Consider the following 72,089-nt stretch of genomic DNA (forward strand, 5'->3'; position numbering starts at 1 on the left):
AACAAGTTAGACGTCCTCTACTTTGTTGTTGCATGTTTTACGTGGCTGCTACGGGATTTTAGCAGGAACCATTCTTACCTACGGTACAAAACCACAATGGTGATTTATCAAGTTTGCTGTTTTAACCTTCAACAAGGACCGGCCGCAGTCAAATTTGATTCAACTAAAGTTTGAGAAAGAGACACCCGCCAGCCACCTTTATGCAAAACTAGTTGCGTGTCTGTCGGTGGAACGGTGTCATAAACGTGGTCGTGTAAGGTTGGTCCAGGCCGCTTTACCAACAATACCACCGAATCAAAATAAGAAATTGGTGGTAAGCAGTATGACAATCACCGCCCACAACTCTTTGTGTTCTACTTGTGCATATCATCTACGCATAGACCTGGCTCAGATGCCACTGTTGTGAAATATAGCATGGAATTTCAAAAAGTTTCCTATGCTCACGCAAGATCTATCTAGGAGATGCATATCAATGAGAGGGCGAGAGTGTGTCCATGTACCCTTGTAGACCAAAAGCGTAAGCGTTTGCCAACATGGATGATGTAGTTGAACTTCTTCTTGTTCCAAGTGATCAAGTACCGGACGTACAACACCTCTGAGTTCTGCACACATTCAGCTCGATGACGTCCCTCGAACTCTTGATCCAACAGAGTTTCGAGGAAGTAGATGAGTTCCGTCAGCACGACGGCGTGGTGACGGTGATGGTGAAGTTATCTGCGCAGGGCTTCGCCTAAGGACTACGTGAAAATGACTGGGGTGTAAACTGTGGAGGGGGGCGCCGCACACGGCTAACAATCGTTGGTGTGTGTTCTAGGTGCCTCCCCCTTCATATATATAGGTGGGAGTGAGAGGGAGGAGCCAAGGGGGCGCCCAAGTAGGAGGAATCCTACTTGGCACTACTAGGGAAAAGCCTAGCAGCAGCGCGGGTTTTGGGCCTATCAGTAGCGCGGGCAGGAGCGCTACTGATAAGGCGCTACAGCTAATGCTTAGCAATAGCGCGTCTTGGCCCACGCTACTGCTAAATTGACTTAGTAGCAGCGCTTCATCAGAACATCGCTACTGGTAACTAGTAGTAGCGCTTCTCCTTAGCCGCGCTACTACTATTTTTTAGTATTTTATTTCTTTTCTTTATCTTTTCATGTTGTATTCATACACCTTTACACAAGTTTTCATACAACAGGAATTTAGAGATTGTTTTTACATCATAATGAGTTATTACATCATGGGGTGAAAGAACCGTGGACTAGTTTCAAGTGGATGTCCATCCACTTGAAACTAATCCGCGGTTCTTTCACCCAATGATATAATAATATCATCATCATCATCATATCATTAACAACTTAGCATCATAATACATCATTGTCATATAACACCTCCTCAATATCATCGTTTTTATCATTGACATCACATAACACCTCCTCAAGATCATCATTATCAACTCTAACACATTACCACATAATAAACATATTGTACCTCATAGGACCTATTACATTCGATTAAGACCTACTACATTTTCTAAGGTAAAATAACAAAAAACAAGATAGCCCCTGACTCTCCATTATGGAGAATGGAGATTAGCCTGTCTCCAATTCTTGCCTTTCGCTGAATGTTACTTCCAAGAACCTCCTTGCGAATGTCCATACATTTCTTCCATTCTCTGATGATCATGTGTTCACGGGTTTTAGAAATCCGATATGCACAGGTGAGCTCCGTAGATTTACCTGGCAGTATGTTCAGAACTGAGAGGCGACCATGCAGAGACATCAGATGAGGCACACAATCCATCGGGAGTTTCTGTTGAAAAACATAATAATAACTTCGTAGTTAGCAATGATGTACTAGTTTTAGAAGTATGCAAAAGATGCACGGATGTCGTAATAGTAAAAAATCTTACCAGGGTATCTCCAGAGAAGTTATCGTTGTTCAACACATGCACTAGTGGCACGTATTCACCATAATTTGGAGGAGTTCGATAATAGTCATTGTAATTCTCAAGAAGAGTACAAAATGCGATCAGATGATTTTTCTCCTTATACGTTAATTGGGTGCCTTCGGTGTAGTGGGTTTTATCTACCATCTTCCGCACAGTCTTTGAAGAATCAAAATAAGCTGTCAATGGAAATAAGCTATCAACTATTTTGAAATAAACAATATAAATTAGTTAATAACTATGTTTGAGAAACTCACATAGCGGTACAATCGGAAGCGTATCAACAAGGACCCAAATGTCCATATTGTCTTCCTCGCTGTCAGGATCACCAAGATCCATGGTGACAATCATACCCTCATAAAAACCATACATTTTGCAAAGTGCTTCCCAATTTTGGCAACCAAAATGGGTTACGCTCTGAGCATTGCACAGATTTACTTCAAAATCCATATCATGATGGGTCCTTAGGTGTATTTTCTTTGTTTCGAAATTTTCATGGTCTTCAAAACCCATCCTCTCCAAGACATAGCGTCTTGCATGGCATGGGATAAGCTAGTCGAATTGTAAAATATGAAAATTAGACGTTGAAATAGTTGAAGTCATGCTTAATGGAGAAAAAAACACTTGTCGTTGTTGCGTACCGTTTCACAATCGAAGGTCTCCTCGAGCTTAATGCTGAAGCGCCGATCTTCGTCCAGCCGAACGAACCTGTCGCACATACCTCGATCGTCGTGGCACCAGCTACACTCCCCCGGGAGACCGTCGTCGTCCGAGTACGACATTTCCTACAATCATAATTCAAAGATTAAACTTGTACATATTCTAGCACAAGTCATGCCAGAATTCACGACAAAATCCGGCATGACCTTTGCTAAAAAAGGACATATCGAGCGCCTGAAATTTGCCGGAACGGAAATTAATCAACACTCCGGCAAAACATAGGCCACTCGGAGATGTAAACTGAACATGAACGGCCACTTGGGCAACCACATATCCTATTTGAGCAACAACACAAGATATACAAGGATATTTGGCTGGTCTCACCTCGATGTCGGAGGGGGTCGGTGACTGGGACGACGGCGGGGATGTCGGAGGGGGTCGGTGACGGGGACGACGGAGGTCACCTGAAACCATATAAGTTATCACTAACAACAAACATGACATGTTCAACTAGTTTTATTAATTCAACTAGTTCTTACTAAATATAAACTTACTATAAATAGAAAAAAAACTAGTTCTTTCTAAAAATAAAGTAGTTCAACTAGTTATATTAATTATCTTACTAAAAATAGATTAGTTCTGTTAATTCAACTAGTTCAACTAGTTTATTAATTTACTTACTAAACTAGTTCAACTACAACTAAAGTAGTTCAACTACCACTACTACTACTAAAAATCTAGTACTAACTAAGCAACTTCTAGTACTAGCTAACCCTTAATTAACATCTACTACTACTAAATCTAGTACTAACTAGTGGCAGGGGTGGGGGCGATGGAGAGGTAGCTAGGGGCGGCGAGGTCGAGGGCGGTGGGAGGAGGGCTGCCGGCGGAGGAGGGAGGAGGGGCGGCCGTAGGCGGAGGGAGGAGGGCGGCGGCGGAGGAGGGAGGGGCGGCCGCAGGAGGAGGGAGGATGTGCGAGGAGGATGGAGGAGGGACGGAAGGAGGGAGTACCTCAGCGGCGGACGGACGAAGGCGGCGGTGGCGGCGACGCACGACGACGGTTTACGCGGGCGAGAGTGAGAGTGTGAGTGAGAGGGCCGGTCGTGCGCGTGGGGATAAGGTAGGGATAGTTGTAGCGCGTTTCCCGAACGTGCTACAGCTAACCTGAATAGCAGTAGCGCTCTATAGTAAAGTGCGCTACTGCTATAGCTAGCGGGGGGGCGAGGTCATGGCAACTATAGCAGTAGCGCTGTATGCGGTGCACGCGCTACTGCTATTTCCAAGTCAGCAGCGCGTTTCGGTCACACGGGCTACTGCTAAGTAGCAGTAGTGTGGTATTTTGAAGAGCGCTGCTGGTAAGATTCTATGTATAGGCTTTTCCCTAGTAGTGTGGGGCCCTAGTCCTATTCGCCCCCTTACCATAATTACCGGAGGGGTAAGGAAGGAGGGAGGAGGGAAGGAAGGGTGAGGCCGAATCCCTCCCCTTACTTTCTCTCTTCCCCTCTTTCCTTCCCTTCTAGGTTCGGCCTATATGGGGAGCACAGCAGCCCATGCTGGCTGCTGCATTTCCCTTCTTGGCCCATTAGGCCCATATCTTTGCGAGGGTTGCCCGGAACCCCTTTCCGGTGACCCGATACGTACCCGGTACCCCCGGAACACTTCAAGTGTCCGAATACTATCGTCCTATATATAAATATTTACCTCTCGGCCATTTAGAGACTCCTTGTCATGTCCGTGATCTCACCCGGGACTGCGAACAACAGTCGGTCACCAAATCATATAACTCATATAATACAAAATCGTCATCGAACGTTAAGCGTGCAGACCCTACGGGTTCGAGAATTATGTAGACATGACCGAGACACCTCTCCGGTAAATAACCAATACCGGAACCTGGATGCTCATATTGGCTCCCACATATTCTACGAAGATCTTTATCGGTCGAACCGTTATAACAACATATGTTATTCCTTTTGTCATCGGTATGTTACTTGTCCGAGATTTGATCGTCAGTATCTTCATACCAAGTTCAATATCGTTACCGGCATGTCTCTTTACTCGTTCTGTAATGCATCATCCTGCAACTAACTCATTAGTTACTGTGCTTGCAAGGTTTCTTATGATGTGCATTACTGAGAGGGCCCAGAGATACCTCTCCAATACTCGGAGTGACAAATCCTAATCTCGATCTATGCCAACCCAACAAACACCTTCAGAGATACCTGTAGAGCATCTTTATAATCACCTAGTTACGTTGTGACGTTTGATAGCACACAAGGCATTCCTCCGATATCCGGGAGTTGCATAATCTCATAGTCGGAGGAATATGTATTTGACATGAAGAAAGCAATAGCAATAAAATGGAATGATCATTATGCTAAGCTAACGGATGGGTCTTGTCCATCACATCATTCTCTAATGATGTGATCCCATTCATCAAATGACAACACATGTCTATGGTTAGGAAACTTAACCATCTTTGATTAACGAGCTAGTCTAGTAGAGGCTTACTAGGGACAAAGTATTTTGTCTATGTATTCACACATGTATCAAGTTTCCGGTTAATACAATTCTAGCATGAATAATAAACATTTATCATGAAATAATGAAATATAAAATAACAACTTTATTATTGCCTCTACGGCATATTTCCTTCACTTCCGCTAGCTCCTAGAGTCGCCGAGCGGTGACGCGCGATGGGAGCCAGTCCCCCGCTGCGCCGCCGGCCGCCACACCCGAGTTGGAGGAAGCAACCTTTCCTGCCTTCTTTGCCTTCTCTGCCTTGGCCTTGGAGTCGCTCGCCATGGCCGTGCACTCGGGTGGAAGAGAGAAACAGAGGAGTCGGGTGAAGAGAAAGGGGACCTGAGAACAAGAGCTCTGCCGCCAAACCTTTTATATCACCAGACAAAATATCTAAACGGATCTCTCACTGTGAATCCCTAGATCAATGACCCATGTGGCAAGGCTTTGCAGAGGACAGGTGCATCATGTGGCGGGGATCATGAGCGCAAATCGAGGAGCCATGCCTCCCACTTTCCCACCAACGCACGATGTTATCGCTTCAGCGCGCGAACACACAAATTCAAATCTCCAGATTTCCGGGACAAATCAATCCAATTGATTACCAACGATCTATTTCCTAAAGGGCGCACATTAGTCCGATTGACCACCCTTCGCAGGGATCCGTGCACTCGGCCACGTTAAACACCCGACTGAAGTCTTCTTAGGGATCATTATGTGACGAGCTTGACGCCCCTCGGCGAGTTCACTTGGCCCTCTTGATAGGCTCCAAGGTGCATGACTCGTAAACCTGGACTCGTAGGAGGCCCGCGTTGGAGTTCCCCTGGGATAAGGAGTGGCATCTCCCTGGAGAGTCAGACCACGCGCCAGCGTCGCCACTCGAGTTGTCATGGCATGCCCTCACTCGGGCCCCTAGTCTATCTCCTCCGAGGGACAAAACGAATGCCACCGGGTTTTTTATCGCCGATCAGCAACACCCAGTCATCTGGGTAAAACTAAAGTTCAGAATCCGTTGTGTTTTCGTCCAAGGAACAACAAAACATGGTCCGAAAACATATTTTGAGTGTCCCTGTGGCACTCGGACCCAACCGAAAGATTGGTTTGTTTGTCCTAGAAAATCCCAACCGATTCGGGGTCTAATGATGTGGTCACCTATTACAGGTAGGATCAAGGACCCATCATTTGGGACCAACAAGGGGCCCATCACCATCATAGGTAGGTCTTTGGACCATGTCAGCATTCGGATGATACATCAGGAAGATCACTCGGATGGCTCTACAACACTCGGACAAGCACATGTCACTCGGCAGACAAACTACAACTTGGACATGCATGACAAGAAGGCATCATGGGAGCTGCAACGGTCGAAGAATCCTAAGTGATCCACTAAATAGAGTTATAGCTAACGTTACCTATAACTGCTATAGTAGAGGCTCACTAAACTAATAAATGGCTCATTCAATGGCATTAATTGCCCTGGCGGCGTGGGGAACATGGGGTTGCAGTGCACTCAATATAAGTTTCTCCCCTCCCCCTGGTCGGGCACGTTCACTCTCTGTAAATATACCCATCAAATCAAAGCAAGCCTCAGGGCATGAGATGTACGGCTTTTACCTCCACCGAGTGAGGGGCCTGAACTCGTTAAACACCGACTTTTACACCTACGCCGTAGCTAGTCTCTGCCACTTATGTGTACCCCTAGTAATCATTGTCAGGATCATAACCCCGACAGTCGAGGCCCATGGCGTCTGGGCTAGATGCCGAGGGCTGTGGCATCTGGTCCTGGAGTTCGAGAAGGACTCTTGCCTTGCGGGCAAAACCAACTTTGAGGAGGCTATTTCTCCAAGATACGACCACGGGGCTCAACATATAAATAGAGGGGCAGGGCTAGCACCCGGAACACATCAAGATTCACCAAGTCGTGTGTTGGCAACCCCGCACCCTCTAGTTTATCCTCCATCATAGTTTCCATTGTGCTTGGTGAAGCCCCGGAGATTGTTCTTCACCACCACCTTCACCACGCCGTCGTGCTGCCGGAACTCATCTACTACTTCGCCCATCTTGCTGGATCAAGAAGGTGAGGACGTCATCAAACTAAACTGTGCTGAACACGGAGGTGTTGTATGTTCTGTACTTGATCGGGATCGATTGTGAAGGTGTACGACTACATCAACCGTGTTGATAAACGCTTACGCTTAGCGATCTTCAAGGGTATGAAGATGCTCTCCCCCTCTCGTAGCTATGCATCTCCATGGATAGATCTTGTGTGTGCATAGAAATTTTTTGTTTTCCATGTAACGTTCCCCAATAATTCGACCACAATCGCTTCTACACCACATTTCCTACCACTTTAGCATTGTGAAGGATGCACAAGGACACGCCTTCAATGTGACATCTTTCTTGAGCATGGATATTGCGGATCATACTACTTGTGTTGCTTGCACCATGAGACTTATTGGTCATCTTGGACTACGTGATTGCGCATATGTTAGAGATCTTGCTTCGACTTGTCATTTTCACATTTCCATGCCTCATGATATATATATGCCTTGTGTGTTGCATCAAACTTGTTGAGTTCTTTCTCCTATCATATGGTTGGTTGCACCAATGTCATTTCCTCACATATGCCCATGTCTCATTGATTTCTACATGCTTGTATTGATTGCCTCGCACATGTTGAACAATTTCTCTTTGTATTGCGTTGAGTGCCACACTATATTCACTACACCATATGCACATTATGCTTGGATTGTCTTGCACTTGACCCATGTGATTTAGACACTTCATTTTATTTGGTGTTGTGAATGATTCCTATGCCTAACACAGAACTTTCATTGAGCGCTTTGTGAATGCTTGCTATAAATTTGAGGTAGGTGCTTATTCTCTTGTCACACATATTTGCATCACTACCTCAGAATTGCATATTTGTCCCCAAGATATCTTTGCTTGTGCTCATTTGATATGCTTAGATGCCATGTCACAATCCTTTGTCACACCATATGCTTTGCATGATGACGACACTTGTTGGGTGAATCACCTCTTGAATGCTTGGTTTTTCACTAACGCTAACCACATTTGTTTTTCCAAGTGTTTGTTGTTCTTGCTTCTTTTGAAGGAACCACAAGACGGTGCGCCATTGGAGAGTGCCCATTTCAAGCTTGAAGATGATGAGTACTTGGTGAACGTCCACTTCTACATGGCAAAGCCATCTCTTTCCCATGGTGATTTGGTTTTCGATCCGAGGTCGGATCTTTCCCAAGGAGGGGGGGGGATGATGCGGAGCATCCTACGGACATCACCATGTCAAGAGCCCATTTGGCGAGTGACACGTGCGACATCTACTTCACATACCCAAAGGTGAATCATCTCCTTTACATGTGCTCACTTGACCCCTTCGATGATGGTATACTACTTGACACTCCACTCGTGTGCATACATAGGTATTGGCGGAGCACCAAAGACGACGAGGAGGAGTGCAAGCGCAAGTGTACAACTACATCATCCACGAGGGAAGTCCGGAAGCAGAGACGGAAGAAGACGATGTTGCTGAAGCTACATCGGTCGGACATCCGGGCCAGAGGCGGACATCCGGTGCCTGTGTAGCAGCCCAACAGCTGCACCAACGGACGATCAAAAAAGCTTTATCGGTCGGACATCCGGCGCTCTGGCATGACCCCGGACATCCGGCGCCTCGCCACCACCCGAACATCCGGCCCTTCCCCGGAAATCTGGCATCGACAATAGAATGCATCAGAAGTTTGGCCACCTTCGGGCCGGACATCCGGCCAGTGCCCCGGACATACGGCGTCCCGCGAAGACCCAGACATCCGTCCCCTAGCCCGGATATCCGGCGCTAGCCTACGCGCATGGACAGGGCCTGAGGCCCATGTATTCCCCCTCTCACTTACCCCTTCATGGACTAGCCTATATATACTCCTCCCCCTTCCTCTAGCTAGCTAGGGTTAGCAAATGATAGCATATTTGTATGTGAGCTTTGCTCCTACCTACTCTTCTCTTTAGAGAGAGAGACCACTCCCATGGAGTTCAATACCTCCATCTGAGAAGATCCCTAGTGGATTCAAGACCCCATGGGAAGATCCTCCAGGATTAAAGACCTCAACTCCTTCAAGGATTGGGATGAACTAGTTACCTCTTCTATCTTCTTGTGTTGGATTTGGACATGTGTCACCTCTTTGTGTATATAGATTTAGCATAGGTGTAATCCGATCTCGTTGATTTGAGTGTTTCCCCTCTCTTGTGTTCATCGTTTTCTTCGGGAATCCCCCTCCGAATCGTCAAAGATCGCCCCCTAGGGTTACACCCTACTTGGGCCTTGGTGGCCCAAGTTGCCTTCCATCACTTGGCACTTTTAGGCCTATTGATATTAAATTAATTATAAAAGCCCTCTAACAATTACTAGAGCATATTATTGAGGGATGCTAGGCGTAAGCCGGCTGATAGCTCGCAGCTATAAGCCGCCTTGATAACCGTCCGATGGTGCATATGATAGTTGTTCGTTTTGTGTCCCGTGGATCGGAATTCGCCTCGATGCATACCAGTACAGGAACCACCATCCAACACCCATGGTCGCCCTCCAAGCACACCCAACAGCATGGAGGCAGCAGCTGCGATCTCATCATAGCTGCAATGCAGTAGTGCCGGAGCTGTGATGCCGCAGTCGTCGGAGCAGCGATGCAGCGACGCCACCGGAGCTGCATGTAGTGGTGCCAGAGCTACGATGCAGCAGTCATCGACGCCACCGGAGCTTCGATGCAGCGGTTGTCGACGCCGCTAGAGCTGCAATTTACTGGTGCCAGAGCTGTGATACGATGGTCGCCAGAGCTTCGATGCAGCAGTCGTCGACGCCACCGGAGCTGCGATGCAACGGTCGTCAACACTGCCGGCGTTGTGATGCATCGGCCGTCGACACCGCCGGAGCTGCGATGCAACGATCGTCGACGCTGTCGGAGCTGTGATGTAGCGGTCACCGACGTCGCCGGAGCTGCGATGCTGTGGTGCCGGAGCTATGATGGAGCGGTCGCCAGAGTTGCGATGTAGCGACCCTTGATGCCGCCGACGAGATCCGGCGGCAACACCTAGGTCACAACACTATGTGTATTGCTATGCAGCTCCGCCGACGGCGAGACCCTAGTCGCAGCACAACGAGCGTTACATTGCAGCTCCTCTGCCGGTGAGATCCGGGTTGCAGTAGCAGGGGCGTTTCATTGAAGCTCCGCCGGGGACGAGATCCACAGGGGTGTTGCAACTGGTCCGTTGCATGGAAGCAACCCGCCCCCGGAGATCCACGGTTGGAGCCGTTGGAACCTCCACACATGTTGGATGCTGGTGGTGTTCTTGCATCTAGGGAGGAGAGAAGCTGGGAGGAAAGAAAGACAAAGTTGGTTGCAGCAGTAGCGGAGGCGGTGGTGGCATGGTTGAGGCAGCTGTCGGCGGCCTACCGCCGAACATGGCGAGTAGCAGCTTGTACGGCAGTGGTCGCCGTTGACGAGAGAGAGAGAGAGAGAGAGAGAGAGAGAGAGAGAGAGAGAGAGAGAGACGGGGAAGGAAACAGAAATCAGGGGAGATGGGAGGGACCGTGACTCTTCTGGAGAGGGAGATGTGGGCCGCATGTCATGTGGAAAGCGATGGACGCGATTTACGAAATCTATGGGATCAGTCGGTCTAAATAGAACGTTTCCCATAGATCTATGGGCTTTTTCGCAAAAAAAATTAATTCGAGGATGATTCGTGTAATTTTCCCGCAGCTTGTGTTTGAGCCCAAGCAGTTGGCTCCTCTGCCTTCGGAAAAGAGCAGAAAACATAGGGTTGTTTGGGTTGTGACTATCTTTGCCATATATTGTCACACTTACCTAACTTGAGTTGCTCAAATTGTTAGCCACATTTTGCTTTGCCTAAAGGAATCTTGCCACACTTTTTCTGTTTATGACATGCAGGGTTCACTATTCTTAAAAATATTCTTGCCTTAGTTGTGGCTAGAACCAAACACATACTCCCTCCGTCCCAAAGTAACTATCTCAAGTTTAGTATAATTTTATACTAAAACTAGTATAAAGTTAAGACACATATTTTGGGACAGAGGAAGTACCTAATTTGATGCAATAAGGTAAGTTGTGGCCAAATGTGACAAGGTGCGGCGGCGCCCGCAGCATCGAAGGGAGGGATGCCCCTTCCTCTTTCTTCCGCCCCAAGAAGGCGAGCCGCCTGTTTCCTCCGCCGGTTTGCCCTCCTCCGCCCTCCCCATATAACCGCCCGTCTCAAACCTCAGGCGCATCGCGCACACCAAAAAAAAGTGAAAACCACAGCCTCCCTCCCTCTGATCCGCCGCCCGGCCCGACCAATGGCTCCCAGGAAGTTCTTCGTCGGCGGCAACTGGAAATGCGTAAGCTCTCCCACCCGCCCCGCCCACCACCCGTTTCGTCTCAAGCTTGAAGGTTTTGATCTGTAATAATGGCGTCTCCCGCGGCACTTGCAGAACGGGACCGGAGACGACGTGAAGAAGATCGTCACCGTCCTCAACGAGGCCGAGGTGCCCTCCGAGGACGCCGTCGGTGAGCGCCGCCTGCACTGCGGACCGTTGTTTCCGTCGAGGGCTCTGTTTCCCTTCGGGGTCGGCTCGATTTGGTGTGCTGAGCTGCTGATGTGTTGCAGTGTTTGGTTTTGGATGCAGAGGTGGTGGTGAGCCCGCCGTTCGTGTTCCTGCAGCAGGCCACGGGGCTGCTGCGACCCGACTTCGCCGTCGCCGCGCAGAACTGCTGGGTGCGCAAGGGCGGCGCCTTCACCGGCGAGATCAGGTGAAGCGCCTCTTTTAGCTCTGCCCCCCTTCGCTTCCCCTTTTGTTCGATTCCGCAATGGGGGCGGATGTGGCCGAATCTAAGGGTTTGGGAGCGCCCAAATTTCCACTTTCAGTGTTGCGTATGTCACGTTAGAGTTGCCAGTGAGTAGGTTTACTTCGGGGAAATATAATTTCGTGCTGCTTTCTAGATAAAGTTACACAGTATTGGAACTGTGAATGAGAAAACTTCTCTGTGCGTGCCAAGTCTCTGACGTACGTATGTCATCTTTTCATTGCAGTGCTGAGATGCTGGTGAACCTGCAGGTGCCTTGGGTCATTTTGGGGCACTCTGAGAGGAGAGCACTGTTGAATGAATCAAGTGATGTGAGTGCTTTTTAATTCTACCTTGTTTTTTCAACTAATATTACTTGGTTGATCAGTTGTCTTTGATGTCCAGTTTCTTTGGTTACCAGTAGGTAGGCCGGGAATTTTCGTCAAATTAATTTATATGAAATTCCGTGTTTTATGTTTGGAGAACTACTTGCCAGATGCCAATCCCCTTCCTTTCGAGGCAAAACTAGGCCAGACCAGATGGGTTTTGATTTTATTTTCACCATTTGTCTAACATTGTGAAATTGCATTTAGTCCAGGGAAAATTGGCCCTGACCAATTGATAAAAGTTTTTAACATGAAGCCAGCAAGTTTGTCAAATATAACCAGTTTCTGAACCTTTTTTGCAATTAGTTCTCAATCAAGATGTCTGAACCATTGTTTTCATTTTATTTTGTACTTCATCAGAAGTCCTTTAGTATTGTTTTAGTAACAGCTTTATTATTTCATGACAGTTTGTTGCTGATAAAGTGGCTTACGCACTCGCCCAAGGACTCAAGGTAATTGCTTGCATTGGTGAAACCCTTGAACAGAGAGAAGCAGGGACGACAATGGAAGTCGTTGCTGCTCAGACTAAAGCTATTGCAGGTAACTTTTACTCACTGATATTCAAGGAGATTTTGATACATTGATAACTTCTATCACCAGTTCATGGAAAATGGATATGGTGCTTTGCTTACCATCTGTGTTAAGAATTTTTGTTTTGAGAAATGTGTTGAGACTTCAGAGTATTAATCTAGTATATATGTATGGCCTTAGGCCCATATCATATCTAGGCCTATGAGGCCCATAACTGTTGCATATGTTGTTTTGGTCATGGAATACAGAAATGATTTGGACATTATTCCTAATTATCAAAAAAAAAGATGGCTGATTAATTCCTACTAATGACATATATGCTTCATTGTGCAAATCCTCTTCCATTGTTTTATTACCTTAATATTAAAATAGCCAAAATTGTAATATATATATACAGTATATCCTTGTAACCTCTTCCCTTGAAGATTAGTACAGCATATTAGGCAACAGAATACCTTGATAGAAGTCTGAAAACTATTTGCTGTTTATGTGCGGTATTCATAAATGCTAATGCTGTAGTAAATTAGCACTGGATCTATAACTTGAACTTTTTTTTTTTAGAGAAAAGGCCAGAGCCCGACTTTATAAATAAAGCCACACGGCAGCGTCATGACAACAAACAGGAACGAGACCAGCTAGCGGAACAACTTAAACAGTGCACCGAGCAAATAGTTTGAGACCAGCAAAAAGAGGGAATACAGGCATCCTGCCAAACACGGCGCGCAGGCCGGGAGGGAGAAACCTAAAATCCGCCAACAGCAACACCAAGATTAGACGACGGGATCCTGCCCGGAGATGAGGGATGCCGAAGCCCGAATTTTGTCGATGAGCAGATCCAGGGCATCCCGATCTTCCTCCTTAGTCAATGATCTCCACTGCTGCAATAGCGAACTAGGCTAGGTCATGCAAGCAAACAGATAGTAAACTATACTTCTGAACTTTATTAGTATACCCAAGGAATAAATATTTATTGAATCCATCTATAGCTTAGCTGTACTGTGCATTTTGTGCAATAAATTGAAATGGAGGGATTCTTACCTTTCGTCTGTTTCACTTTTGTTTTCGTCTTATTTTTTCAGAGAAAATATCAGACTGGACAAACGTTGTGCTAACATATGAACCAGTTTGGGCCATTGGAACCGGCAAGGTTGCTTCCCCTGCTCAAGCACAGGAGATATACTGTCTTCAATAAGAGCAATAAGCACTTATTTTCACAGGTTGCTGTTTCTACAAGACATTTTGTTCCAATGGTACTAGGTTCATGATGGTCTGAGGAAGTGGCTCCAAGCTAATGTTGGTCCTGCAGTTGCTGAATCTACCAGGATTATCTATGGAGGTACTACTGCCTGCAATAGATTTACATTCTGCTGCGAAACTGACAGTGAATCATGAACTGAATTTCACTGGAATGCCGATTTCTTCGTACAATATTCCATTCTACCTCGTACTGCTGTAAACTGGACCTCACCCTTTACGTTCTCCTCGAATGTCTTTCCAGGCTCTGTAAATGGGGCAAACTGCAAAGAGCTTGCGGCTCAACCTGATCTTGATGGGTTCCTTGTTGGCGGCGCTTCACTGAAGGTCTTAATCCGTATTCCTAATAAATAATTAACTACACGTGACATTTTATTCAAATGAAGTCAATATAGGACATTATGTCAAAGCTCAATTGGCTAAGGTTATGGATCATGACCTTTACTTTTTTGTATGTTTGTGCAGCCTGAGTTTGTGGACATCATCAAGTCTGCCACCGTGAAGTCTGCTTCTGCTTAGTTGTTTTTGAGATGGACGCAGTTGCTTGTAGGAGTGAAGTCTGCTTATTATCTTTATAAGACTGTTCGACCATCTTGTTCAAATTCGAGTGCACTGTCATGTCGTATTGACCATCTTATCTTTACGGTGATGCATGCTTATGTTTGCTTGTTTTGGCATGGATGTGTATATTCGAAAACTCTGTTACCTGATGCCTTTTCTAAAGTTCTTGCTTAAACCAGGTGAAGTAACATAACTCTTGACGGTACCTTCTCTATATAGTTAGTAGCAACAAGTAGTCGTCTTGTCAGAGAAGAAAAATCAGTAATCCGATGAAGCAGCTTGTGAAGCAGCATCCACGTTTAAATATCTTGCGAGTGTTAGCCTACACGAAACTCGCATGACTTTTCGATTGACATCACTACCTGTTTGAATAGTACACTTTTGCCATTCATTTGAATTTCAATTGCCCCCCGTGTATGTATGTTTGATGCCAACAAATCGCTTTCAGCCGTGCCATCAACCTTACGTAATGACAGCATTCAGGCCGAGGTCAGAGGCAAGTATAAATCAATCAATCTAGAACCTAAAAAACGTGACCATGACCCAGACTTGAGAAACCGGGTCTCCTCCTCATCTCCCGTCGCAGTCCACGAACTAGATTACTTCTTCTTTCCATCTCATCGCGTCGGGATGTTTCATGGACGTCCGTCAGCCAACAATTTCCAAAACGCGCTAGAGTTTGACTTTGGCAGGCATCTAGACTCCCAGCAGATACGCGTCGCTGTCGACCATCATGGTGGCACAAGCCGCAGATGGGAATCCAGAGCGAACCATCCAATCGGCACGATTAATTGTTAGTCCTGAACTGGGACTGGGAGGAATCAAACCATGTTCGTGCTAGCGATGACTAGTTCCACTATGCTGGCGAGTGGCCAACTAACATGACTGGCACCTATAGTTAGCGCCGTTTCCTAGGGAGGAAAACGTTGGTAATAGCCTTGTTTCCAGGAAGACGTCGATCAAAGGTGTAAGAGCAGGGCGCTGCAGACAGAACTACTGGTGCAGAAAAAAGAATGACCAGTTGCGTTGGTGGGATAAAAGAAACGGAGATGGCTCCACCTTCTTTCCGTGTGGGTGTGGGAAGTGAAGGAGAGAGGAAGCGTGGGAAGAGCCGTGAACCGGTCCGGTCCAAACAGGAGCTTTCTCCACCGGCAGGCATCCCTTTCTCACGCTGGCGACCGCTGCAGAGCTTTGACCTGCCTGCCTATGCTCGAGCGGCCAGCCAAGGCAGCGAATGCGTACAAATACATACGGTAGGCAGGTAGGAGGCGGCAGCGGTATCTTGCTTCCAAACGCGACCTCATCAGAGCAAGACCCGGAGGAAACAAGGAGAGGCCAGAGCGGCCTGTCACAAGGCAAAGGACAGAGGAGGTGCTTGTTCAGGTCTCCTGCTAGATCCGGAGGCGATGGGCAGGGGCGTGCTGGAGGTGCATCTCGTCGACGCCAAGGGCCTCTTCGGCAGCGATTTCCTAGGTGAGTACCCCCTCCTTGTCGAATTGTAAGAAGGAACTGGTGGTGTGGTACCTTCTTGGTTTGCTTGGCTTCGATTTGCTCCGCTCTTGCGTTCCATTGTGGGTGGAGACTGATTGATCTTTGTGTTGACCTGTATGTGCGTGCAGGGAAGATCGACCCGTATGTAATCGTGCAATACCGGAGCCAGGAGCGCAAGAGCAGCACCTCCAGAGGTCAGCTCTCTGGTTTTGTTTTCCTCTTCATGATTTTTGTTGCTGCAAATGATGATACTCCTGGTTGGATGTCGGAACGGAGCAACGAACGGCCGTTGACTCTGGCAAAATAGATCCAAGAGCCATCCGTTCCCTGCGAGGCTGTGACTCACCGTGTGCTGTAAAATGATGCAGATGAGGGGAGGAACCCGAGCTGGAACGAGGTGTTCCGGTTCCAGATCAACTCCTCTGCGGCCAACGGGCAGCACAAGCTCTTCCTCCGGATCATGGACCACGACAACTTCTCCAGCGACGACTTCCTCGGCCAAGCGACGTGAGTGCTCCTCACCTCCTAGTTGTGTAGGATCTTCATGAAAATAATTATGATTTTTTCTTCTTTCTGTAATGACTTTTTGAATCATAAGGCTAGAATTGTCAAATTCCTATGTGGAATGCAACACTATGCACCCCATCATGAGCTCATACCTGTAATTTATTTTCATTTCAACAAGTCAAATGCAGTCACTTTCTATCTCTTTCAACTCTCTTTCATCATTCTTATAAGGGAAACACTTGAATTTTTTTTTCATATTTTCCGAGATCCGGCACATTGTTGTTGTGTTTTTTCTTAGTTCCTAGTTCATGCTATCTAAACCTCGAAACCATCTGCGATGCAGGATCAACGTGACCGATCTGATCAGCACCGGCATGGAGAGCGGCGCGTCGCAGCTGAACGCGGCAAAGTACAGCGTTGTGTCCGCTGATAACTCATACCACGGCGAGATCAGAGTAGGCCTCACGTTCACCGCCACCAAGGTAAAGACTAAAGACTAAGAGAAGAGATGCAAGCATGATTTCGTACGGTGACTGGCCTCCATTGATTTCTCGTGACTCACCCTCGATGCCCATTTCCAGGTTGAAGAAGACGGAGGGCAGGTCGGAGGCTGGACGCACAGCTCTCGCGAGTAGAGCATGTAACGTCCTTGCCCTTCGCTCGTAGCTTTAGTGTTGGATGCTATGATGTCCGTGACTGAATGATGTGATTCCAAGTGTATGTACGTTGCACCTGTAGTAGCTTTTTAGAAGATGTATATGTACTAGTAGCCAGAAGTCAGAACTCGTAGCAGGCTAGAGGCGTCAATTCCGTTAATTAATTGTCGATTTGTGGTTCTTATTTTAGGGGGAATTGTGATTCTGGATGCGAACAACAGAAACTTTACCGTCGCTGAATGCTTGCTGGTGCCTTGATGGACAGATAGCTTGTTTTACTCATTCTGGTTTTGTCTAGTGCATGGCTTTCATTCATCCCTTGGAGGCTTGGAGCAGCCTTCGTCTGCTCGATCGACGCTACTCCTCCACAGAACGGAGGTGATCGGAGAAAGAAAGGTGGCGTTGCTAGTCACGACTCCGGGACAGGCGGACAGCAAGGTCGCCTGTTCGACAAAAAGAATGGCAAATTACCAGACTGAAACTGCGGGGCCGAACGGGCCGCGGGACGCCATGCCGTTGGGACCGAGCCGAGCACGAATGACGCATGCGCGGAGCTGCCGCCAATATATCTGGAGGTGCGGCGGGCGTGACGCACTGTCACACCTCCGGGGCCAAGCAGTGATGTGCCTGACGAAACTGATGATGTTGCTGTGATGTCGAAGGGAACGGGGGAAGCGGAAAAAAAGGAAAGGCGTCAGCGCCGTAGAAGGGTCGGAGCAATAGCCGATCCAGCCGGGCGCTTCAAACCGGCGCCAAACATGGCCAAATTTCGTGTTTTGACCCATTTCGGATAGAAATTCAGGATCTGACCCCGGTTTGAATTTTTTGGGGGATTTGACCCTTTTGCCTATCTCCAGGGCCTTTGGTAATTTGCCCTGACGGTAGGCTGTATAACCCTACCGCCAGAGGCCCTAGCGGTAGGCTCCGGGCAGTTATTTCCCCGAGACCCCCCTCCCCCTCCCCCCCCCCCCCCCCCCCCGTCAGTAGTTTCCTTTTTCTCCCCCAAGTCGCCCCTCTTTCCCTCTCTCATCTCCTCCACTCCCCCCCTCGGATCTTCACCGATTCTTCACTGTTTTGGCGGATCAAGATGGCCCCAAAGAGAGAATCGTAAGCTCCTCCGATCCCTCCAATTAGTTTTTGCAAACTTGCTTTCGTTTCGACGCATTATTTGCTTCAAATCCCTCACTTTTTTGAACTTAGATTGGATTTTTTTTGCCTAAAATTGTTTTAGCTTGATTCTAGTTCTAATTCTTAGTTCTTTACTAAGTAGTGGTAATGAATATGAACTCTAATCAATAGTTCATATGTTAGTGTGAAGATGAACCCTAGTTCCTAATATTTTTTATTAAAAAAATTATGATGTAATGCATGTGGGAGGAATTGATTGTAGGGTGATGATGCATGTTGATATGATGATATGAAGATGTTGGAGGATTTTCTTTGTTTACAAATATGATGATACGATGCATGTTGGAGGATTTTTTTGTTTAAAAATATGATGATATGATGCATGTTGGACTGATGATGCATGTTGATATGATGATATGAAGATGTTGTTTGGAGATAATACATTGAAGATTATTGTTGGATGATTTTTTTTGTGATATGATGCATGTTGATATGATTAAAGAGGGGAAGGAATTTTTTTATATGAGTAATGTTGATATGATTTGATCCATCATGGTGACATGATGCATGGTGATATGATGCATGGTGATATGATTTGATTTTTTTTGTGATATGATGCATGGTGATATGATTTTGATATGATGTGCTTACGATGTTTTTGTCCACGCAGCTCTGACAGCTCTGATTGACCGGTGGCGACCGGAGACCCATTCTTTCCATCTCCCATGCGAGGAGATGACGGTGACCCTCGAGGATTGGTCGATGATTACTGCAATGCCGCTCGATGGTCATGGACTGACCGGGCGAGTGGAGAGGACCAACTGGCAGGAGAGGGTTACCACCCTCATCGGCGGCTGCGCCGATGCTAAGGGTAACCGTACATCCGGTGTGCCGTTGTCATGGCTCTTGGAGCACCGGAAGACATGCCCCGAAGACGCCGATGAGACGACTGTGGAGTGGTACGCGAGGGCCTACCTATGGTATCTTCTCACGGAGGTCGTGTTTCCAGACGCATCCGGGAACTCTGTCAACTGGTACTATCTGTTATTCCTAGCCGACTGGGATGCAGGGTACAGTTGGGGGACCGCGTCTCTCGCCTACCTATACCGTTCGGTAAGAGATTATCTAATTGCCTACCTACGAAAGTATGTCCATGCCATTTTGTTATATCTCACTCTCATTTGATTTTTTGCAGCTTGACGACGCAACGCAGAGGACGGGAGACAAGTCCAATATGGGTGGCTTTGTCTGGGCCTTCTCCATTTGGATGTGGGAGCAGCTGCCGGTGGGGCGTCCTGAGAAGCTGCCAAGACGCCCATAGGGTGCCTATAGCAAAGACGGCGACGAGGCTCGACACCCCACCATAGCTTACGAGTGGGACATTTTCAAACTCTACATGAGCCTAAATAAGACTTCGTACAAGACCTACACCAATGAGTTGGACGCTTTGACGCATTCGTAGGTATATGAACTCGCTAAACACATTTCTCTTTGATTCCACTTTTGACCGAGAGTGGCAACTTACCACCGTATATGTAATAGGTAACCTGGTGGCCATATCATGACCGAGAGTGGGACTTTGATTTGAACGTGATGTGCGATGAGGAGCATGGTCTCTGGCGGTGCATCGTGCCCATGATCTGTGTGTACGCCGTCGAGTGGCACTTGCCACAACGTGTGGCCACGCAGTTTGGGATTTTTCAACATACCCCACCGGGCCAGTCCACCGATACCGGCGGCCACGCGCTCCACTTGTGAGTGCCCGCACTTGTTCTTCGTGCCCATGAATTCATTGCGTTCGACTTTGTTATGATCTTTCTTGTTGCTAATGCCTTGCAGGATGAGTGGGCAGAAGAATCAGTCGATCACAGACTGGGGAGAGCATCATAAAAAACATGTGACGGAGTGGAACCGATGGAGGTACCGGAAAGACGGGGAGAGGAGGGTGACTGACTGGGATGCTTACCTGAACCGACACATGAAGTGATACGATGATGGCCAGAAGCATCGTCTTTGTCTCAGGCCTCGATGGACGGTGGAAGACATCGCGGAGCTGGATAAGGATGACCCCGAGGAAGAGGCCTACCAGAACGGCATCCGAGACATGCACAGTGGATTTAGGGCGTTTGCCCCCCTTATCAACAGAGTGGTAAGTTTGAACCAAGAGGTTATATTTAAATTATTGTATTCGTCAACGTGACTGACTTATGCCGTTGCAGTCTGGTGAGCTGAACAGATGCATCTTTGATGCCTCAGATGCACTAGGTGATGCCCCCGGGACCGTCCAATCTGAGAACAAAATGAGGGGGACAATGAAGGTACAATTTCAGCCTCCTCGGAACAGATGCATCTCTTCTTCACTTGAAATCATAAACATGATACTTATTATGCCCTTGTTTCATTGTGAGTGCAGAAGTTCGTGAAGCGTTGTCGCATGCTGGTAGGGCTGCTTGGGTGTGCTGGAGCTGGGTCGGTTGAAGCTTATCAGCCTGTAGCCATACAGGGTCACATCGCCTCATTGAGCCATGCTCCCTCGTCGTCTAGGTTGGTTGAGGATGAGGAGGAGGAGGAAGAGGAGGAGGAGGAGGCCACATATGAAGAAATGGAGGAGGAGGGGGATGAGAGCAATGGGGAGGATGAGTACGATGAAGATTATGGACCTCCAACAACTCAATCATCTCAAGCATCTCAGCTGCCGCCGAAGAGGAATCCGAAGAAGAAGGATTTGCTGAGTCCGGACCCTTTCCAAAGACCGGTTCCTCGACGGCCCAAGAAGAAGACTGAAGAGCTTCGTTCAAAGAGTAACGAGGACCGTACCTCCAAGAGAGGAAGGAGCAAGTGATTATGCTCTTCGATAGTTGGCTCTTGTAGTTGGGTTGTCTATGTGTTTGCTATCTGGTTGAACTTCGTTTGGTTGAACTTGTCTAGTGGTTGTGAAACTACGTGGAACTATGTGTTTCCTATTTGTGGATCTATGTGTTTGCTATTTGTGAAACTATGTGGAACTCCGTTTACTAATTAGTTGAAGTTCGTTTGAAATGTTCTATGCACTTCAAGTTTTGTTAATGTGTATGTGATGCCCAAGTTTAATTGTTTAAGATCTGTGTCATTTTTGTGAAACTTGTTGTGATATTGCTGTCATATTGAATTTGAAAAGAAGCAAGCAAATCAACTTAAACCAATAAAGCACAGGACCCTACCGCCAGGGCCTCTGGTGGTAGGGTCACACAGCCTACCGCCGCCCCCGTGGCGGTAGGGTGAACCTACCGCCAGGGCCCCTGCATATTTCGTTACAGTAGGTTTGCACGGCAAAACCAAGCCACACCCTAGCGCCAGGGGCCCTGGCGGCAGGGTTAGACATCCTACCGCCAGGTGGGGCGGCGGTAGGATACTTATCCACGTCAGCACAGGCAAACGGCCGCCGTCCCCCTCCGTCGCACCCTACCGCCAGGGCTCCTAGCAGTAGGCTGTATAACCCTACCGCCAGAGGCCCTAGCGGCATGCAAAAGGGTCAAATCCCATAAAAATTTCAAACCGGGGTCAGATCCTGAATTTCTATCGGAAAAGGGTCAAAACACGAAATTTTGCCGCCAAACGTTCAGATTGTCTTGCATCCCTCATATCCAGTTCAAATTTGAGACAGACATGGGGGGCCTATGCTCGTCCGGGCTCGTCTGTCACGTCAGTCCGGCACATGTCGTCCCACCCCGACACCGCTTTGTCCACACTAAATTCCCACATGAAGCAAACCCTAACTCACTTTACTCTCGCTCCACCTCTGTCTCTTCTGCTCCCAATCCCCATTCGATCTCCTCCTCTCCGTCTACCATGCATGTCCAGCTCCGACAAAGACGGAGGTGACAGACCCAGCGACGATTGGGATGCCTTCTTCCACGATGTGGAGAACGACGATGATGAGATGGCCCTTTGCACGCACTGCAGTGCTCACGGGTGGACACATGCGGTAGCTCCGGCTCTGAGCAGGCCCGTCACGCACCAGACACATCTCTGTGTGATGCACCTGCTCTATGCTGATCGCCTGCCGCCCTCCTAACCCTTCAGTTGCTGCTGCTCAAGGGTAGCAGTGGACGTTAGTGCCTGTTCTACCGGACCATGGACCCGCACGCCCGAATCCGAGGGGCATGCCACCTGCCGCGAGAAGCAGCGAGCTAGGGAGAGGGCAGCGGAGGAGGCGATCGCACAGTCCTCCCGCCGCTGTCGTGAGTAGCTAGTGGTGCCCCATGAGGACGAGGGCTCCTCGCCTGGGTCTACGGCCGCTCACTTACGACAGTGGAGAGGGACGCCCGCCGGCTCCGTCAGAAAAATGTGAAGGTGCTCCGGCTAGGTCTGGAGCAGTCAGCGTGCAAGGCGGTGGAGAGGGCGGCAGAGGCCGCGAGAACGACGATGCTCAAGAGGCAGCAGGACCGCACAGTCCGGAGGATGGTCGGCTTCATCAACTCCTCCTCCTCCTCCTCCAACATCACTAACGACACCAATGACCCACCTCCTATCGCTGACGCCTACCCGGATGCCTATAGTTTCAGTGATGACTGTAAGGGCAAAGGGTCTGCGAAGAAGTGGTGAAGAAGCTCGACCCTCTCTCCGTGTTTATTTATGTTTTTATTAATATTATGTCCATCGGCTGAACTTGTGGTGCTCTTTTGGTTGATGACTACATGGATTATGTGTATTTCTATGTTCGTTTGCTATCGATTTCTATGTCCGCTCGTTGAATGTCCGTCTGTTTCGTTGATGATCTACGTAGTTTAGTTTCATGATGTATACTTAGTATAGATATAGGGTCACATATATGAGATACATGACTGTGGATGTGGCGATTTGAGGATTGACGTGTCACTGTCTGTAGACATGTCCGGGTGCGTCCGCGGACATATAGGGTGTCGGGTGTGTAATGTATGGTTGTAGCTAGATGCTCCTAGGTGTCTGGTGCCGGTGGCAACTGGGTTGGCAAATACATATTACTTTTGACAAGGGGTTTGGTAATTTTGTACCTAGTAGTTCTGCAGTGGTATCCTGAATGACTCCCACGTCACCCCCATCGGCGACATGGGAGCCCCTCCCTTGGCTCACTCCCACGTCGCCGCGGGAGAGGTGGCAGGCAACACCGCACCTGGCCCTGGGATGGTGGCAGCGGGGTGATTTTCGACTCCCCTGCATGTTGCCCCTCCCCCTCCTCCCTCCACCGAGATCCGCTCTCACGTGGTGTGGGTGCCTCACAGTTACTGCCCCCACCTTCTAGCCTGGTAGGCACCGTGGCCTGGCTTTGGCCATGGATGCTCTCCTCTATGACCTTCCCCCTCCCTGCATGTGGATGAAGTCATGACTCTGCTGGTGTGGATGTGTGTCCACCCTCCACCCCTTCCTCAAGCTATAGTTATGGCGTCAATGGAGGTGTCCAAGGGTTGCTTCGGTGGTTGTCCGGTGGCAACTATCTCTTGGAGCACGTTGACTAGGAGGCACGGCAGGCGCACATGTTCCCCTTGGTGTCCTGCTCCCCCTCGCAAGTGTGCTCCAGCTCCAGCGACCATGGACCTGCGCCTCTACTATCTCCATGGTCGGCCCGCGCCCACGTTGGCGTGGCTTTGGCCCTGGCGTGCCCTAGGAGCTACATCTCCTTCCAGTTCCTTTAGCTTGTCGACATGCCGGCAACTCTGGCCCTGGCGGCCCAGATCTGCGTTCCTCTCCAGATTCGGACTCATATCCCAGGAGCTGCGTCACTGACCTCCCATGCATCCCCTGCGTCCTTTCTCTCCCCACCCAACCCCATCCACCTATGTGCCTCGCATGTTCTCCCGCTAGATATGTAGTTGCGCATCCGATAGTGGATGATGTCTCCTTTGACAGTGGACATTGCTCCCCTTCATGCAATGGTGGTTCCGGCCTGTGTCTCGACTTCCTCTTCTCCGAAGTCTACCCCGGTGGCTTGGATTGGTCAGACTAAGGCCAGGGCGAAATCCCTGGTCGACTTGCCGTTGCTGGCAGCAGCCACACCTGCAGGTGTCATACCCTTTACTAGAGGCGTTGCCATGGCCTTCATATGTGCCCCCTTCGAGCATGAGGGGAAATCCTAGGTCCGATTATTCAAACTAGACAGCGACGATGTCTCGACGTAGCTCCTCTTCGTGAAGGCATTGTCTTGTTCGCTCATGGCGTCCTCGTTGATGGAATTGGAGACGTTGGTTATGTTGGTTTGGTTTGGGTTGCTTCTTAGGGATAGGCGAGGTGTTGGCCAAGCATTCCATGTTATTTCCTCTGATTTGGCCAAGCATCCCATGTATTTCTACTCCGGGCACCATGTCCACACCTTCTTGTGTTCATGTCATGTGTTGTACCATCCCTGGTGCTCACTCTTTCTTCTTCTATCAATGGAAAGATACACAAGCTTTGCATATTCAAGAAACAAAGGTTTTGTACCTGTCCTGATGATATAGCCCATGCCATAAATATGAGATTCCCCGCAGGTGAAAGCTCTACCCCACTGCTTCCAGAGCCGGCAATGTCAGTGCCCCAGGATGATGTTTCTTTCTCGTAGGCATCCTCTTGGAGATCCATATCTCTCTTAAACTGGATGCATGTTTCTTGGGTGAAAGCCTTGGATCCGGCTTGCCAAAACGCATGATAGTGACGTGTCTCACGTCGCTACATCCATGGAGGGGAAATAGCAGGTTCTTGTGCGGGAGCCTTCCTCCCATGCTCTACAACATGCTCCTAGGGAATCTGAGGAGCTCTCGCAAATTTGTGAAAACCCCTAAAATTCATGTAATTACGCGCATATACAGAAACTACGTCCATAATTTTCTGATTTTAGATCCACCCGGTGGTCATATCATGGGAGCACCTTATATTTCATCTCCTTGGAGCATCATCTTAGTAGAAATCCATCTGTTCATGCATTACTTTGTGCTAGATCCGTGTGACATCGTGGTTGGCAGAAGGCCACGTAGCGATTGTGTGGTGGCCTGTGTGGCAATGATGGTGGTGATGTGCGATGTTTCGATCGCGGCAAATGCTTTGTAGTCATCTCTATGGCACGTACGACAGGTCCTAGCGCTCTGTCTTGTTGTGTCAAGGTATACTCAAAGTTATCATGGTGTTGCCTAGGTCATGAAACTAACGTTATGACAAACAGATGGATAGCAACAGATTAGACTGATGTAAGCTTTGCCCATCTTTTCTTCGGATCTCATCATCAAAATCGATATGTCGCTTTTGTTTGCATATGTTGTGGGTAGATTGTATGGGCTCTTTGCATCCGTCGATGCGTCAAGTTTTTGTTTTCGTGATTGTGCTAGTTGGTGATGTCCTTGATTTAACTTAGGTGGAATATGTATGGTTGTAACTGTGGTTTGAGCCTAGTTTTTCAGGATTAATCAAACATCATTCTTCCAAATTAATGAATAGGCAAAGGTGCAAAGCTTTTGCCTCATTTCAATGATAAATGATCATGGGCATATGAAGGAAATATGCCCTAGAGGCAATAATAAAGCTGTTAATTTATATTTCCTTATTCATGATAAAGGTTTATTATTCATGCTAGAATTGTATTGATCAGTGTCGGTGTCAAAACCGGCAGATCTCGGGTAAGGGGGCCCAAGCTGTGCGTCTAAGGATCAATGGTAATAATGGACAATGGGACACAATGTTTACCCAGGTTCGGGCCCTCTTAAAGGAGGTAAAACCCTACGTCCTGCTTGATTGTATTCAATGAGTATAGGGGGTACAAGAGTTGATCTACCTCGAGATCGTAATGGCTAAACCCTAGATGTCTAGCCTATGAATATTCTGATTGCCCCTGTGGACTAAACCCTTCAGTTTATATAGACACCGAAGGGACCTAGGGTTGTACAGAGCCGGTATACAAGGAAGGGAAATAGAATATTCGAACACCAATCTTGCCATCCACGCATATAGGAGTCCTACCCAGACACGGGGGATGATCTTCTGCTTTATCTTCACGACCCATCAGTCCGACCCATATAGAATAGACCGAACACCCGAGGACCCCCTAATCAAGGACTCCCTCAGTAGCCCCTGAACCGGTCTTCAATGACGATGTGTTCGGCACGCGGATTGTCTTCGACATTGCAAGGCGGGTTCCTTCCCTTGAATATCATACGCCAGCTCCCCTTACAAAGGAACTATGTCCGACTCTGCATAGTTAATACAACCTTTAGCCACGAAGGCAATATCTCAAAACAGGCACATTGCCTTTACTGACAACTTTTTTCGGCGAAGCGTCACACTTGACCCTTCAGCATTTCAAACCATTTTCACACCTCTCGTTTCGTGTTTCGAGGTCGAGCCTCCATTGGCACATATTGTCAAAACAGAGATCGTGCCCGCTTATTACGGGATTCTCATCAATGGGATTTGGGTAACCCAACGGCGCCTTACGCATGATCTCATTGGGAACAAGCGAGTTTAAGGCTTAAGAAGGGGACAATTGGCATTTTTACCGTCTATAAGAGGACAAAGATTCCTCCTTTCTTCCCCATGCCTTCCCCCAGCCCCTGTGTTCCAATATCCAAGCTCTAGCGCCCGAAAAGATCCAATCTTTCCCACCGCCACCTCCCTCCCAAGCCATGGCCGGGTCCGTCTGCAAGGGCAAGTGGGAAGCCTCCTCCATCACTTAAAAGGACGTGAAGGATCTCTGAAGCGCAGGCTATCTGTCGGCAAATATCACACACAGGCTCCTCGACAAGGACCAGGTCATCCCCACTCCGGCGCCCGGCGAGAGGGTTGTGTTCATCCCTCATTTCCTCAAGGGCCTAGGGTTTCCCCTCCACTCCTTTGTCCGAAGCCTTATGTTGTACTACGGGCTAGATTTCCATGATCTAGCCCCGAATTACTTCCTCCACTTATCGGCGTTCATCATCGTGTGTGAGGCTCTGCTCCGTATCCCGCCACACTTCGGCTTATGGCTAAAGGTTTTCAATCTGAAGCTGAAGGTGGTCGACGGACAGCACGTGGATTGCAGTGGGTCCATGGTAAGCAAGCTGCCCAACGCCACATGGCCCAAGGGGGCATTCATCGAGACCGTCAAGGTGTTGCAGCATGAGTGGTTCTACATCACCGAACCTCGCCTTGCAAACTGGGTGGCCATAACTGAGTTCAGATCTGGACCCCCCACGAGACTCACCTCATGGACCGCCAAGGACCTTGATTGGGGGTCCCAGACGGAGGTGAAGATGCTATAGAAGCGCATCACCAATGTGCTGGGTACGAACATCGGCCTCACGAACGTGTTTCAAATAATGCTCTTCCGCCATGTCCTTCCCTGCCAACGCCGGGCCTCCCCCATGTGGGAGTTCAATCTGGGGGGGGGGGCACGGACCCTGAAGCACTTCTTCGGCACCACACGTGAAGACATATGGAAGATGCTTTTCAAGGCCCAAAAGAGCTAGCCAATGAAGACTGAGGACATCGGGCTCGACATCGAGAACCCAGCCTCAGAGGTAAGCATTAGTTTTTTCGAAGACCAATTTGGCTGATGTTTTAATCAATAGAGGTTTTATCATCTGCCTTCCGCATAGGACTGGACAACAAACGCGGAGCGGATCGACTGTCCGGCTCCGCTGCTGGAGGACCTAGCCACTCCCCAGCTAACGGAGATGCTGGTCCCGGCGCCCTATCAGGCGCCGGAAAAGAGGGGCAAGAAGAAGGGCAAGGAAGCCAAGGGCAGCCTCCGCCACAGAGGTCCTTCGGACACTATGTTCGGAGAGACCGAAATCCTCTCCTCCCATGAGGGAGACAAGGAAGAAGAAGAGGAGGTGGTGGAAAGCGACTTCCACCACAAGGGGAGGAGGAAGAAGAGGAATGCCTCCAAAGACCCGGAGGGGGAGGTGCCGAATAGAGGGAAGATAACCCTCTCGGACAGTTCAGACTCAGAGTCCGAACACGTCCCCAAGAGACCTCCCAGGGTGAAGCCCCTGGACGAATCATAAGTATTAACAATCTTATTGTTCGTCTTCAGTTTGCCTACCTCTGTTATGTGAGTTGTATTGTTATTTGCCTTGCAGCCCTCCCCGTGAGGTTCCGCACACTCCCCTATCGGAGGGGCACTCCCTGCTGCCTGAGCAGGAGGAGAGCGATACACCACCACGAGCCTCCTCGCCTATCACCCTGGAGGACACCAAAGTGTTGTCCCGAAGGACCTCTCCTGGCCGAGGAGGGGCAGACGAGGCCGTCGAGAAGGTGCGTGAGGTTAATACCTCGGTCGCCAAAGACTTGGGGGAGCGACCCCCATGACAACCAACAGTGGGTAGCCCCATCAATCCGGGCCCCCACTGAACACCATTCCGGAGACCAACGTGGCTCCAGGATTGGGCGCGCAGCCCCCTTCGAGGGAGGCGAGAGGAGCAGCAGCTCCATCAGCAGCCTCCGTTAATCCGGGGTGGCTCATGCTCTAGAGGAAGTACTACAAAGTGCTTCCATCATGGAGGAGCGCGGTTATGTAAAAGGTTCAGTCTGCTAAAAGCGGACTGAATGAAGCCTTCTACAACCTACTAACAGGCTTTGAGGTATGCGACGTAATATTCTAAAAACTTTTCATATGAAAGGATAGACCTATGTATAGACAGTAGCCCCTGATGATCTCTCCGGATTAGAAAAAAATAGGACAAAGGGTCCACCTAATAATCCGGATAACAATATACTATGCTACTTTTGTAACAGGCATCCATGTTGGCGTCTACCGCCCAACCCACAGAGGTTTCCGAACTCAATCAGAAGCTTCAACTAGCCGATGAGGAACTCGACAAGCGGTTTGAGGAAACACAAGGTATGCGTAAATTTTGAAGACGGGATTTGTTTCCATATCAGAAGTGAAATGTATATTGAGTAGTTTAACTCATGGAATTTTTTATTATGATTATAGTTGGCGCAGCCGAGGTCGAGTCCCTCGAAGGCAAGCTTTCCCGAGCCAAGAAGGAGGTAGAGGCGAATAAGGCAGCCACTGACAAAGCAGCTGCGGAGCTAGAGGCAAAGCAGACTGCACGCTACCAACATGAGGCTAGGGTGGCCGAAGTCGAGCAAGAGTTGAAGGACGCCATCCGCAAATGCGAGACCTTGGAGCAGAAGACTTCGGACCAGTCGTCCGAGCTTGCCAAGGCTCTCTAAGATGCCAAAGAAGTGAGGGTTGAGTCCCGGAGTGCTCGCGAGGAGATCCAGCAGGCGAGACAGATAGTGGCTGGTAAGGCGTTTCCTTTACAAAGTAGCTTTGGAGGTAATAGGTATATCTTTCTTACCCAAATTTGGAGTTCTCTAGGCACATTTGCGGATCTTGTGAGGCGTCATCGATATCGCACAATTTTCCCGAGCCCAAGAGGGGAATTGAACCGAGAAGCTGTTCTGGTCGCAATATCTCGCGCCGGAGCATCCGACGCCTCTAAGCGACCAGATGAAGCAGCTGACGGAGCTACATAGGGTGGCCGGCTTGACCATGAAGGACCTATCACTCCAACTCTGGCCAACCAAACCCATCCCCGGTAGCTACTTTGGCTTAGTGAAGCGGCTCATCGATGCGCGGCCTCGGATTGATGCTATAAAGCGTTCAGCTTGCGTAGAGGGTGCCCGAATGGCCTTTGCCCGCTTCAAGATGCAATGGGCGAAGATGAAGGCCACTGAAGTGGCGACTGCAGGCCCGCCCGAAGGCAAGAATCATCGGAAGCCGGAGAGGTATTTCGATGACGTCCTCGAAGGAGCCCGAATAGTAAAGGGCCAATGTTCAAAGGACGTCATGTTTGATTAAATGTATTCGGGTTGTACAAACTATGTTATGAACTCGTGTTATGCTTGTGCCTTTTGTTTTCGTTAATTTATCCTCCTGTGTGGCTATTTATTGTTTATATTTGTGAAAGTTACCAGTCGTCGGCTTCTGCCCCCATGTAGATGTTACAGGGGTGTTCTACATAACGCATGACCGCACTTTATCCAATGTCTTGTTCCGTAAAGGAGGCTTCCGCGGGGTGAGCCAGGCAATCGGACTATGCGGCTTTATTACTTTCACTTAACAATAGGAGTCTAATGGTGGGGATAAGCACTAGCCCCTATTGCGTGTGCGGCTATCCGGACTATGGTGCCTTTGCAACGCGGCTGGACGAAGACCAGCCCCTCGTGTGACACAGTGAAAATCGCTAACGATTTGTAGTGTAATACTAAGTCACCGGATTGCTGACCAGCTCTCACTTATCATGACGGTCAGTTTTCGGCTTTCTCTACCGAGGTACTTAACCGGACGAACCAGAAATACAATTACAGTAGTTCTCCCTTTACTACCTTAGCCGAACGGGCGAAATGTAAGGTGGTAAGCACCGGAGCCGGGCAACCCAACTATGGACCAAAGACATGATTCTGAGCCGATGCATATAGTGCAATATCTGAGATGCTGAAGAGATCCCTATAAGTGTTCGGACTTTAGGATGTGCAGGTCGATTGCAGCCCCGGCGTTAAGGCCGGACTAAAGCACATGTGGCAGTCTGAAGTAGGGATGGAATACAGGTGGAAATATAGCATAAGTACCGAACAAAAGTAGTGATTAGTTGCTTCCTTTATACCCTGATTAATACGTCGAGATGTGTTTCAAGAGATAATGCCATAAATATAGTGGTCATGTTACATGCCAAAAAAGTTTACATAAGGGAAAGGTTTACATATGGCCTAGAAGTAGTTGTTTGAAGATCATAATGGCGCCCTGCCGCACGTCTGCGCCTTTTCTCCTTGGAAGGGAGTCCTTTAAGAGGAAGAGTTGATGGTTGACTGCAATGAGAAAATATATTTAAGGTCCAAATAGGGTCAAGTCGTACTATGGACTTTCTCCGCAGTGTGCCTCCGGCGTTTGCCCAAGGTATTTCAAGTGCATAGTTACATACACGTGGTACGAACGCCGCCACCTTATGGGGTAGTCGACAGAGGCCAAATTGCTATTCGAGCTCCGGATCCGCCGAGCTATTGCATTGAGACGCGGACCGGACTCGCTTAGTAATGTCGCCAGTCTTGATCACCGATAATTTGTTCGGCTTGATGAGGCCGCCATGTACTTCGGCTGCTAGATCTGTGCTCCTCGGTTCGGAGGGAGCGCTCCATATTTCCATTTACCATAATGACGCCACGTGGTCGAGGCATTTTGAGCTTCAGATAAGCATAGTGCGGGACCGCATTAAAGCCGGCGAAAGCAGTTCGTCTGAGCAATGCGTGATAGCTGCTGCGAAAAGGGACAATATTGAAGATAGTTCTTCACTTTGGAAGTTGTCTGGAGAGCCGAATACCACTTCCGGTGTTAAGGAGCCCGTGCAGCGGGCCTCCACGCCGGGTATTACTCCTTTAAAGGTAGTGGTACTAGGCTTGATTCTTGACGGGTCAATACCCATTTTACGGATAGTATCTTGATAGATCAAGTTAAGGCTGCTGCCGCCGTCCATAAGGACTCTAGTAAGATGGTATCCGTCGATGATAGGATCAAGTACTAGGGTAGCCGAACCTCCGTGACGGATACTGGTTGGGTGGTCCCTGTGATCAAAGGTGATCGGACAAGCCAACCATGGGTTGAATTTTGGGGCGATGGGCTCTACGGCGTAGACATCCCTCAATGCGCGCTTGCGCTCCCTCTTGGGATATGGGTGACATAGATCATGTTCACTCTTTTCACCTCAGGGGGAAACTGCTTCTGCCCCCCCGGTGTTCGGCTGACAGGGCTCATCATCGTCCTCGCTTGGAGGGCCTTTCCCTTTGTGTTCGGTATTTAATTTACCGGCCTGCTTGAAAACCCAACAATTTCTATTGGTGTGGTTGGCAGGCCTGTCGGGAATGCCATGAATCTCGTAGGGCCTCTCAAGGATTTTTTTCCAAGTTGGATGGACCGTCTTTGTTTCCCTTGAAAGGTTTCTTCCGCTGACCGGGTTTGGAACCACAAAATCCGCCGTTAACTGCCATATCTTCTGTGCCGTCGTTATTGTTCTGACGCTTGTTTTTATTGCAGCGTGGTCTACCATTCTCGTCCCTAGACTCAGAGGTGACAGGGTCGCTGGAACTGTTGCTTCTACGAGCTAACCAGCTATCTTTGCCTGCACAGAAGCGGGTCATGAGTGTTGTAAGGGCTGCCATGGTCTTCAGCTTTTCCTGCCCGAGGTGTCGGGCGAGCCATTCAACACAAACGCTGTGTTTGAAGGCCACTAAGGCTTCAACGTCTGGACAATCCACGATTTGGTTCTTTTTAATTAGGAACCGATTCCAAAGTTTGTGAGCTGATACGTCTCCAACGTATCTATAATTTTTGATTGTTCCATGCTATTATATTATCTGTTTTGAATGATTATGGACTTTATTATACACTTTATATTACTTTTGGGACTAACCTATTAACCGGAGGCCCAGCCCATATTGTTGTTTTATTGCCTGTTTCAGTATTTTGAAGAAAAGGAATATCAAACGGAGTCCAAATGGAATGAAACCTTCGGCAGCGTGATTTTTTGGAAGAATATCACCCAGGAGACTTGGAGTTCACGTCAGAAGAGCCTCAAGGAGGCCAGGAGATAGGAGAGCGCGCCCCCCCCCTGCTGGGCGCCCCCCTATCTCATTGGCCCCTCGAGCACCTCCCGACCGACTTCTTTCGCCTATATAGTCCCACGTACCCTAAAAACATCCACGGAGAAGATAGATCGGGAGTTCCTCCGCCGCAAGCCTCTGTAGCCACCAAAAACCTCTCGGGAGCCCGTTTCGGCACCCTGCTGGAGGGGGGAACCCATCACCGGTGGCCATCTTCATCATCCCAGCGCTCTCCATGACGAGGAGGGAGTAGTTCACCCTCGGGGCTGAGGGTATGTACTAGTAGCTATGTGTTTGATCTCTCTCTCTCTCTCTCTCTCTCGTGTTCTCTCTATGGCACGACTTGATGTATCGCGAGCTTTGCTATTATAGTTGGATCTTATGATGTTTCTCTCCCTCTGTCGGTGTCAAAACCGGTGGATCTCGGGTAGGGGGTCCCGAACTATGCGTCTAAGGCTAATGGTGATAGGAGGCTGCGGACATGATGTTTACCCAGGTTCGGGCCCTCTCGATGGAGGTAATACCCTACTTCCTGCTTGATTGATCTTGATGATATGAGTATTACAAGAGTTGGTCTGCCACGAGATCTGAGAGGCTAAACCCTAGAAGCTAGCCTATGGTATGATTGTTGTTGTGTCCTAAGGACTAAACCCTCCGGTTTATATAGACACGGAGAGGGCTAGGGTTACACAGAGTCGGTTTACAGAGGAGGAGATCTACATACGAATCGCCAAGCTTGCCTTCCACGCCAAGGAGAGTCCCATACGGATACGGGATGAAGTCTTCAATCTTGTATCTTCATAATCCAACAGTCTGGCCAAAGCATATAGTCCGGCTGTCCGGATACCCCCTTATCCAGGACTCCCTCAGTAGCCCCTGAACCAAGCTTCAATGACGATGAGTCCGGCGCGTAGATTGTCTTCGGCATTGAGAGGCGGGTTCCACCTCCGAATACTTCAAGATAAATTCCAAACACAAGGGACGTGTCCGGCTCTTGACATACCGCCGTAGAGAGAACAATAATCCACGAATCTAATCTACTAACAGTTCTTCATAGCATAACAGCATGCCGTGGCCTGGTAATTATTCGAACCGTTTTTCACATCAGGCTCCCACACACATCGCGAGGCGGTTTCCTTGGCACATCTTGCCAAAGTAGAGATCGTGTCCCCTGATCACGTGATGTCCATCAATACGGGTATGGGTAACCCAACTAGCGCCATCAATCGAGGCGCTTGGAAAATAAATGATTTAGAGAGGCAAGTGGGGAGGCGCACATTCTGCATCGCCTTTATAAAAGGACAAGGATCCCCTGTTTTTACCCACGCCTTCTTTCTCCTTTGCTCATCCATTCTCGCAGCCTCGAGCTCCAGCGCCCAAGTTCTCACCTTCTCCGTAGGACCGCAGCATGTCCGGAGCGGGAGGCAAGTGGATGGCCTCCTCCGTCACAGAGAAGGACATCACCATGCTTCGGGAGGCCGGATACCTGGCCGAGAGCATCGCGCACAGGCTTCCGGCAGAGGGACAGATCACCCCCACCCCAAAGTCTCGGGAAAGAGTAGTATTTCTACCTCATTTTGTCTGCGGACTAAGATTTCCACTCCACCCATTTGTCTGCGGGCTCATGTATCACTACGGGCTAGATTTTCATGATCTAGCCCCAAATTTTGTCCTGAACATCTTGGCATTCATCATCGTGTGTGAGGCCTTCCTCCGCATCAAGCCTCACTTCGGCCTATGGCTGAAAATCTTCTGCGTGAAGCCGAAGATCGTGAGCGGCCAACAGGTGGAGTGCGGAGGCGCCATGGTGGGCAAGATGCCCAACGTCACATGGCTTGACGGCTCCTTCGTGGAGACCATAAAAGGGTGGCAATCAGGGTGGTTCTACATCACCGAGCTGCGTGACGCCAACTGGGTGGCGGCCCCCAAATTCAGATCCGGAATCCCCATGCGGCTCACTTCTTGGGAGAAGAAGGGCCTGGCCTGGGGCAAACCCCACAGAGCTGACCGGACTTGAGACCTGCATCAAAAGTATGAGGGACAGGAAGATCAAGCTCATCAACATGGTCCAGGTCATGCTCATTCGCCGGATTCTCCCATGTCAAAGACGGGCATTTGATATGTGGGAGTTCGACCCGGCCGAACACCAGATGCTGCTAGAGCTCTTCGACACAACGCACAAAGAAATCTGGAAGGTGCTGTTCAAGACCGGCGAAGTTCCTCCTCCCCTTTCTGAGGACCGTGGGCTCAGCACAAAGTGCCTCGCCAGTCCGGTAAGTCCTCTGATTATTACAAGATGTTCCCTTCCTAGTACATTCATGGGAGGATTTTTAAGTCACCATGCTGACTAAACAGGATTGGGTGGAGATGGTGGAGCGGATTGACTGTCCGGCTCCATTGCCTAAGGACCCAGTAGACGCACTCCTGGCAGAGATGCTGGTTCCGGCGCCTTACAAGGTGCCGGTGAAAAAGGCTGAAAAGAAGGCCGCGGGGACCCGGAAGGGTCTCCGGCGCGAGGCTGCACCAGACGCCTCGCCAGAAGATGACGAGGCGCACTCCTCCCACGAAGGGGAGGAGAGAACGAGGAAGGCCGCCTCAACTGAGGGGGCCGAAGGGTCCAAGACGGTGGCCGCGGGGACCAGAAAAGGTCTCCGGCGCAATGCCATAATAGAATCGTCATTCGAAGATGACGAGGAAGATCCCCCCCCCAAAAGACGGGGGAAAACATGAAGAAATGCCCCCTCCCCGTACTAGGTAGGAGAAGAAAAGGAAGGCCGCCCCGTCGGGGGAGGCCGGGACGCCGAAGAAGGGAAAAGCGTCCCTTCCCGATCACTCCTCAACTGCTGCTTATAGCGACGAGGAGTGGCTGCCCAGGGGCAAGCCCCAGGCAAGGTCGTAAGTATCCACATTCTTTAATATTCTTTTGGTGCGGTTTTGACCTCACAGCTTTCAATAACGCCGAACACATATATGCAGTCCGGCCGGGTCCAATCTCGGGATGTCCTCTTCGGAGGAGTCTTTGGGCGAGTCAGAGATGAATTCATTCCCGACGACCACCTCCCCGCGACCTGCGGATGACACCAAGGTGTTGTCCCCACTACTAGGGAAAAGCCTAGCAGCAGCGCGGGTTTTAGGCCTATCAGTAGCGCGGGCAGGAGCGCTACCGATAAGGCGCTACAGCTAATGCTTAGCAATAGCGCGCCTCGACCCACGCTACTGGTAAATTGACTTAGTAGTAGCGCTCCTTCAGAACAACGCTACTGGTAATTAGTAGTAGCGCTTCTCTTCTCCTGCGCTACTACTATTATTTAGTATTTTATTTCTTTTTTATTTCATGTTGTATTCATACACCTTTACACAAGTTTTCATACAACAAGAATTTAGAGATTGTTTTTACATAATAATGAGTTATTACATCATGGGGTGAAAGAACCATGGACTAGTTTCAAGTGGATGTCCATCCACTTGAAACTAATCCGCGGTTCTTTCACCCAATGATATAATAATATCATCATCATCATCATATCATTAACAACTTATCATCATAATACATCATTGTCATATAACACCTCCTCAAGATCATCGTTTTCATCATTGACATCACATAATACCTCCTCAAGATCATCATTATCAACTCTAACACATTACCACATAATAAACATATTGTACCTCATAGGACCTATTACATTCGATTAAGACCTACTACATTTTCTAAGGTAAAATGGCAAAAAACAAGATAGCCCCTGACTCTCCATTATGGAGAATGGAGATTAGCCTGTCTCCAGTTCTTGCCTTTTGCTAAATGTTACTTCCAAGAACCTCCTTGCGAATGTCCATACATTTCTTCCATTCTTTGATGAACATGTGTTCACGGGTTTTAGAAATCCGATATGCACAGGTGAGCTCCGTAGATTTACCTGGCAGTATGTTCAGAACTGAGAGGGGACCATGCAGAGACATCAGATGAGGCACACAATCCATCGGGAGTTTCTGTTGAAAAACATAATAATAACTTCGTAGTTAGCAATGATCTACTAGTTTTAGAAGTATGCAAAAGATGCACGGATGTCGTAATAGTAAAAAATCTTACCAGGGTATCTCCAGAGAAGTTACCATGGTTCAACACATGCACTAGTGGCACGTATTCACCATAATTTGGAGGAGTTCGATAATAGTTATTGTAATTCTCAAGAAGAGTACAAAATGCAATCAGATGATTTTTCTCCTTATACGTTAATTCGGTGCCATCGGTGTAGTGGGTTTTATCTACCATCTTCCGCACAGTCTTTGAATAATCAAAATAAACTGTCAATGGAAATAAGCTATCAACTATTTTGAAATAAACAATATAAATTAGTTAATAACTATGTTTGAGAAACTCACATAGCGGTACAATCGGAAGCGTATCAACAAGGACCCAAATGTCCATATTGTCTTGCTCGATGTCAGGATCACCAAGATCCATGGTGACAATCATACCCTCATAAAAACCATACATTTTGCAAAGTGCTTCCCAATTTTGGCAACCAAAATGGGTTACTCTCTGAGCATTGCACAGATTTATTTCAAAATCCATATCATGATGGGTCCTTAGGTGTATTTTCTTTGTTTCGAAATTTTCATGGTCTTCAAAACCCATCCTCTCCAAGACATAGCATCTTGCATGGCATGGGATAAGCTAGTCGAATTGTAAAATATGAAAATTAGACGTTGAAATAGTTGAAGTCATGCTTAATTACGAAAAAAACACTTGTCGTTGTTGCGTACCATTTCACAATCGAAGGTCTCCTCGAGCTTAATGCTGAAGCGCCTGAAATTTGCCGGAACGGAAATTAATCAACACTCCGGCAAAACATAGGTCACTCGGAGATGTAAACTAAACATGAACGGCCACTTGGGCAACCACATATCCTATTTGAGCAACAACACAAGATATACAAGGATATTTGGCTGGTCTCACCTCGATGTCGGAGGGGGTCGGTGACTGGACGACGACGGGGATGTCGGAGGGGGTCGGTGACGGGGACGACGGTGGTCACCTGAAACCATATAAGTTATCACTAATACATCCCGAATAATTGCTTAAACTAAAAAATAACAACAAATATGACATGTTCAACTAGTTTTATTAATTCAACTAGTTCTTACTAAATATAAACTTACTATAAATAGAAAAAAAACTAGTTCTTTCTAAAAATAAAGTAGTTCAACTAGTTATATTAATTATCTTACTAAAAATACATTAGTTCTATTAATTCAACTAGTTCAACTAGTTTATTAATTTATTTACTAAACTAGTTCAACTACAACTAAAGTAGTTCAACTACCACTACTACTACTAAAAATCTAGTACTAACTAAGCAACATCTAGTACTAGCTATGAACCCTAAATTAACATCTACTACTACTAAATCTAGTACTAACTAGTGGCAGGGGGTGGGGGGCGACGGAGAGGTAGCTAGGGGCGGCGAGGTCGAGGGCGGTGGGAGGAGGGCTGCCGGTGGAGGAGGGAGGAGGGGCGGCCGCAGGAGGAGGGGGGAGGGCGGCGGCAGAGGAGGGAGGGGCGGCCACAGGCAGAGGGAGGAGGGAGGAGGAGGAAGGAGGGACGGAAGGAGGGGAGTACCTCGGCGGCGGACGGACGAAGGCGGCGGCGGCGGTGGCGACGCACGACGACGGTTATCGGCACGCGGGCGAGAGTGAGATCAGTGTGAGTGAGGGCCGGTCGTGCGCGTGGGGATAAGGTAGGGATAGTTGTAGCGCGTTTGTCAAAACGCGCTACAGCTAATCTGAATAGCAGTAGCGCTTTGCATATAAACCGCTACTGCTAAGTGTAACTATACAAAAAATACATCAATGCAAAAATACATTGGCCATCAATGATCTTTTTGTGTACAATCTGAATTGTCAATATGAGTCCCCTCCAGTAGGAACCGGAGAGGACTCATATTGCGGCCACAAATTTTACACATAGAGTTCAGTGAAGACCAACTGGTTGTGGTAGTTTCAGAAATAACAAATTTAAGGTGGTAAACACCCTGTTCACGAAGCGAGGTGGGACTAAACTTGTGGGCTGATCTTAGCAGTAGCGGTTTTCCTAGAAGCGCGCTGCTGCTAACTTCTATAGCAGTAGTGCTGTTCTGTGTAGAGCGCTACTGCTATAACTAGCGCGGGGGGGGGGGGGGGAGGTCATGGCAATTATAGCAGTAGCGCGGTTTGTGGTGGACGCGCTACTGATATTTTCCTTTCAGCAGCGGGTTTTGGTGAAACGCGTTGCTGCTAAATAGCAGTAGCGTGGTATTTTGAGGAGCGCTGCTGGTAAGATTCTGTGTATAGGCTTTTCCCTAGTAGTGCTCGAAGGATACCCGAGCAGGAGGCGACGGCTCCGGAGACGCCCCAAGGCGAGATCCCAGACGCTGGGCGCATGGGGGGTAAGACCCCCATGGATTATGCTGACGGGAGCCATAGCAAGTCTGGCTCCCAGCCGGTTACTATGCCAGAGCCTCCAATGGTTCCGGATTCCAGAAGGCAGCCCCTCACGAAGGAGAGCGAGCCGGCCGTGCCGATGACCTCCGCCCATCCGGAGGCATCGGATAATTTGTTGGAAGTGCTTCGAGGCGCTTCCATTGATGATGAGCACCGTACTCTTGTGAGTGTGGTGATTGAAAAGGTTTGGTCCGCCAAGAGCGGATTGACCGAAGCCTGCACCAGCCTACTAACAGGCTTTGAGGTAAGTAACGAAAGAGTGTGAGGAAATATCACCCGATAGACAGTAGCCCCTGATACTCCAGTTGGTGTTAGGGAGAAAAATCCAAACGGAGGGTCAACTAAAAAACCTCAGGAAGCTAATAGTACTTGTCGTTGTGAACAAACAGGCATTGCTGCTGACCGCCGCTGCACGCATGGCTGAGTTTGCCGGACTCAAGCGCGAACTAGGGCAGGCCGAAGAAGAGCTCGACCTCATGAAGAAGCAGCTCAAGGAGAACAAAGGTAAGTGAAACCCTGTCTGCGTGTCATATAGAGGAGAAAAAAGTAATGATGCTAACAAAAAGCATCATGGTTTTCGATAGGAGCCACGACCGAAGTGGAGGCCCTGAAGAAAGCGCTGTCGGCGGCCAAAGACAAGGCGGCTACGGAGCGCACCGAGCGCGAGAAGCAAGACGCTCGGGTGGGAGAGGTACAGCAAGAGCTCCAGGAGCTCGGCAAGAAGTTCGAGTCCTTGGAGCATGACTTCAAGACACAAGAGTCTAAGCTTGCGAAGGCCCTCCAGAGTGCGACAGACGCCAAGGCCGAAGCCCAAAAGGCCCTGTAGGAGATCCAGGTGGCCAAGAAGATAGCGGAGGGTAAGGCATTCTTTATGCAAAGCAAGCATGTGGAGGAGTCATTTTTGTTACTTACACGAATTCGGAGCTCTCCAGGAGCTTTCGCAGATCTGCCATGCAGCATTTCGGATGCCGCGGAGTTCTATCCTGCTGAAGAGGGGAGCTCAACAGAGAAGCTTTTTTGGTCCCAATACCTTGGAACCGAACACCCGATGCCTCTAATCAACCAACTGAAGCAACTGGTCGAACTCCACAATGTGGCTGAACGGGCCATGAAGGACCTCATAGTCCGGATGTGGCTTGGCGAGCCCCTACCCCGCAGCTATTTTGGCCTGATAAAGCAGATGGTGAATGCCTGTCCATGGCTAGAAGTTATCAAGCAGTCCGTCTGTATTAAAGGTGCCCGGCAGGCCTTTGCCCGCGCGAAGGTGCATTGGGCCAAACTGGATGCTGAGAAGCTCGTGAAGGATGGACCCCCGGAGGGTAAGGAGCATTGCTACCCTGAGAAATATTATGATGGCGTTATGAAAGGCGCTCGGCTTGTGGCAAATGAATGTCCTAAGAACATAATTTTTGAGTGAATGTACTCATGTTGTCCTTGTAACATGAGAACGGGTTTGTTTGTGCTATATAACACTTTGGTTGATTTAAAATATTACCTTCTCTGCGGCCGTTTATCAAAATCTGAAAGTAGGCCACTCGTCGGTTTCTGCCCCCTTGTAACTAGTACTGGGGTGTTCGTGGAAACCCAAACACTCTTTATCCAAATTCTTGGTCCTTTAAGGAGGTGTTTAGCACAGCGAACAAGGCAATCGGACTATTCGGCTTTATAACTCTCACTTGGCTATAGAAGTCTATAATTTTAAATTTTGGTGAAGCCCCTAGTATTTGGAAGGCCGAACTGGGGCGCTATACACGCCTAAATCGGGCAAGGCCGATTCCTCGCCTTAAGCGGAAAAAATCTCTAAGGATTTAGTACCTCGCGAACAGCGACCAGCTCGCCGCATCATGACGGTCAGTTTTCGGCTTTCTCTACTGAGGTGCTCGTCTGGAAGAACCGGGACACAGTCGCAGTAGTTCACCATGTGCTACCTTAGCCGATATAACGGAACGTAAGGTACAAAAACAAGGGAGCCGGGCTAACTCAACTATTGACCCAAGACATGATTCGGAGCTGATGCATATAATGCTATATGTTCGGGGTGCCACAATGTCGAAAGTGTTTGGACTTTTCTTGCCATGTTATGGGGCTCGAAAAGAAGCCCCTGGCAAATTGAGCGTACCAAAATGTACGGATGCAATATTAAATAAATATTCCAGGGAAAATATGAAGATATTAGTAAGAAGCTGACGCTGGTATATCGTTTCCCATTGTTATTTGTATAATACGTTGAGGCGTATGTTTACAATTAATGCATTAAGCGAAAACAAATAGGGCCATTTGACATGTCCTATCCAAGGGCAGGCTGCATGCAGGTGCGTAAAACAGGTATAACGATCATTAACAGAGATCACCTGGGTACTCCCTTGTGTGCAAAGCCGCTTGCCTCCTTGGTGTTCCCACCTATGATGAGTCCGGTTATCCAATCTCTCTGAAGGGCCTGCCCGAAAGTAGGGTCCTGAAAGAAAGAAAGAAAAATGGTGTGCGGGCCTCATGGCGGCTGAACCGCACTGCATGCCACATGGTCGTCTCGCCTCGACCTATGCCCATGGTATTTTAAGCGCGTATTTGTGTACGCGTGGCACGAATGCTGCCTGAATGGGGCTGGGGTGGAGGCCGGATTGCTAATCGAGCTCCTGGCATGCCGGACGGTCCTGTTGCGGGGGTGCTCCGGACTCACTTGACAGTGTTCGGGGTTGTTGTTACCGAATTGGTTGTTTGTCGAAGGAGGCTGCTTTGTACTTCTGCCGCGAGGGCCGCAGTGTGCTCTTCCGTACGGAGGGAGTGGTCTGTGTTTCCATTGACTGTTATGACCCCGCGAGGTCCTGGCATTTTGAGCTTGAGGTATGCATAGTGTGGTAGCGCATTGAATCGAGCAAACGCGGTTCGTCCTAGTAGTGCATGATAGCCACTACGGAAGGGGACGATATCGAAGATTAACTCCTTGCTTCGGAAGTTATCCGGAGATCCGAAGACCACTTCCAGTGTTGTTGAGCCCGTGCAGCGGGCCTCTACCCCTGGAATTACACCTTTGAAGGTGGTTTTGGTGGGTTTGATCCATGACAGATCGATCCCCATTTTGCGCACTGTGTCCTGATAAAGCAGGTTCAGGCTGCTGCCACCGTCCACGAGGACTCGCGTGAGGTGGAATCCGTCGATGATTGGGTCGAGGACCAATGCGTATGAGCCGCCATGACGGATGCTGGTAGGATGGTCCCTACGATCAAAGGTGATCGGGCAGGATGACCATGGGTTGAACTTTGGGGCGACGGGCTCCATCGCATAGACGTCCCTAAGTGCATGCTTTCGTTCCCGTTTGGGGATGTGAGTGGCATAGATCATGTTCACCATTTTCACCTGGGGGGGGGGGGATTTCTTCTGTCCCCCAGTGTTCGGACGTCGGGGCTCCTCGTCATCATCGCTGTGCAACCCCTTGTCCTTGTTCTCGGCATTTATCTTGTCGGCTTGTTTGAACACCCAGCAATCTCTATTAATGTGATTGGCTGGTTTATCGGGGGTGCCATGAATCTGGCACGAGCGGTCGAGTATGCGGTCCAGACTAGACGACCCCGAATTGTTTCTTTTGAACGGCTTCTTTCGCTGACCGGATTTGGAGTTGCTAAATCCGGCATTGACTGCCGTATCCTCAGCATTGTCGCCATTGTTTCGGCGCTTGTGTCTGTTGCGCCGTGGCTTTTCGTTACTGTCACGAATATCTGAAGTGCTTGAGTTTCCTGGCGAGGTGTTACTGTGAGCCAGCCAGCTATCCTCGCCTGCACAAAAGCGGGTCATTAGTGTCGTGAGGGCTGCCATGGACTTCGGTTTTTCTTGGCCGAGGTGTCGGGCAAGCCACTCGTCGCAGATATTATGCTTAAAGGACGCCAAGGCCTCGGCGTCCGGACAGTCGACAATTTGGTTCTTTTTAGTTAGGAACCGAGTCCAAAACTTCCTGGCTAACTCTCCGGCTATTGGGTGATGTGACTTAAGTCATCAGCATCCGGTGGTCATACGTAGGTGCCCTGGAAGTTATCGAGGAATGCGTCCTCAAGATTTTCCCAACTGTCAATGGAGTTTGCTGGCAGGCTATTCAGCCAATGTCTGGCTGGCCCTTTAAGCTTGAGTGGGAGATACTTGATGGCGTGTAGGTCATCACCATGGGCCATGTGAATGTGGAGAAGAAAATCTTCGGTCCACACCACGGGGTCTGTTTTGCCACCGTATGACTCGATGTTGACGGGTTTAAACTCTTCTGGAATTCATGTTCCATTACTTCATCAGTGAAGCAGAGGGGGTGTGCGGCACCTCTGTGCCGGGCAATGTCGCGGCACAGTCCGATTAGGTCTGGTCGGTTGTGTTCGGCCCGGCCAGATTTATCAGTATTATATCTGGCATAGTGATCAGTGGCGCGCCCCCGTGATCCGTAGATCAATCTTGGTTGTCCTGCGTTGTTTTCCAATATGTCTCGCATGTCTTGAGTATTGTCCTGGGCCGTAGTGAACCGGCATGGGGGTGCGGGCTGGTATCCGGCCTTATATGACGTTTTATCCCGGCCATGGGGTGGCTGGTCAGCCTCATCTTGCGCTGGAAGTTCAGGCTCTTCGGCCTCTTCTTCTAGTGATTTGTGCTTTGGGTATCCCCTGATAGGGGGCTCGAGTCAGTATTCCTTGGCCGCCAGGACCTCGGTCCATCTGCCTGCGAGCAGATTTTGATCAACTTGGAGCTGCTGCTGCTCTTTTTCCAGGCTTCTTGCAGGGGCTATAAGCCGGCGCTTGAAGCGCTCCTGCTCTATAGGATCCTCTGGTACGCCGAATTCGTCGTCACCGAGGTTCACCTCGTCTTCGGAGGGAGGCATATAGTTGTCGTCCTCGAAGCATCCGTCCGTCGCCTGTTCGTCTGGGCTGACCCGCCCATGTTCCTGATCGGCCTGCTCGAAGGGGGGCTGATCAGGATTGTATTCCTCTTTGGCACCATCTGGATTTTCTTTTCCAGTGCCGGTGTTACTGTGGCGGGGCTTGGAGTGGCCCCGATGACGCCCATGCTTTGATTTCGTCCCTGAGGGGTTATCTCCTATTGGCTCATCGCCATTGGTTTCTTTGGGAGTATCCACCATATATATATATATATATATATATATATATATATATATATATATATATATCATATGAAGAGGTGGCAGTCCAGCGCCCTGTGGGCGGTGGTTCCTATTCTCCTCGCGCATCGTCGTCTACACCGTTGATGTCTTCAGAGTCAAAGTTAAGCACGTCAGTCAAATCATCGACCGTGGCTATTAAGTGGGAGGTGGGTGGGTAACGAATTTCTTCGTCGCCAGCTTCCCATTCAAGCCGGACATAGTTCGGCCAGGAGTCTCTTGACAGAGAGAGAGACCTTAATGAATCTAGCACGTCTCCGAAGGGTGAGTGCTGAAATATATCCACGGCGGTGAACTCCATAACTGGAGCCCAGTTAGACTCGATGGGCACGGATGCGCACGGTCAAGAATGTATGGCCGGAGACAAGTCCAGGGGTCCGGAGATACAGATTTCCTTAAGAGAGGAGTCTGTGTTCGGCTCCAACACCGATGAGTGTGCGGCCCTCGGGGCGGGGTCCAACCACCCGCCCTCGGAAGGCACGACCTGCTCTGGAGCGAAGTCCGGAGCTGTAGCAGGTGCGATGTTCCGAATACTGTCCGACTGCAGATCTAGATCATGCAAGTCGTGATCGTTCGACGCTCCTGACATGGGCCCGAATTCGTCGAAGATCAAGTCTCCGCGGATGTCGACAGTGTAGTTTAGGTTTCCAAACCTGACCTGATGGCCAGGAGCGTAGCTATCGATCTGCTCCAGATGGCCAAGCGAGTTGGCCCGCAGTGCGAAGCCGCCGAACACGAAGATCTGTCCGGGGAGAAAAGTCTCACCCAGAACGGCGTTGTTGAAGGTTGGAGACGACGACACAAAGGAACTCCCAATGAAAGCACCAATGTCGGTGTCAAAACCGGCGGATCTCGGGTAGGGGGTCCCAAACTGTGCGTCTAAGGCTAATGGTAACAGGAGGCGGGGGACATGATGTTTACCCAGGTTCGGGCCCTCTCGATGGAGGTAATACCCTACTTCCTGCTTGATTGATCTTGATGATATGAGTATTACAAGAGTTGATCTACCACGAGATCAGAGAGGCTAAACCCTAGAAGATAGCCTATGGTATGATTGTTGTTGTGTCCTACGGACTAAACCCTCCGGTTTATATAGACACGGAGGGGGCTAGGGTTACACAGAGTCGGTTTACCGAGGAGGAGATCTACATCCGAATCGCCAAGCTTTCCATCCACGCCAAGGAGAGTCCCATGTGGACACGGGACGAAGTCTTCAATCTTGTATCTTCATAATCCAACAGTCCGGCCAAAGAATATAGTCCGGCTGTCCGGATACCCCCTTATCCAGGACTCCCTCACCCTCTACTCTCTTGTGATGAATTGAGTTTTCCTCTTGAAGTTATCTTATCGGATTGAGTCTTTAAGGATTTGAGAACACTTGATGTATGTCTTGCCGTGCTTATCTATGGTGACAATGGGATATCATGTGCCACTTGATGTATATTTTGGTGACCAACTTGCGAGTTTCGCCCATGAACCTATGCATAGGGGTTGGCACACGAATTCGTCTTGACTCTCCGGTAGAAACTTTGGGGCACTCTTTGAAGTACTTTGTGTTGGTTGAATAGATGAATCTGAGATTGTGTGATGCATATCGTATAATCATGCCCATAGATACTTGAGGTGACAATGGAGTATCTAGGTGACATTAGGGTTTTGGTTGATTTGTGTCTTAAGGTGTTATTCTAGTATGAACTCTATGATGGATTGAGCGGAAAGAATAGCTTCATGTTATTTTACTACGAACTCTTGAATAGATAGAACAGAAAGGATAACTTTGAGGTGGTTTCATACCCTACCATAATCTCTTCATTCGTTCTCCTCTATAAGTGTCTTTTGAGTGACTCTTAGTTGCATGTTGAGGGATTGTTATATGATCTATCTGTTATTATTGTTGAGAGAACTTGCACTAGTGAAAGTATGAACCCTAGGCCTTGTTTCCTACCATTGCAGTACCATTTAGCTCACTTTTATCATTAGTTACCTTGCTGTTTTTATAATTTCAGTTTACAATTACCTTTATCTACTATCCATATTGCACTTGTATCACCATCTCTTCGCCGAACTAGTGCACCTATACAATTTGCCATTGTATTGTGTGTGTTGGGGACACAAGAGACTCTTTGTTATTTGGTTGCAGGGTTGTTTGAGAGAGACCATCTTCATCCTACGCCTCCCACGGGTTGATAAACCTTAGGTCATCCACTTGAGGGAAATTTGCTACTGTCCTACAAACCTGTGCACTTGCAGTCCCAACAACGTCTACAAGAAGAAGGTTGTCTAGTAGACATCAAGCTCTTTTCTGGCGCTGTTGCCGGGGAGGTGAGTGCTTGAAGGTATATCTTTAGATCTTGCAATCGAATCTTTTTGTTTCTTGTTTTATCACTAGTTTAGTTTATAAAAGAAAACTACCAAAAAAATGGATTTGAGTTTGTGTCGGGGAAACTGATCCACGAACACCTATGGGGCCGGCGGACCGTGGCCCCTTTCGGTTCGGCGGGGGGGGGGGGGGGGGCGGAGGTCGCACAAAGAGCAGATCGAGGCGAAGCACACGAGCAGTTTACCCAGCTTCGGAGCTCTCCGGAGAGATAATACTCCTACTGCTGCTTGTCTGATTGTATTGTCTTCTTGCTCGAGAGACCTAAGTGTTTTTCTGGCTTCCGAATGAGTCGAACCTCCTCCATGTTGCGCATGGGCCTCCTTTTATACGCTAAAGGGGTCACCGATAGGTGGCAACGTGGACAAGGGTAAAAATGTAAAAAGAGAGGTGGTTGGTACAACTACTTGTACAATGTATCCTACCTAACCCTGACAGTAGGGGACAAGGGCATTAAATGCCCGTCTGTGTCGCCCAAACAGTGCAGAAAGGTACCGTCAGGGACGCCACCGCTCACCACGATGGCAGTCTTGTCAGCTTCGCATGCCACCGCGCACCGCTGGCTGCACAGCCTCCCGCCACGCGCGCCTGGAAAGGCCCACAGAGCGACACGTTGGTGGATGTGCTGGAGCGTGGGTACAGCGTGGCCGCCTGCCGCGGCAAGCGCCTTGCCCCGTCCGTTGTCTTGTCGGGTCCGGAAAGCTTATCGCTCACCGTGCCTTGCCGGGACGCGCGGCGCGTCGCGGCAAGTTCCTTGAAAATGCCTTGGTTGGCCTTCCCGGCAAGCTCCTCTTGCCGGGGCCTTGTCTCCTGAGCTTGAATACTTTGTTCTTGAATGGCTCCAAAGGAACCACGGAGGACCTTGGTGGTCGCCCGGCAAGCCTTGCCGCGGGGTGCTGCAACTGCCCGTGCACAAGTTCGGGGTACTAGGGTACCCCTATTCTAGTACACCGACAGGAGCCCCCAGGCCTGGGCCATACACGGTGCCGAGCGCTGTTGGGCCAGGCCCAAAACAGGGCACGGGCACACGCGGCCTGGGTTACGCCGAATCTTGCTCCATATCCATCGCACCCTCCCCTAACGGCACGCGTTGAATGCGGCGTCGTGGGAGAGATCGTGGGTGGTTTCTTTATTCGGAAGGGCAAAACGTCCGCCCCCTCCCTTTTTATAAGCAGGGGAAACAGGGGCAGTTCGCCCATCTTTTCGTGTCTTCTTGCTCTTCGGGAAGTTCTCCTGTCTGAAGGAAATGGAAAATCTGATGTGCCCATGCTGGAGCTTGTGGCTCGACAACAAGGACTAAAGGCACATCTACTGCTGCGGGAACATCCACTTCTACGGCAAGAACCTGTGGCTCCGCCGGAGCTTGATGTTCCCCGGCAAGCTTGCCGGAGCAAAACTTGTCGGGAGCGTCTGCTTCAACGGAACAAGCACTAAGACTTGCCGGAGCAAACTGCTCCTCAGCATCCTTGGTGTTGATTTTGGGGACCTTCTTGGCGGCGGCTTCGGGGAGCTCTGCCGGAAAGTAGTCGCCAGAAATCAACTTCCTCTTCTTGCTCTGTCCAGTTGATGGCGTTACAGACGGTTGAGTCAGCTTGAGCACAAAGATCCCTGGTTCCACAGGCAACTTTAGTGCGGCGCACTTCGATAGGCCATCAGCTATGTCATTCTGAGCTCTTGGAACATGTTCCATCTGCAGGCCGTCAAAGTGCTCTTCTAGCTTCCTCACTTCATCAACATATGCTTCCATCAACGGACTCTGATAGTCTTGTTCACTTGGCGGACGACAAGCTGTGAGTCACCCCTGACAATGAGTTTCTTGATCCCAAGGTCCGCTGCAATCCTAAGACCGGCAAGCAATCCTTCATACTCTGCAGTATTGTTCGTTGCTTGCTCCTTGGGAAAGTGCATCTGGACTACGTACTTGAGGTGCTCTCTGGTGGGTGCAACAAGTAGCACGCCCGCACCGGCGCCTTGCAGCGAGAAGGCACCATCAAAGTACATCAGCCACTCTTTGCTCGCTTCCTTGACGGGGATGCTCGTCTCTGGAATTTCTTCATCTTGTGTTGGCGTCCACTCTGCTATGAACTCTGCCAATGCTCTTCTTTGGATAGTTGAAGTACTTTCAAACTTGAGGCCAAAACTTGACAGTTCCAGCGCCCACTCGACAATCCTGCCTGTCGCTTCTGGATTTTGCAGTATCCTCTTCAGCGGAAAACGAGTGACGACTGTGATCTCATGTGCTTGGAAGTAATGGCGCAGCTTTCTCGAGGCCATGAGAAGGCCGAAAAGAAATTTCTACACACCAGAGTACCTTGACCTAGCCCCCTGCAGAAGGGAACTGACAAAGTAAACTGGACGCTGCACCATTCTCTTCTGCATCTTATTACGCTCCTGCGCAGATCCATCCTTGTCGGGACCAGAGCTTGTCGGCGAAGCCCCCTGCTTGTCGCTGGATGCATCTGCCGTGGTTGCTGGCTCATCATCTGCCTCCCTCTCCGCTACTAACACTGCACTAACCACTTGATTGGTTGCCGCTATATACAGCAGCAACTTCTCTTGTGGCTTAGGTGCGACAAGTGTTGGAGTGGAGGACAGGTATCTCTTCAAGTCCTACAGTGCGGCCTCCGCCTCCGGAGTCCATTTCATTGGACCTGCCCTTTTCAATATTTTGAAAAACGGCAGGGCGCGCTCAGCAGACCTAGAGATAAACCTACTGAGAGCAGCCACGCAACCGGCAAGCCTTCGTACATCCTTGACGCGCTTTGGTGCTTCGATCTGCTCAATGGCCTTGATCTTGTCGGGATTGGCTTCAATTCCCCGCTGAGACACAAAGAACCTGAGAAGCTTGCCGGAGGGTACTCCAAACACGCACTTCTCGGGGTTAAGCTTGAGGTTGATCTTGCGCAGATTTGCAAATGTTTCGTCCAAATCTTGAATCAGGGTCGCCCTGTCCTTGCTCTTGACCACTATGTCATCCATGTAGGCTTCCACATTTCTGTGCATCTGCGGCTCAAAAGCGTGGTGGGCTACCCTTGCAAATGTTGAACCAGCATTCTTCAAACCGAAAGGCATCCGTACGAAACAGTACGTGCCACACGGGGTGACGAATGCGGTCTTCTCCTCATCCTCTTCTGCCATGAAGATCTGATGGTATCCTGAGTATGCATCAAGAAATGAAAGCAAATCACATCCGGCCGTGGAGTCAACAATCTGGTCGATGCGCGGCAAAGGAAATGGGTCTTTGGGACAAGCTTTATTAACATCGGTAAAGTCGATACAAAGCCTCCATTTCCCGTTTGCCTTGCGCATGACTACAGGATTGGCCAACCACGTAGGATGGAGCACCCCTCTGACAAGGCCTGCTGCTTCCAACTTCTTGATTTCTTCTGCGATGAATTCTTGGCGCTCCACTGCCTGTTTCCTGACTTCCTACTTGACGGGCCGCGCATGAGGACATACGGCAAGGTGGTGCTCAGTTACTTTCCTGGGAACACCGGGGATGTCGGACGGTTGCCACGCAAACACGTCGACGTTCGCCCACAGGAAAGCAACGAGCGCGCTTTCCTATTTGGGGTCGAGAGTGGCATTAATGGTGAAGGTACCACCAGTGCCGTCCTCCTTGGCGGACACCTTCTTGGTCTCTGGTGGGGCTGCCATTGTCTTCTTACACTTGCCGGTGGAGCTCGATGGTGCGTCCTCGACAGTAGCGCAGCACTCCGAAGAGGTGCGCTTGCCAGAGTGGGCATCAGAGCTCTTGCCATACTTGGTCTTCTTCTTCGCCCCGGGAGCTTCAGCGGCAAGTGACTTGCGGTCTGTTGCGGCTGCTGCTTCCCGGTAAATCTTGTCGGCGCAGATAAGGGCATCCTTCTTGTCGCCAGGGACAGAGATGACACTTATCGGGCCTGGCATCTTCAGTACATTGTATGCATAATGAGAGGATGCCATGAACTTGGCGAGTGCTGGACGTCCAAGTATCCCATTGTAAGGCAATGGAAAGTCAGCAACGTCAAAAGTGACCCTCTCAGTCCTGAAGTTCAACTCGCTACCAAATGTTACCGGCAACGTGATCTTTCCCTTCGGCTTGCTCCTTCCTGGATTGATTTCTTGAAATGTGCCGGTTTCTTCGAGCTCGCTGTCAGGGATCTGGAGTTTCTGGAGCACCGCGGAAGAGATCAGGTTCAAGCCGGCCCCGCCGTCAACTAACATCTTAGTGACCTTGAGGTTACGGATAGTTGGTGAAACCAACATCGGCAAGCACCCGACCGCAGTTATGTGATCAGGGTGGTCCTCAATATCAAAGATGATAGGCGCGCTGGACCATTTCAGAGGCTTGCGTGACTCGACGGGTGGTTCTGCTGCATTAACTTCCCGCACCCACTGCTTGAGCTGGCGGTGTGAAGTATGCAGAGAAGCACCGCCGTCAACGCACATGACCTCTGTGGCTTTCTGGAACTCCTGCTCATCAGTCTCCTCATCATCCATGTCTTCATCGTCGTCGTCATCTTCACCCTTGTCGCGGCCGCGAGGAGGTCTGTCTCCTTGCCGCTGCTTGGCCTTGCCGCGGCGTCCTCCTCGGCCGGGACCTTTCTTGCCGGATCCTCCAGCACCTTCCTGGGCTTTCTCCTTGTCGCGCCGCTCATATTCAGCTTTCTGTTGCTCAACAAGCTGCTCGACCTTCTTGCAGCTCTGGAGGTCATGGCCCTTGGTGCGGTGGATCTTGCAGTATTGCTTGTTGGTGCTGTCCTGCTTGTCGGCGACCGCCACAGCCTCTGCGGTAATCTCCTTGCCGGAGTCACCAGCTTTGGCTTTCTTGGCGCCACCACCGTTGCCGGACTGCTCGACGACTAGCACCTCTTTTCCTTTCTTCTTCCTGTTGTTCCGCCGCCGGTTTTTCTTTGCCGGGGCAGCATCCTCACTGTCAGACCCTCCTGCTCCTATATTCTCTCCGGGGAGTCTCCTCCCTTCCTCAGCACGTGCACACTTGTCAGCCAGGGCATATAGCTCACTGACATCTCTGATCTTGCACATCGCTATTTCCTCCCGCATCCTGCGGTTTCGCACGTTCTGATGGAACGCGCTGATCACCGCGGCAGGGTGGATGTCTGGGATGTTGTGCTGTACATTGCTGAATCTCTGAATGTACTTGCGTAGGGGTTCTCCTTCCTTCTGGGCGAGCAGATGAAGGTCACTCTCTTGTCCATGAGACTTGTGGCCGCCTGTGAAGGCGCCGACAAACTGATGGCATAGATCGGCCCAAGAGGATATGGAGTTGTCCGGCAAGTGCATGAGCCAGGATCTGACGTTGGGCTTGAGCACCAGCGGGAAGTAGTTGGCAAGGATCTTGTCGTCCCGTCCCCCGGCAGCCTGCACCGCAATGGTGTAGATGCTGAGGAACTCCGACGGATGTGTCTTGCCGTCGTACTTCTCCGGTACGTCTGGCTTAAAGTTCTTCGTGCTGGGCCACTGGACTTGCCGCAGCTCACGAGTGAGCGCAGGGCAACCTACCGCATACGGCAAGTTGCCTGGTTCCCCTGGCGCATGCATGTCAACAGAGGGCCCAGCGCGCTTGTCGGATTGATGTTGCGCTTCTCTTCGGCGCTCGATGCGAGTACGAGTGTCTTCTTGCTGTCGATCGTGAAGAACTCGGCGCTGATCGCGACGAGCTCGTGGATCCGACGATGCAGTGGAGTCGCTGTTGAAGTGGATCCGGCGAGTCGGCGATCTTGGCCTTTGGGGTGGAGAGTGCATGGTGGTTGCACCCCCACCGGTTTCGTCGCCACCGGCTCGTGCCTGGCAGTCCTGCCGCGGCCGCGATGCACTTGGCTGCCACGGAGTGTCGCCGTTGGCAAAGCCGATGAGACTTTGAATGGTGGCCCTCCATTGGTCGATCTTGTCTTCCGCTGGAGGGTAATCCAGGAGCAGTTGAGCTCGCGCCAAAGCTTCTGCTGGAGTGGTGGGCGGCAGTGGCGAACGGTGCGAGGAGCGGGATATGCTCGGACTTCTAACTATGTTAGAAGGAGCAGTATCCCGTCCAGGCGACCGTGTCTCTCTTGTGCCAGCACGTTGGCGTGCATGCTGGTCTTGAGCACCTCGAGATCCACCAGCTCGATCTTGTCCCAACGAACGTATGGTACTGCGAATACCATGACGCTGTCGGTCCTGCGCCTCCTGAGATGGGCGCGGTACATGTATGGACGCCGAGGTCTGCGCGGCCTTGTCCTTGGACCTCGCAGCATCGTGAGCTTCCTCGTCGATGTCCGTTCTTCCGCCGGCGCCTACTCCACCACCCGTTTGCTCCGGCGGTGATGGAAGTGACGTGGACAGAGCAGCTGCCGCCGAAGTCTTCTTCTTCGGTGGCATGTCGATGAACGCCGGATCCGGTTCACGTAATCTCGACGCCCCCTACCTGGCGCGCCAAAGATGTCGGGGAAACTGATCCACGAACACCTATGGGACCGGGGACCGTGGCCCCTTTCGGTTCGGCGGGGGGGGGGGGGGGGGGGGGGGGGGCAGAGGTCGCACAAAGAGCAGATCGAGGCGAAGCACACGAGCAGTTTACCCAGCTTCGGAGCTCTCCGGAGAGATAATACTCCTACTGCTGCTTGTCTGATTGTATTGTCTTCCTGCTCGAGAGAGCTAAGTGTTTTTCTGGCTTCCGAATGAGTCGAACCTCCTCCACGTTGCGCATGGGCCTCCTTTTCTACGCTAAAGGGGTCACCGACAGGTGGTAATGTGGACAAGGGTAAAAATGTAAAAAGAGAGGTGGTTGGTACAACTACCTGTACAGTGTATCCTACCTAACCCTGATGGCAGGGGACAAGGGCATTAAATGCCCGTCTGTGTCGCCCAAACAGTGCAGAAAGGTACCGTCAGGGACGCCACCGCTCGCCATGATGGCAGTCTTGTCAGCTTTGCATGCCACCACGCACCGCTGGCTGCACAGCCTCCCGCCATGCGCGCCTGGAAAGGCCCCCAGAGCGACATGTTGGTGGATGTGCTGGAGCGTGGGTATAGAGTGGCCGCCTGCCGCGGCAAGCGCCTTGCCGCGGCCGTTGTCTTGTCGGGTCCGGAAAGCTTATCGCTCACCGTGCCTTTCCGGGACGCGCGGCGCGTCGCGGCAAGCTCCTTGAAAATGCCTTGGTTGGCATTCCCGGCAAGCTCCTCTTGCCGGGGCCTTGTCTCCTGAGCTTGAATACTTTGTTCTTGAATGGCTCCAAAGGAACCACGGAGGACCTTGGTGGTCGCCCGGCAAGCCTTGCCGCGGGGTGCTGCAACTGCCCGTGCACAAGTTCGGGGTACTAGGGTACCCCTATTCTAGTACACCGACAATTTGTCTCATACGCTTCGTCGTTTTAATATCTTTCGTGAGTTTGATGGAAAGGAAAATTGTGCTCAAGTGCTAGAAGAAGAATGCATTAAAATGCTTGGTACTAAACCTTTGAGTGATGAGCATGATTGCAATGTTGTTAGTATGAACTCCTTGAATATCCATAGTACTAATGATGATTGCTCTAGTCATGATGAAAATGTCTCTCATAAGCTTGTCAACTTTTGTGGAGTGCATGTTTGCATGAACACACCAAATAGCGAAGATATATATTGCAAGAGGCATAAGCATTTAGAAACTAAATGGTTGCAAGAAAGGCTAAATGTGAGTGCTAAAAATTTAATTTTCCTTTGCCGTACTTGTGAACTTTGCAATGAACTTGGTCATTTACATCTCCTATGCAAATTATTTCATGATCGAATCGTGTCCAAAAATTCTGATGATTTGATTTCCCTTGCACATTATAATGAACTTAGTTTGCTTTTGGGTTATGAAGAATTTAAACGTTTAACTAAGGATCTTCCAGATTTTTCCCTTAAGAAATTCCTTGATATTGATCTAGAGAAGATTTATTTGTATTGTACGGTGAATTGCATTGAAAATGCTTATATTGCCAATCACCTAAAGAAAAGAAAACAAATAGAAGATGAAGAGAATACTAATGAAAGGGAAGAGACTTCCCATTATCCTCCTATTATTTTTTATGATGAATCAGGTATCGAGGAGGAGCCTTCTATTCAACCAATCTCATCAATAAGGAGCTCAAAGAAGATGGTTGAACCCACACATAATGTGAAGAAGAAAAGAAAGAGAAGGAGCAACAAATGTAAAAAGGTATCCCTCCCAAAGGATGTTGCTCCTACTACTCATTGTGATGATGATAATTGCTATACTATTGGTGCTATCCATACTACTAATGATGAGAATGATTATGCTTATGATATGATAAGGCCCAAGCTTTGGGAAGCTATGTTTGATGAGTATGAAATATTTGAGAATATATTTGCTGAAATTAATGTTTGTCCCAAGCTTGGGGATGCTATGTTTAATGAAGATGATATTTTTAGCATCCCAAGTTTTGATATGCAAAGTTGTTATGATGATATCATGCCTCTTACCTATGATGATTATATTGATGAAAGTGGGTTTGGAAGAGTTTCAACTTTAGGAAGTAGTGATCCCACTATTTTGGCGGATGTTGAATTTTATTGTGATGAATACGAAAGTGGATTTGGAAGAGTGTCAACTTTATTTATTAGTTCCACTATCTTGGGAGAGGTTTCAATCGATTATGATGAGAACGAAGTTACTACTTATGATGATTATTGTGATGAAACTTATGCTATAAAAAGTAGTGATGATTATATTTATAAATCTTGTCGTGATTATGATTACCCTTTTTCTGAACATTACTCTTTTAATGTGGAAACAATTTTTAGTGTTCAAGTCTCTTATGATACTCTCACTATTCCGAATGAGAAGAATTTTGCTTATGTGGAGAGTAATAAATTTTATATGCTTGTAGATCATGAAAAGAATTCTTTAGGTGCTGGTTATATTGTTGAATTCATTCATGATTCTACTGAAAATTATTATGAGGGAGGAACTTATTCTTGTAGGAATTGCAATAAATGTCAAGTTTCCTCCCTATGTGTTGAAAATCTTGAAGTTATGCTTGTTGTGCCATCCTATGCTAGTTGATTATTGTTCCCATAATTTGTTTGCTCACAAAATACCTATGCATAGGAAGTGGGTTAGACTTAAATGTGTTAGTCATATGCTTCATGATGCTCCCGTTATGTTTCAATTCTTATCTTTTATGTGAGCATCATTGCCATCATCATGCATAGCTAAAAAGGCATTAAAGAAAAGCGCTTGTTGGGAGACAACCCAATATTTATCCCTACTGTTTGTGTGTGTTCACATGATTATGCTACTGTAGTAATCATGTTTTATAGCTTTTGTTTCAATAAAGTGCCAAGTAGAACCTTTGGGAAGACTTGGGTGAAGTTTATGTGATCTTGCTGTAAACAAACAGAAACTTTTGCGCTCACGAGATTAGCTGCCATTGTTTACTGGATAGTGATTTTAGGTTGATTCTTTTTGAATATGATTAATAGACAAATTACTCAGGTCCAACAATTTATTTCAGAATTTGTTGTGTTACATAAGTATACGTTTGGTACAAATTACACAGACTGTTCTGTTTTTGACAGATTCTGTTTTCTATGTGTTGTTTGCTTATTTTGATGAATCTATGAGTAGTATCGGAGGGTATGAACCATAGATAAGTTAGAATACAGTAGATATTACACCAATATGAATTTAGAATGATTTAATTACAGTACCTAAGTGGTGGATTTGTTTTCTTATACTAACGGAGCTTACGAGTTTTGTTTTGAGTTTTGTGTGGTTGAAGTTTGCAAGTTTTGGGTAATGAATTGATGGACTATGGAATAAGGAGTGGCAAGAGCCTAAGATTGGGGATGACCAAGGCACCCCAAGGTAAATTCAAGGATGACCAAGAGCCTAAGCTTGGGGATGCCCCGGAAGGCATCTCCTCTTTCGTCTTCGTTCATCGGTAACTTTACTTGGAGCTATATTTTTATTCGCCACATGATATGTGTTTTGCTTGGAGCGTCATTTTATTTTGTTAGTATTTGATTTCTGTTATTTAGAATAATGTTTTTCATCTTTAGTTTCAATAAAAATGTCAAGGATAGCCTTTACCATGCTTATTTTGCTAGTATACATGTTGCTGTTTGAAAACAGAAAGTTTACTGCTGTTGCAAAAATTCCCTATAAAAGTAAGAGAATGGTATAATGTTGAATATTTTTGAATATTGAGCTCTGATAAATCTTATACAGATTAGTAGTTTTCTCATAATTTTTGGAGTTAGGGAAGTATTGATACTCTTGCACTCTTTACAGACTGTACTGTTTTGGTAGATTGCTGTTATGGTTGCATTGTTTGCATACGTTTGCTTGTTTAATGATTCTATTTGAGGATAGGAGTATTAAATATGCAGAGACATTTAGTATGCAATGTTGAATAATAATTTTAGTGATATGTTACAGTAGAAAATGATAAGGTTTTGCATTGTTTTATACTAACCTATCTCACGAGTTCTTGTTGAGTTTGGTGTGGATGAAGCTTTTGATAAAAAGAGAAACCATGATATGAGAGGAATTAAGGAGACATAAAAGCTCAATCTTGGGGATGCGGAAGGCACCCCAAGATGATATTTCAAGAAGACTCAAGTATCTAAGCTTGGGTATGCCCCGGTAGGCATCCAACCTTTCCTCTTCAACAACTATCGGTTAGTATCGGTTGAGCCTAAGTTTTTGCTTCTTCACATGAGTTGTGCTATCCTTGCAATGTCATTTTATTTTGTTTTGCTTGCTGTTTGAATACAATACCAAGATCTGAAATTCTTTAATGAGAGAGAGTCTTCACATAGTTATGTAATTATTTAGCTACTCATTGATCTTCACTTATATCTTGTTGGAGTAGTTTGTCATTTGCTCTAGTGCTTCACTTATATCTTTTAGAGCATGGCGGTGGTTTTATTTTGTAGAAATTAATGAACTCTCATGCTTCACTTATATTATTTTGAGAGTCTTAAACAACATGGTTATTTGAATGAAAACTATCATAGGAAGTGAATTGGATGCTATGATCAATTTGATACTTGATAATTGTTTTGAGATGTGGAAGTAGTGATATTAAAGTCATGATAGTTGGGTGATTATAAATTTAAAGAATACTTGTGTTGAAGTTAGCAAGTCCTGTAGCATGCACGTATGGTTAAAGTTGTTTAACAAATTTGAAACATGAAGTGTGCCTGGCTTGTGCATCCTTATGAGTGGCAGTCGGGGATGAGCGATGGTCGTTTCCTACCAATCTATCCCCCTAGGAGCCTGCGCGTAGTGCTTGGTTTTGGATGACTTCTAAATTTTTGCAATAAGTATATGAGTTCTTTTGACTAATGTTGAGTCCATGGATTATACGTACTTTTACCTTTCCACCATTGCTAGCCTCTTCGGTACCGTGCATTGCCCTTTCTCACCTCGAGAGTTGGTGCAAACTTCGCCGGTGCATCCAAACCCCGTGATTTGATACGCTCTATCACACATAAACCTCCTTATATCTTCCTCAAAACAGCCACCATACCTACCTATTATGGCATTTCCATAGCCATTCCGAGATATATTGCCATGCAACTTTCCACCGTTCTGTTCATCATCATCATGACATACTTTACTTTTGTCATATTATCATTGCATGATCATGTAGTTGATATCGTATTTGTGGCAAAGCCACCATGCATTATTTTTCATACATGTCACTCTTGATTCATTGCACCATCCCGGTACACCGCCGGAGGCATTCATTTAGAGTCATATCTTGTTCTAGTTTCGAGTTGTAATTCTTATGTTGTAAACAATGAAAGTGTGATGATCATCATTATTAGAGCATTGCCCAAAAAGAAAAAAAGAAAGGCCAAAAGAAAAAAAAGAAAGGCCAAAGAAAAAAAGAGAAAAGAAAAAAAGGAAAAAGAAAAAAAAAGGAAAAGAAAAAAGGAAATAAATAAAAAGGGCAATGCTACTATCTCTTTTTCCACACTTGTGCTTCAAAGTAGCACCTTGTTCTTCATGTAGTGAGTCTCATATATTGTGCTTCAAAGTAGCACCATGTTCTTCATGTACTGAGTCTCATAGGTTGTCTTTTTCATACTAGTGGGAATTTTTCATTATAGAACTTGGCTTGTATATTCCTACAATGGGCTTCCTCAAATGCCCTAGGTCTTCATGAGCAAGCAAGTTGGATGCACACCCACCAGTTTTCTTTTTCTTGAGCATTCATTTATAGCTCTAGTGCATCCTTTGCATGGCAATCCCTACTCCTCATGTTGACATCAATTGATGGGCATCTCCATAGCCCGTTGATTATCCTCGTCAATGTGAGACTTTCTCCTTTTTTGTCTTCTCCACACAACCCCCATCATTATATTCTATTCCACCCATAGTGCTATATCCATGGCTCACGCTCATGTATTGCGTGAAGGTTGAAAAAGTTTGAGATTATCTAAGTATGAAACAATTGCTTGGCTTGTCATCGGGGGTATAGAAGTTGGGAACATCTTTGTGTGACGAAAATGAAGCATAGCCTAACTATATGATTTTGTAGGGATGAACTTTCTTTTGCCATATTATTTTGAGAAGACATGATTACTTTGATTAGTATGCTTGAAGTATTACTATTTCTTTTATCAATATGAACTTTTATCTTGAATCATTTGGATCTGAACATTCATGCCACAATAAAGAGAAATACATTGAGAATTATGCTAGGTAGCATTCCACATCAAAAATTCTGTTTTTATCATTTACCTACTCGAGGACGAGCAAGAATTAAGCTTGGGGATGCTTGATACGTCTCCAACGTATCTATAATTTTTTATTGTTCCATGCTATTATATTATCAGTTTTGAATGATTATGGGCTTTATTATACACTTTTATATTACTTTTGGTACTAACCTATTAACCGGAGGCCCGGCCCATATTGTTGTTTTAGTATTTCGAAGAAAAGGAATATCAAACGGAGTCCAAACGGATGAAACCTTCCGGCAACGTGATTTTTTGGGAAGAAACCCAGGAGACTTGGAGTTTACGTCAGAAGACCCTCGAGGAGGCCAGGAGATAGGGGGCGCCCCCCTACTTGGGTGCGCCCCCTGGTCTCGTGGGCCCTCAAGCACCTCCCAACCGACTTCTTTCACCTATATAAGCCTACGTACCCTAAAAACGTCAAATATCAAGATAGATCGGGAGTTCCGCCGCCGCAAGCCTCTGTAGCCACCAGAAACCTCTCGAGAGCCCTTCCCAGCAACCCTGCCGGAGGGGGAGCCCATCACCGGTGGCCATATTCATCATCCCGGCGCTCTCCCATGACGAGGAGGGAGTAGTTCACCCTCGAGACTGAGGGTATGTACCAGTAGCTATGTGTTTGGATCTCTCTCTCTCTCTCTCGAGTTCTCTCTCGTGTTCCCTCTATGTCACGATCTTACTGTATATCGAGCTTTGCTATTATAGTTGGATCTTATGATGTTTCTCCCCCTTTACTCTCTTGTGATGAATTGAGTTTTCCTCTTGAAGTTATCTTATCGGATTGAGTCTTTAAGGATTTGAGAACACTTGATGTATGTCTTGCCGTGCTTATCTATGGTGACAATGGGATATCATGTGCCACTTGATGTATGTTTTGGTGACCAACTTGTGGGTTCCGCCCATGAACCTATGCATAGGGGTTGGCACACGTTTTTGTCTTAACTCTCCGGTAGAAACTTCAAGGCATTCTTTGAAGTACTTTGTGTTGGTTGAATAGATGAATCTGAGATTGTGTGATGCATATCGTATAATCATGCCCACGGATACTTGAGGTGACAATGGAGTATCTAGGTGACATTAGGGTTTTGGTTGATTTGTGTCTTAAGGTGTTATTCTAGTATGAACTCTATGATGGATTGAGCAGAAAGAATAGCTTCATGTTATTTTACTACGAACTCTTGAATATATAGAACAGAAAGGATAACTTTGAGGTGGTTTCGTACCCTAACATAATCTCTTCGTTCGTTCTCCTCTATTAGTGTCTTTGGAGTGACTCTTAGTTGCATGTTGAGGGATTGTTATATGATCTATCTATGTTATTATTGTTGAGAGAACTTGCACTAGTGAAAGTATGAACCCTAGGCCTTGTTTCCTACCATTGCAATACCGTTTACGCTCACTTTTATCATTAGTTACCTTGCTGTTTTTATAATTTCAGATTACAATAACTTTATCTACTATCCATATTGCACTTGTATCACCATCTCTTCGCCGAACTAGTGCACCTATACAATTTGCCATTGTATTGGGTGTGTTGGGGACACAAGATACTCTTTGTTATTTGGTTGCAGGGTTGTTTGAGAGAGACCATCTTCATCCTACGCCTCCCACGGATTGATAAACCTTAGGTCATCCACTTGAGGGAAATTTGCTACTGTTCTACAAACCTGTGCACTTGCAGGCCCAACAACGTCTACAAAGAAAGAAGGTTGTGTAGTAGACATCAGTACCAGAGCTATGTGTTTGATCTCTCTCTTTCTGTGTTTCCTCTATGCGACGATATTGATGTATTGCGAGCTTTGCTATTATAGTTGGATCGTATGATGTTTCTTCCCCCTCTACTCTCTTGTGATGAATTGAGTTTCTCCCTTTTGAACTTATCTTATCGGATTGAGTCTTTTGTTGAGAACACTTGATGTATGTCTGCCATGCTTATCGGTGGTGACATGGGATATTCACGTGATCACACTTGAGGTATGTTTTGGGGATCAACTTGCGGTTTCGTGACCTGGAATCTACGGATGGTCGGATGACACTGTTTTGGTGCTGACCTCCGGAACTTTGGGGTCATTCAAGCTTGACTATCTCATGCCGGAGCATGTCCTCTCGATCCATAGATTGATCTAGTCTGGCCGGCTTTATTGGCCAGGTCTTGACGTAAGTCATATGTGTAGTCCGGAGCCGCTCTCTCCTTGCCTCTATGGTATGGGGGTGCGGCCTGATGTTTGGCATGATGAGTCGTTTTGTCCCATCCACGTGGTGGTCGGTTTGGTTGATCAGCATAATTGTATTTTGACAGTATTGGCTCGAGGGCTTCATCGTTGAATTGTGGCAGCAACCTATGCTTGGGGTAACTCTTTACTGGTCGCTTGAGGCCATATTCTTCGGTGGCTAGGACTTTGGTCCATCTATCGTTGAGTGTATCCTGTTCAGCTAGAAGTTGCTGTTGTTTCTTTTTCAAGCTCCGCACGGTGGCAATGAGTTGTCTCCTAAAGCGTTCTTGTTCGAGGGGTTCCTATGGGATGATAAAACCTTCGTCACCGAGGCTAACATCCTCTTCGGAGGTAGGTAAGTAGTTACTATCCTCCAAATCTTGATGATCAGCATGTTCAGGGCTGTATTGACCCTCCTCCCTCTCATCCTATTCGGACGTGGGTTCGACGGGGTGGTCGGGGTCTTTGACATTATCGAGTGTGTCATTATCTCCAATGCTGGTATTGCTATCCTGATGTAGAGCATCCCATGATCATCCCCATGGACGTGTCTACATCTCCCACAACACCACGTGGACCTATGACAAGAGCTCGAGCAAAGGCTATCGAAGATAAGGTGAACTCACTCCTCTCCGAACTCCCACTCCCTACTTATGAGACATGGCTACTACCTCATGCGGAGACCCTATGTGTGATCAGGTGTTTGGAGGAGAGTCACGGATCAGCTACACCCAATGGACAAGACGGCGAGGACACCAAGTTCAACGGACAAGAAGACGGCACGCTCGAAACTCCGAGTCATCGGACGACCGACGCCGACCAGACGTTCGATGCCTGGAAGCTCCAAACGACCAGCCAAGTCCCAGCCTTCGCACGCTACAGCACCCGGACGACCGACGCCAACCGGACGTTCGACACCTCCCAACGCCCGGACGACCGAACCTCTCCGGACGACCGGCACCACCTCTCCCGAGCCAAAACATCATAAGAACGGAGACTTCCGGACGACCGGATGACTGGAAGACCAACCACGACCGGATGATCGATAATTACTATCCAGTACCGAAACATCGGACGCCCGACCGGCACCGGACGTGCGGACCCTCATAAGCCTTCAGACGACCGGTGACCATCGGACGTCCGTTGCCTGTGCGTCCGCCCGTGTGTTGGGCCGAAGCCTCTTACCCTTTCGTCCACTTAGACTATAAATAGACCTCTCCCACCTCCTAGCTAGCGTTAGCGTTGTGATAGCTCATTTGTGAGATAGAGCCTCACTCATCCATCCAGATCTACTCCATCGTGAGGGACCGACACCTCTTCGGAGAAGTTCCACTTGGATTCAAGACCTCCTATCGGAGAAGACCATCTTCAAGACCTCCTCACGGAGAAGAACCGGTTACCCTATGTATCGTCCCTTGTTGGATTTGGATCTTGTACCCTTTTGTGTTTCGATGATCTAGCACAGGTGTGACTTTATTCTTGTTGGTTGAGTGTTCTCTCGTGTTTCTTTCCTCGTTCCCCTCTTCATGTTCTTCATAGGGATCCGCTCCAAAAGTGAAAGATCAGCCTCTAGGGTTCTACCCTACATCAACTTGGATCAGAACCAGGTTGATCACGAATTTGGAGCCCTTACCCCTCTAATTCTAGCTTGATTTTGTTGTGTTCTTCCCCATTATTGCAAATCCCCACCAAAAATAGCCCTAATTTTTTTTGTGATTTGTTGGTGTGATGAAGTTTTGTTGGATTTGATCCATGGATTTGTGTTGCCACGTGTGGATCTAGCTTTCCCCCATCTTCTCCACCATTTCCATCCACAAAATTGCTCGAATTTGACCTCTCCACCATCCTCCACCACGAAAACGAGCTGTTCATCCCGTGCCCGAAAGCGCCCAGGCACCAAACGTCCGACCGACACCGGACGTTCGACAACTTCCGGTCGTCCGACCATTCCTGACGAAACTGAATATTTTCAGTTCGGTTTCCCCACCGCTCCACCACCACTCCCGCATACGCACTTGCATACCACCACCGCTTTCCGCAACCACCATCGCTCACCCGTTTCGCACTCCGACAAGTTTTGACAATTTGGTCTTTGAGAACTTGAGTTGTGGTTCCCGTGTCCAATTGTATTTCGGCTATATAGGTCCGGTTCGACATCAACATCACCATCGCTCATCTTTGCAAAGGACTCATCATCGCCAAGGACGGTAACCTCGACGGCATCTTTCTCATTTCCATCCCATTGCATTGATAACCACATAGCCTTACTTTTGCGTTGCTTACCCATCGAGACTAGCCATTGAGTATTGCCGGCAACTTGACTTGTGCACATTAGTTATCATACTCCATAGCATACATACCATATCATAGTGGTGCATATCTTGGTTCCTGAAGTTTTGCATGAGAAAAGATCTCAAAAGTGAGAGAGAAAGATAAGCAAAGAGCTTATAAGCAAGAACCATAGCATCATACTACATTAAGATTGTCATATCCGACCATCTTAGATCATATCACCAAGATACCATACATATAGCATACTTGGGATAGAGGTCGTTGCATTTTGGCTCCGTAGGTTGTGCACAAGCTCTGTATCCGCCTATTGTGCAATCGTTCTAGCGTCTCTCTAGTATTGTGCAACAAGAGCATTTTCATGGACTCCACATTTTGGCTCATTTTTGGTTTGCACAACCCCACTTATCTATTTGCACGTGTGTTTCCTTGTACCATTACTTGCTTGGTCTACTTGTTGCATTTGCAAATTTGTGAATCTTTTCCAACATTATTGAATCTCACTAACAATTGCATCAAATTTTGTGCCACCATCCTAACCAAGCTCCACCATAAGCTTTTACTTGTGTAGGTGTGAGAACCGACAAGAATTGGTACCAATTGTGATATTTCCTAGTCCACATTTGAGTGATCATTGATCCATCTTCAACATTGGTCAAGGTACATTTGGTATAAGTTCTTCTCTTTCTGCCACTCACATTTTTCTTGGAATGATGGATAGGCCAAGTTCTTCTACCAACCCACTCTTCATCGAGCAAGACGACGACATGTCATCATACGTCACCAAGAGCCACCTCTTTGGTGCACAACAAGCGTTGCATCAATAGCAACAAGCAATGAGTGACCACATCGATAATCTCACCACCGACTTGTGACTCTTCGAGCAACGAACAAGAGACTACTTCGACAACAAACTCGATGCTCATAAGCAAGAGAACGATGCAAGAATGGACGATATCTGTGCCTTGTTGGTGAACCACCATCCTTCCACTTCTTCATACTCAAGACTAAGCCGCTCAAGTCGACACACCGACGACACCTTCTCCGGCTCAAGTACTCCAACATCGAACACTCCTCAACGAGTCGCGTGTCAAGACCGTCATGCATCTCGCAATCCTCTACACGACAATCATTCGCAAGAGCAAGTCGACAAGCAAGCACATCGTCATCAACCAAACCAAGTTCCTTTTGCACAAGCTCACGACCGACAACATCAACGTCACCAAGAGGAAGAGCGAGCAAGACAACATCAATATGAACAAGACGCCGAGGCTCAATGTCTTCAACAACAACAACGTGAAGCACAAGCTCTTGAGGTGCAACGTGCCATTCAAGAAGCAAGTTGAGCCATTGCCAAACACAACCGCGATAGGTGCAATCAAGAGGATGCACTTCGAGAAGAAATACAAGAGCGGAACTACCAACCAAGAGTGCAACGTCAAGTTCCTCACCCTCCTCCTCAAGCTCGACAAGCTCCTCCACAACCTCAAGTTCAACAAGAGCAAGACGACTACAAAAATCCTCCACACCAAGAGCAACATGAGGTTGATAATCCTCCATGTCAAGGGCGTCATCATCACCCTCGACCACAACACAATGAAGAGCAACGCTACAGCAAGCTAAAGTTCACCATGCCCAAGTTCAATGGAAGTAGTGATACCGAATAGTACCTATCATGGGAATTGAAGGTCGTCAAAATCTTTCGTTTGCACAACTATGAGGAAGAGAAGAAGATCACTATGGCATCACTTGAGTTCCAAGACTATGTGCTCATATGGTGGGAACAAGTTCTTGAGCGCTGAGAAGCAAGAGGTGAACCACCAATCACCACTTGGGCTCAAATGAAAGATGTCATGCGAGCACGTTTTGTGCCCACCTACTACAACCGCGATCTCTTCAAGAAGATCTAACTACTCAAGCAAGGAACAAAGAGTGTTGAATAATACTACAAAGAAATGGAGATAGCCATGATACGAGCCAATGTCACAAAAGATGATGAGCAAACTATGGGCCGTTTCTTGAATTGCCTCAATCATCGCATCAAGAAGATTGCCGACTTCCAACCCTACTCCAACCTCATTGAGATCGTGCATCAAGGTACCAAAGCGGAACGTCAAGTGCAAGATGACTTCAAGTACGCCAAGTACTCATCCAAGACCTACGGCTTCTCCAACAACCAAGCTTCAACGACTCCAATAACTTCTACCTCAACCAAGCCATCTACAAACAACGACGACAAGTCGGGTTACAAGAAAATTTCGACAACCTCAAGTCGCCCTCCTCCTACTACAAGCAACTTCAAGCCGCACACTTCATCATCTGCTCCAACCGATGAGACCGTAAAGACAAGCTCCTAAAAGTGTTTGACTTGCGGCGGCCGAGGCCATAGGTCCTTTCAATGTACAAACAAGCGCACCATGATCCTCAACAATGACGGAACCTATGACTCCATGAGTGAAGAGGAAATGGAAGCCCTTGATCAAGTGTCCATGCACCGGCACGTGAATGAAGATGAAGATGATAAAGTCCTTTGTGATGAGGATTCGAGCCCCACTCTCGTTGTCTCCAAAGTCTTGACTCTTCAACATCAACAAGAGGAAGACCAAAGATGCCACATCTTCCACACTAAGGCCGACATCTATGGAAGGTCCGTCAAGGTCATCATCGATGGAGGTATTTTTCACAACTTGGCAAGTGAAGAAATATGCTCCAAGCTACAATTGGTCAAGATGAAGCACCCACACCCCTACAAGGTCCAATGGCTAAGCGATTCTGGCACTATACGAGTTGAGCATACGATCCAAGTCTCCTTCAAAATTGGAGCATATGCAGACACTTTGGAGTGTGATGTCGTCCCGATGTTCGTTTGCCACCTCCTTCTTGGTCGACCGTGGCAATTTGACTGCGGCGTCATCCAGAACGGGCGTACCAATTACTATAGCTTCAAGATGAAAGGGAAGGAATATGTGCTACGACCTATGTCTCCTAGTCAAGTGATCGCCGACAAGCAAGCCACCCATCGTGGAGAAAAGAGTGAGAAAGTGATCCACCCAAAAGAGAGTGAGAGCCACAAGCCAAAACTGAGTGCCTCCATGATGAGCGACAAGAAAAACTTCGTCCTATTTGCCAGCAAAAGTGAGATGAGAGAAGTGTGTGAGAACCCATCGAGTGTTATGCACTTTGTCCTTATGTGCAAGGATGAGGCACCAAAAACTAACACCTCTCACGATCTACCTTTAGTGTTGTCTTCTCTTTTGCAGGGATTGCAAGATGTTTTCCCTGATGATCTACCTCCGGGTCTACCTCCACTAAGAGGCATTGAGCACCAAATCGACCTCATCCCTGGATCACCTCTACCTAACAAAGCTCCATACCGCGTCAACCCCGAAGAAACTAAGGAGATCTTGTGGCTAGTACAACAACTCATCAACAACGGACATGTACGTGAAAGCTTAAGCCCTTGTGCCTTTCCGGTTATACTTGTGCCCAAGCAAGATGGTAGTTTTCGCAAGTGCTCCGATTGTAGACCCATCAAGGCTATCACCGTTCGTTATAGGTATCCCATTCCGCGCTTAGATGATATGCTAGATGAACTTAGTAATGCCACCATTTTCTCAAAAAATGATCTTAAAAGTGGCTATTATAAAATCCGCATACAAGAAGGTGATGAATGGAAAACCGCTTTCAAAACAAAATTTGTCTTGTACGAGTGGTTCGTTATGCCTATGGGTTTATCGGAAGCTCCTGGTACTTTCATGCGTCTTATGCATTTTGTGCTTCGCCCTTACATTGGAGTGTTTGTTGTGGTCTACTTCGATGACATACTTGTTTTTAGAAAATCCATGAAAGATCATCTAAATCATGCTAGGGATGCCCAAAACTCTTCGCAAGGAACGTCTTTATGCCAACATGAAAAAGTGCATGTTTGGTGTTGATAAACTTGTTTTCTTGGGTTTCATTGTTTCCTCAAAAGGTTTCCATGTTGATGAATCTAAAATTGACACAATTAAAACTTGGCCCCAACCCACCAATTTGCAACAAGTGTGTAGCTTTCTTGGACTTGCGGGTTTCTATCGTCGCTTTGTGAAAGACTTTAGCACCATTGCCGCACCTTTGCATGCCTTGAGTAAGAAAAATACTCCTTTTGTTTGGGGACCTTTGCAATCTACCGCTTTTGATGAGCTCAAATCTGTGCTTACTCATGCTCCGATTCTTGCTTTACCCAACTTTGACAAAACTTTTGAGGTTCATTGCGATACAAGTGGTAAGGGAATTGGAGGAATTTTGATGCAAGCAAATTGAGCCATTGCATATTTTAGTGAAAAACTCTCCGGTGCTCAACTTAACTATCCCATCTATGACAAATAATTGTATGCTTTAGTATGTGTGCTACATGTTTGGGAACATTATCTTCGCCCGCATGAGTTTGTCATACATACTGATCATGAAACGCTTAAGTACTTAAAAGGTCAAACTAATTGAACAAGCGTCATGCCAAATGGAGTGAATTTATAGAGTCTTTTCCTTATGTCATCAAGTACATCAAGGGTAAGGAAAACATAGTGGTGGATGCCCTTTCCCACATATGCACGCTTGTCACTAAACTTGAATTGAATGTTATTGGCTTTGAGCACATAAGAGACTTGTATGCGAATGACCCTACCTTAATACTCCTTATGCTAAGTGTTTGACGCATACATCTTGGGAATGATATTACATCAAGGATGATTATCTTATGAGAGCTAAGAAACTTTGCATTCCCGAGTCTTCTCTTCGTTTGCTCCTTTTGCAAGAGGCTCATGGAGGCGGACTCATGGGACACTTTGGACATGAAAAGACATTCGCCACGCTCTCCAAGAACTACTTTTGGCCCAAGATGTTCCGCGACGTCTCACGCTTCACCAACCGATGTTCTACATGTCGCAAAGCTAAGTCTAAAGCTCAATCCCATGGTCTTTACATGCCTTTTCCTATTCCTTATCAACCTTGGGAAGACATTAGCATGGATTTTGTACTTGGCTTGCCTAGAACTCAAAATGGAAAGGATTCCATGTTTGTTGTTGTGGACCGATTTTCTAAGATGGCACATTTCATTACATGCAACAAGATAAACCATGCGTCACATATTGCCAATCTCTTTTGTAGGTAAATCTTGTGACTCCATGGAGTAACAAAGACAATCGTCTCGGATCACGACGTCAAGTTCTTGAGTTACTTTTGGAAGACGCTATGCGCCAAGCTCGGAATCAATCTCTTATTCTCTTCAGCATACCATCCTCAAACCGACGGCTAAACGGGGGTGACGAACCGTACACTCTCCACTCTACTTTGCGTGTTGATAAAGAGGAACATCAATGAGTGGGAGGAGTGCCTAACCATCACCGAGTACGCCTACAACCATGCAAGACACAAGACTATTGGCAAGTCCCCCTTTGAGGTCATCTGCGGTTTCAACCCATTGTGCCCGTTGGACATTCTACCTCTTCCACTACAAGAGCGCACCAACATGGACGCGATTGCATGAGCAAGCTACCTCAAGAAGATGCATGAAGCTACAAGGAACACCATCGAGCGCCAAGTACAACGACTCGCGACCAAGCTCAACATCAACAAGCAACCCATGATATTCAACATTGGCGATCTCGTGTGGCTACACCTTCGCAAGGACCGCTTCCCCAATGAATGCAAGTCCAAAGTTCTACCTCGAGTAGATGGACCCTTCAAGGTGATAGCATGCTACAACAACATCGCTTACAAGATCGACCTCCCACGCGACAAGTACAACGTGAGGAACATATTCAATGCCAAGGACCTCTCGCCATACCATGGTGATGAAGCTTTCAATCTAAGGTCGGATCTTTCCCAAGGGGGGGGGAGGTGATGCAGAGCATCCCACGATCATCCCCATGGACGTGTCTACATCTTCCACAACACCACGTGGACCTATGACAAGAGCTCGAGCAAAGGCTATCGAAGATAAGGTGAACTTGATCCTCTCCGAACTCCCACTCCCTACTTATAAGACATGGCTACTACCTCATGCGGAGACCCTATGTGTGATCAGGTGTTTGGAGGAGAGTCACGGATCAGCTACACCCAATGGACAAGACGGCGAGGACACCAAGTTCAACGGACAAGAAGAAGGCACACTCGAAACTCCCAGTTATCGGACGACCGGCGCCGACTGGACGTCCGACGCCTGGAAGCTCCAAACGACCAGCCAAGTTCCAGCCATCGCACTCTACAACGCCCGGACGATCGATGCCGACCGGACGTCCAACACGTCCCAGCGCCCAGACGAGCGATCCTCTCCGGACGACTGGCACCACCTCTCCCGAGCCAAAACATCAGAAGAACGGAGACTTCTGGACGACCGGACGACCGACCACGACCGGACGACCGACCATGACCGGACGACTGACAATTACTGTCCAGTACCAAAACATCGGACGCCCGACCGGCACCAGACGTTCGGATCCTCGTAAGCCTTCGGACGACCGGTGACCATCAGACATTCGACGCATGTGCGTCCGCCCGTGTGTTGGGCCGAAGCCTCTTACCCTTTTGTCCACTTAGACTATAAATAGACCTCTCCCACCTCCTAGCTAGGGTTAGCGTTGTGATAGCTCATTTGTGAGATAGAGCCTCGCTCATCCATCTGGATCTACTCCACCGCGAGGGACCGACACCTCTTCGGAGAAGATCCACTTGGATTCAAGACCTCCTCTCGGAGAAGACCATTGTCGGTGTCAAAACTGGCGGATCTCGTGTAGGGGGTCCCGAACTGTGCGTCTAAGGCTAATGGTAACAGGAGGCGGGGGACAAAATGTCTACCCAGGTTTGGGCCCTCTCTATGGAGGTAATACCCTACTTCCTGCTTGATTGATCTTGATGAATATGAGTATTACAAGAGTTGATCTACCATGAGATCGTAATGGCTAAACCCTAGAGGCTAGCCTATGATTATGATTGTTGTTGTCTCTATGGACTAAACCCTCTGGTTTATATAGACACCAGAGGGGGTTAGGGTTTACACAAAGTCGGTTACAGAGAAAGGAATCTACATATCCGAATCACCAAGCTTGCCATCCATGCAAAGGAGAGTCCCATCCAGACACAGGAAGAAGTCTTCGATCTTTTATCTTCATAGTTCAACAGTCCGGCCCATGTTAATAGTCCGACTGTCCGAGGACTCCTTAGTCCAGGACTCCCTCAGTAGCCCCTGAACCAGGCTTCAATGACGATGAGTTCGGCATGCAGATTGTCTTCGGCATTGCAAGGTGGGTTCCTTCTCCGATTACTCCACAATAGTCTTCGGAGCAAAAACGTGTCCATCTCTGCAAAACAAATACCACACACAACCATAGAGAGTATAATATTCCATGAGTCCAACCCGCTAACAACTTTTTGTAGCGTGACATCACGCCACCGCCCGGTCATTATTCGAACTGTTTTTTAGCCCGCCGCTCTGTATTTCGAGGTGCAGTTCCATTGGCACATCTTGTCAAAGCAGAGATCGTGTCCCCTTATCACAGGATTCTCATCAACACAGGCGTGGGTAACCCAACCGTTCCGTTGGTATGATTCCTTGGGAATAGGCATGTTTTAAGGCCACGTATGGGACATTTTATATTCGTCACCTTTATAAAGAGGCCAAGACCTGTCTTTTTTCCTTCCACGCCAATCCCCTCCTCCTCCCACCTCAAGTTCCAATACCCAAGGGTTAATCCAGTCGCTTAGAGCCTCTGGCCATGTCCGGATCGCCTTCAAGGCTGGTAGACGGCCTCTTCTGTCATACAGTAGGACATTACGAAGCTCAGGGAGGCAAGATAC

General features: G+C 48.1%; 2 protein-coding genes across 3 annotated transcripts; both read left to right on the forward strand.

Annotated features, from left to right (window-relative positions):
* The first annotated feature begins 11,272 nt into the window (after positions 1 to 11,272).
* LOC123071379 (triosephosphate isomerase, cytosolic) lies at positions 11,273 to 14,785 on the forward strand. 2 transcript variants are annotated; one of them, XM_044494923.1, is made up of 9 exons: positions 11,273 to 11,510; positions 11,604 to 11,679; positions 11,799 to 11,922; positions 12,203 to 12,287; positions 12,749 to 12,881; positions 13,952 to 14,044; positions 14,128 to 14,208; positions 14,371 to 14,453; positions 14,592 to 14,785. In XM_044494923.1, exons 1-9 carry the CDS (start codon positions 11,292 to 11,294, stop codon positions 14,643 to 14,645), a joined length of 948 nt encoding a protein of 315 aa, XP_044350858.1. In that variant the 5' UTR covers positions 11,273 to 11,291; the 3' UTR covers positions 14,646 to 14,785. The 2 variants fall into 2 exon arrangements, with proteins under 2 accessions (XP_044350858.1, XP_044350857.1); XM_044494922.1 differs by having other exon boundaries at positions 11,282 to 11,510; positions 13,952 to 14,019; positions 14,130 to 14,208.
* A 991-nt stretch (positions 14,786 to 15,776) lies between these two features.
* On the forward strand, positions 15,777 to 17,581 carry LOC123071380 (elicitor-responsive protein 1). Its single transcript, XM_044494924.1, has 5 exons — positions 15,777 to 16,160; positions 16,307 to 16,372; positions 16,547 to 16,685; positions 17,029 to 17,167; positions 17,267 to 17,581. The coding sequence occupies exons 1-5, from the start codon at positions 16,094 to 16,096 to the stop codon at positions 17,318 to 17,320; spliced, it is 465 nt and encodes a 154-aa protein (XP_044350859.1). The 5' UTR covers positions 15,777 to 16,093; the 3' UTR covers positions 17,321 to 17,581.
* Positions 17,582 to 72,089: the final 54,508 nt, after the last annotated feature.

This window comes from Triticum aestivum, chromosome 3B, assembly GCF_018294505.1.
Source record: "Triticum aestivum cultivar Chinese Spring chromosome 3B, IWGSC CS RefSeq v2.1, whole genome shotgun sequence".
NCBI lineage: Eukaryota > Viridiplantae > Streptophyta > Magnoliopsida > Poales > Poaceae > Triticum > Triticum aestivum.

Coding starts and splice junctions, on each gene's coding strand:
- LOC123071380 (XM_044494924.1), top strand. CDS start 16,094: ATGGGCAGGGGCGTGCTGGAGGTGCATCTCGTCGACGCCAAGGGCCTC. Junction 16,373..16,546: donor CAAGAGCAGCACCTCCAGAG/GTCAGCTCTCTG, acceptor AAAATGATGCAG/ATGAGGGGAGGAACCCGAGC. Junction 16,686..17,028: donor GACTTCCTCGGCCAAGCGAC/GTGAGTGCTCCT, acceptor TCTGCGATGCAG/GATCAACGTGACCGATCTGA.
- LOC123071379 (XM_044494923.1), top strand. CDS start 11,292: ATGCCCCTTCCTCTTTCTTCCGCCCCAAGAAGGCGAGCCGCCTGTTTC. Junction 14,209..14,370: donor TACCAGGATTATCTATGGAG/GTACTACTGCCT, acceptor ATGTCTTTCCAG/GCTCTGTAAATGGGGCAAAC. Junction 14,454..14,591: donor TTGGCGGCGCTTCACTGAAG/GTCTTAATCCGT, acceptor ATGTTTGTGCAG/CCTGAGTTTGTGGACATCAT.